General features: G+C 44.4%; 2 protein-coding genes and 1 pseudogene across 2 annotated transcripts; 2 read left to right on the top strand and 1 right to left on the bottom strand.

Moving 5' to 3' along the window:
- Positions 1-11,743: 11,743 nt before the first annotated feature.
- On the bottom strand, positions 11,744-14,888 carry LOC125102615 (uncharacterized; annotated as a pseudogene).
- Positions 14,889-22,056: 7,168 nt separating this feature from the next.
- Positions 22,057-56,840, top strand: LOC125102614 (translation initiation factor IF-2-like). Its single transcript, XM_047733957.1, has 4 exons — positions 22,057-22,190; positions 50,509-50,578; positions 54,276-54,357; positions 55,033-56,840. The coding sequence occupies exons 1-4, from the start codon at positions 22,057-22,059 to the stop codon at positions 55,803-55,805; spliced, it is 1,059 nt and encodes a 352-aa protein (XP_047589913.1). The 3' UTR covers positions 55,806-56,840.
- A 3,954-nt stretch (positions 56,841-60,794) lies between these two features.
- On the top strand, positions 60,795-65,821 carry SOX4 (SRY-box transcription factor 4). The gene has a single exon (XM_047734120.1). It carries the CDS (start codon positions 61,618-61,620, stop codon positions 63,028-63,030), a length of 1,413 nt encoding a protein of 470 aa, XP_047590076.1. The 5' UTR covers positions 60,795-61,617; the 3' UTR covers positions 63,031-65,821.
- Positions 65,822-71,848: the final 6,027 nt, after the last annotated feature.

Raw genomic sequence — 71,848 nt, 5'->3', positions numbered from 1 at the left:
TATTGTCGCTACTGCAATCACCATCCTTTTCCCTGGTAATGGTGCTTTGTGATGAAGTGCGGTTCTCACAGGATAATTGGGAAAGATACCGCAAGATTCAGGGAGGCAGCATCTGGTTTTAAAAGCTCTTCAGACTCAAACTGGCATTTTTCTTTATCTTGGAAAATTTATTAGAGATTCAGATCATGCCGGGTTAAATGGAAAGGTGAAAGCAGGGTAATTTCGATCTATGAATTATTCAACCTCAGCCTGGCGAAATTGCCATCCCGAGCTGATGCTCTGACAGTCCTCTCCCAGAGCCTCCATTACGCTTGTCACTTTTATTTCTTTATCTACGATCTCTTTCTTAGTTACCGAGCGTTGTCCCTTAGGGCTCGGCTTCACAAACCCAAGTATCTCGAACTGGCAAAAACCTAAACGTGCTGCTGCCTCCACAGGCTGCCTTTCTCCCACCCCCGCCCACCCCAAATCATTAAAAACCACATCCGTGATGCTATCTGTTAGGCTCCCGGAGTAGATAAATTACGAGGCGCGCGCGCGCACGGGCGCACGCAGGAGGGCATCCCTGCGAAGGAGAGTTACGTTCCGCTAACATCGCAAGAGAAGATAAAGTGAGGCTTCCTGCTTCCTTCTTTGTTGTCAGTGTGACCCATCCCAGTTACGTAGCATCACGCAGAGAGGAACCAGCGCGAAAGCAGGCTTGCCTGGCACCCTGATTTCCAGCCAGAGCAGAGGAAGACCGCACCGAAGGCAGGCTCACTGCAGACAACTGCATACCTAGCAGCACGATTATGTAGGAAAATAAGAAGAAGCCATCAGATGACCGGAGTCAGACTGTCATTCTCTCTCTGGGCTGCACTGAGCAATCGTCCACTGATGGCTGGTCGTGTCCCTGCTAGTCGGCAGCTGTCCCCGCATCCAGAGAGGACTGGCATTGAATTAGGTCAGTGAGTCTGGTTTCTCCTTTACACCGTGTTCTAACTGAGGAGCGGGGACCCCCGCCAGCCCCTGTGACCAGCCTGAACTGGGAGCGGGAGAGTCCCATGGCTTCAGTTTGCTGGTGTCGCCTGCGCAGGCCCCGGCCAGCCGCGCCAGCCACGGGCAGCCTCGTCTCCTCGGTCCTAGCCTCTGTTCCTGCAGGTCGAGCAGCGTGGCATGAGGCGCCCACAGACTGGGGGCGCAGGTGCGCGGGGGGGGGGGGGGGACCCGCCATGCCCCACCCCGCCCTGCCCGAGGCAGTGTGGCTGCGAGGCTCCAGCACTACCAGCTCTGCGGCGAACTCCCGCGGCCAGCGTGCGCACTCAGACCGCGTCTCTGCTCCTGGCTAACCCAAGGTAAATACTCCTCACGTAAGGGATGCTGAGTAATGGCAGGAAGAGGACACTCTCAAACTCTGCCGCTGTGCGCCCAGCTGTCCGCCCGGCTTTGCTGCGCTGCGGCTGGCAAGCGGCAGGAGCCCGGGCTCTGGCAGCCGTGACTGTGATCGTGCAGCAGCAGCGGCGGTGACGCAGCCGTCAGCTGACTCGCAGGGCACTCCGGGGCCGTGGCCTCCCCAGCATCAGGCCGGTTTCCAGCGTGGCACCGGGCAGGTGACCTTGAAGACGCAGCCTCGCTGCTGCAGGAGGGCAGCCTACCTCCCTCTGCACCTGGCAGCGATCCCCCACACCTGGCAGGGACGGCTCCCCGTTCCTTGCTTTTCTCTGGGGCACGGTTTGTGTGCGTGTGCGTGTGCGTGTGCGTTTTAACTCGCAGCCTGCAGGACTTAACTATTTCTGCCCTGCTTGCTAAAGACGGCAGGTCATCCTTGGAGTGACCATTCCGACGCGAACACAGGCTGCAGTCATCTCTGCCACCTGCCGTTTTCGTTAGCTTCAGCGTCCGAAGAAGAAACGTGGGGGGAATTCCTGCCCGTGTCGTGATTTTAAAAGCACGTTTTTTTAAAACAGGTAAAAATTGCCTCAAGCCACTTGTAGGCTGTAACGGACTAGTAAATGGTACCCTAATGCGATGGCAGGAGCAACAGGGAAACCCCGAGGGTAACGGAGTCCAGCAATAGCCTTAAACCGTGGTCCGGCCGCTAGAAAGCAGCGCGCGTACGCTCCGTGATGGAGCGCAGGTTGCACATCCCAATTAATCTGACAATGGAGCAAAAGCCTTATATGGTATTACCCCAGTGGTTTGAGGAATGCCGAAATAAGAAAGCAGTCATTACCAGGCATTTGTTTAATGACTAATCATACTGAATTAATTTAACTTGCTGCAATGTTTAACAGAAAGTCAATTATAAATTTGTGCTGGAAGCATAACAATACTAGTATTTGCATACACCTTGCTCCGAGGAGACGTCCTCTGAAGATAACCTCATCTCGCCAGCACTGACAGAGCACTCAGGATGTGCTAAGTGCCTTACAGGACAATCCACGGCCAGCCTCTCTGAGGACAGGCGCTCATGATTCGGAGCCCGAATGACACAGACATCCGGTGTGAGGGGCGTACAGAGGATTGCTCCCCTGGCCTATGCCGGGCACTTCATAAGGATTCATCGGGGCTTTGTTTTTTTCCTATTTATGTCCTACGAATTTTAGTTTTCTATTTGCTGCTTTTCAGGTTGTCCTGACATGAATCCTAGTCAAAACTAACAGGAGGTCCAAACTAAATGACAGAAATCATCCATGCTGGCATAGAACTACTGTATTAGGGATACTCTGAGTGTTAAGATTAGAATGACTAGGAGTATGTAAATGAAGGACTGATTCTACTTGGAGGCAGTGGGCGGGTAGGAGGGAGCCAGAGGCCCATGGGAAGGGATGCTGCCTGCAGGGAACCCAACACAGGTCTTTCTTTCCCATTCTCTCTAGAGAGTCCAAGTCTCTTAAGGTCCCCTTGCTACCTTCTTTCAAAATCTGTTACCAGGAAATGAGCACCCAAATGACACAAATAACCAATAAGTTTTAGCATCATTCCTTACACTTTTTGAGGCAAATAAAGCTTCCAGAAAAGGTATGGCTATCTGCTGGGGCATTTTGAGCAATAATTCATTTCCGAGGGGGCAAAGAGGCCTTCTCCTTCATCATATGGCAGATCTGTGCCTGTGGTGCTGACTGCATGCTCCCTCCCCCACCCTGGGTGTAGGTAAGGCTCAGCCTGGAACTTCCTAAAGCTTGTACCATGAATGAGGGCGATCAGCGTGGGTCACTGGGGCAGCCAGAGACACTCTGGCAGCATCCCTCCCTCCCTCTAGGACTTTGCTTCTGATTTCTCTCAGGTCCTTGGCCACGAAGAAAAAGTGGCTCAAGCATTGGTATTTTTAGAAAGCGTGCCCAGAGATGCCCAGGTTTCCCATAGGCAGACAGCAGGCTTTCCTTTCATTGCAGACTACCCTGAAATAGCATGCTTCCCAATGACTTTAAAAAATGCTAATTCGCAACCATTAAGTACAGACTTGAAACCTCTGTAGCAAAGGATGGAAAAGGGGGTGTGCGAGTGTGTACAAAAATGGGTGATGTGCTTTATGAAAGTCAATCAAACCCCCATATGTGTTAATAACTTATACATTTCTCTTAATTTTAGGTATCCAGAAATAGAAGGCACACATTTCATTTTCCTTTGCATTTTGCAGAATGAGGCCAGTGAGGTGGTGGCTATCCAGGCCTTTGTTAGATAAGGGGGAAAAAAAAAATCTGTTCCTAAGCTCTCTGGAAATCTTCATTTTGAGACGTGCACCTTGGGGGGTGTGGGTGGGGACATACAGTCTCTGGCAGTCTTTAGAAGTTTGTGGATCGCTTCTCAGTGATATGCATATGCAGTACAATAAACAGGATTATCGAGGAAACTAATTGTATTAAATATTCTAGCTTAACTCTTGCCTTGGAAAATCCAAATACTTCCAAGGTGAAATTGCAAAGAGATTGTGATGGTCTCTGTTCCAACTTTTATCCAATAAGAAAACAAGTTCAAGAAGAGCCTAGGGGTTCAGTCGGTTAGGTTTCTGCCTTTAGCTCAGATCATGGTCCCAGGGTCCTGGGATCGAGTGCCGCACTGAGCTCCCTGCTCAGTGGGCAGCCTGCTTCTCCCTCTCCCTCTGCTGCTCTCCCTGCTTGTGTTTTCTCACTCAAATAAATAAAAATCTCAAAAAAAAAAAAAAAAAGCCTAGACAAGATAAAAGGGTGGGAAGGAGACTAGATGACTATATTTATTGAACTTCATTAAAGTTGAAATCATGTTTCTTCTCGAAAGTGACCTTTTTAATGACTAGCAGAATCCCCATGTTCACATTTAAAAGAACAGCCCAGACTTTCCAAACTGTCACCTCGCATCATATGGACCCTTCCTGAGGCTTTAAAAAAAATAATGTGGACGCAATTTATTCTTTCATCTTTTTGTTTTACAGATGAGGGAGACAACTGAAGCTCAGAAAGGCCGAGTCCTGCTTACAGCTGCATGTGAGTAAAAGGGCAGTAGAGCCCGGAGCCCAAATCCTACACCTGCACCAAGACCCACTCCTTGCACATACTTGGTCACTCTACCAAACCACTGGCAGCTGGCAGTCAACCACAGTGGGAATATTTACACCACAGAAATGGGCAAACGCTAAAGTCAGGGTGGTGGTTTTCCCTCCAGAGAGCTGATTGACGTGGTGTGATATCTTTAATTACGCCAGCTTCTAATCACACGTTCTTTCATTTCAACCCCAGAATCCAGAGTGCTTAGGAATGTCAAGCATAATGGTTCATTCAGCATAAAGCTTGCAGGTCAGAGGGTCTTTTTTTTTTTTCTCACCATAGCACATACCCTCTCCAGTGTCCATCACTCAGCCACCCCATCTCTCTCATACCCCCTCCCCTCCAGCAACCCTGAGTTTGTTTCCTGAGATTAAGAGTCTCTTACAGTTTGTCTCCCTCTTTGGTTTCACCTTGTTTCGTTTTTCCCTCCCTTCCCCTATGATCCTCTGTTTTATTTCTCAAGTTCCTCATATCAGAGAGATCATATGATAATTGTCTTTCTCTGATTGACTTATTTCACTTAGCATAATATCCTCTAGTTCCATCCACGTCCTTGCAAATGGCAGGATTTGGGGGTTTTGATGGCTGCATAGTATTCCATTGTGTGTATATACCACATCTCCTTTTTCCATTCATCTGTTGATGGACATCTGGGTTTTTCCCATATTTTGGCTATCGTGGACATTGCTGCTATAAACATTTGGGTGCACGTGCCCCTTCAGATCACTACATTTGTATCTTTAGGGTAAATACCCAGTAGTTTGATTGCTGGGTCATAGGGCAGCTCTATTTTCAACTTTTTGAGGAACCTCCATCCTGTTTTCGAGAGTGGCCGCACCAGCTTGCATTCCCACCAACAGTGTAGGAGGTTCCCCTTTCTCCACATCCTCGCCAGCATCTGTCATTTCCTGACTTGTTAATTTTAGCCATTCTGACTGGTGTGCGGTGGTATCTCATTGTGGTTTTGATTTGTATTTCCCTGATGCCGAGTGATGTGGAGCACTTTTTCATGTGTCTGTTGGCCATCTGGATGTCTTCTTTGCAGAAATGTCTGTTCATGTCTTCTGCCTATTTCTTGATTGGATTATTTGTTCTTTGGGTGTTGTTTGATAAGTTCTTTATGGATTTTGGCTACTAGCCCTTTATCTGGTATGTCATTTGCAAATATCTTCTCCCATTCAGGTCAGAGGGCCTTTAATCCTAGGCCACTGGTTATCTGTGTGACCTTGGGCAGGTTCATTCCCCTGTCTGGGATTCAGCTTCCTCTGTCGAACAAAGATGAACAAAGATAATAATACCGTGCACAACAGTTATGTACATTCGTGATGCTATGCTCACACGTGCTAAGCGACCAATGACTGTTAGCTGTGATTACGTTCCTCCTCTTCCTCCTTCTCCTTTTCCTGATTCAGTTGGTCATCATAGCAGACTGACATTATTTGCACTGAGATCGGTAAGGATATTTTTTTTAAAGATTTTATTTGTTTATTCATAAGAAAGAGAGAGAGAGAGGCAGAGGGAAAACCAGGCTCCCCAAGGAGCAGGGAGCCTGATGCAGGGCTCGATCCCAGGACCCCAAGATCATGACCTGAGCCGAAGGCAGATGCTTAAGCATGTGAGCCACCCAGGCGCCCAGGTAAGGATATTTTTAAGAGATCATAGACAAAAAGCAGAAACAACACCCCCTCCAAAAAAAAAACCCTATACAAAGAACTTGGGATTCTGGAGAGTGGAGGATTAGCCTCTGTTTCCTGACTTGCGGGTAACAGATCGGAAAGGCCAATATTATTTCTGCATACCCTCTGTAACCTAAGGGAGCGTCACAGTTCAACAGAGAAATTACTGAGGGGCAAGACTTCAGCATGGTTTTAGAGATCTTAGAGAAGACAGAATAGAAGTATACACTGGATTTGAGGTATTCAGGCAAAGACAAAGTTGCCAGTTGTATGCAAAATGTGCAATCCTGGGGCCTCTAGCCCCTGTAGCCACGTAGCTCCTTCTGTGAATGTGTCTTCACTTGTGGCGTCTAGCGGCCAATCCGCACACCTGCCGAGGCGTACTGTAGGTTTCAGAGCTAAGAATCCCTCCTTTAATGAGCCGGAGCTTCAGGGGAAGAGGTGTTGCCCGCAGGCTCTGGGGGACTTAGTCCACAGGAGCAAGGGCTTGGAATGTCAAATTGGCTGCGTCTGGAGGGCTACAAGCCAAGGAGACGCCCCCTCCCCTGTTCAGTGGCTTTGGCACGCCCCTGGAATGGGTCCTACAGGTTCGGTCCCATCTTTTGGGCTTCTCTGCAGCCAGAGTGCTACTGAACACAGGACTGCCGTGACAGTGAGAAGATAGAGAAGCAGCTTGGAAAAGGTGGGGCAGTACCCACCCTACTTCTGCTCATCCCAGCCCAACCATGGAAGGGCAGCAGGGGGACAGTATTATCGCCGTGGTACCCTAGGTTCACACCAAATCCCAAGGGACGATAGAATGACGTCATGCCATCCTTACAGACTGAGCATTACAGGCAGTAAGTTCTAGCAGTTCAAAGGAAGGACAGGTCACCTGGCTCTCCTTGCCCTGCCTCCCCCACAGGCTCCACGTGGCCCCCCCTTACTTTGGGCTCACTCCTTTTCCGAGCTGAAGGTGCACTCGCAGAAAGTGGCATCAGCTGGGACAACAGGAGCCCTCGAAAGAGCCAGGCTGTGTCCCAGGAGACATCAGCCTTCCAGGCCCTGAAGGTAAAGATGTTTTAACCCAAATACCGATGTATAATAACAGAACTGCAAGAAAGAAAAACAGACACAGTTTCCATCTGTTGAGGGTCGGGCATGTGCCAGGCACACAGGCTAAGATTCCCAACCATGAATGCAATAATAATCACATGCATAGGGCGTCCCATGGCCAGAGTTCCAAACGCTTTACATACATAACTTAAATCATTCCCGCAACCACCCTCCGAGGAAGGAATTCCCATTCAGCCTCCATGAGGTCCCTTCCACAAATGAGAAAAGGGAGGCATGAAGAGAGGAGTCTTGTTCAGATCACATACCTGGTAAATATCAGGCTGCACATTCAAACCCTCAGTGGGTTCAAGTTCAGATCCTGTGCCCTTGAACACCAGTATTCAAACACGGGATTCGTGTGGTGAGTGTTCAGTTGTAAAAGTCTTCGAGTGGCTTGGAAGAGCCTAAGAGAAAGGAGGGGAAAAACAGAAAGTAAGCTTACAGTCACTCAGGGAAGGGTTAAAATCTAAGAATCAGTCATCCCATCCCATAAAAAGTATTAGCGAAACAGGCTTTTCAGCCAAGTGTTCCTTTAACGATTGAACTCTGCGGTATGCTAGTAAGTTGGCTCTCAGGGGAAGAAAAGAATGGCTTGTAGCGTTTGCCCATTTCTGTGGTGTAAATACCCTCACCACGGCCGAGTTCAAGATTCCAACAGTGTAACAACCTGTTTGCAAGATTCCTGAGTATTTAACAATCAGTTCTCGAAAAGCCTGGAGGAGCCACTTCAGCACACGTTAGTGTGGGCTCTGCAGCAGCCTGATCGACTCCCTCCCAGAACCGTATCATTTTATAATGTCTACACATTCAGGGCAGATTTCATACTAAACACACAGCTCTGTGATGTTCCATGACTTAGGTAGTCTCTCTCCTACTCTCCCTCCCAAGCAATGTGTTTTTACTTCTCGTATTTCATGAAAGACGTTTTTATTTTTGATCTTGATTTTAAGAGGAAGGTGCGACATTCATAGTTCTCTTCCTTTGACCCTCTAATAAATCTAACAAATTGGTGTGGCTTTGGGAGTGGGAATGACTCCTGGTTGGGTAAAAGCTTTCCTCTGTGAATTGGTCGGCCTTTGGGAGACCCGAGAAACCCACGGATGTCGTGCTTACATGTGCATGGGAATCCGCACGCGTACACACACACACTCACCACTATTGACCATGAGCCCTCCACAGCCTGGAGCATGGCTGAACCTGCTGCACTCACCAGTTTGCATCAGCACCTGTTCCCAACCACTGCCTCAGACCATAGCTACACACAACCTTTCAAGGCCCGGCCAGCCAGGCACGTCACTTTGTAAGTACATGATTGCCATGAGGTCATGATGTGAATTCAGACCCAGCAAATGAAATGGCAATGACCCTTTGAGAAACGATGTAACTCTAGGGATAATCACCACGTTCTGCGTAATTTTTTTTTTTTTTAGATCTTTGGGGGGGCGGGTGCTAATTTGTAAAGCACATATAACCAAATGAATAATTATATAGCAAGGGGCTGAAGGCAATTACAAAATAATTGCATGCTATCTGATCCCTCCATGAAAACAGGCTTCACAGAATGTTCCCCTCAACTATTTCTTGTACCTGTGGAAGGCTTTAAGGTTATTCTTTTTAACTCTTTTGAGTCATGTTGTTTGGTAAAATATACTCAAGCGTTGGCCCTCTGTGTAGGTTAGAAACCCAGCATAAAGTTTGATTTTTGCCCCTATGTTCTATAAAGTAAATTTATGGGAAATTCAACACTTTGTTATAAAATAGGCTTCGTGTTAAATGGCTTTGCTCAGCCGCAGGGTCACGTAAGTGTTCCGAGCAGGCAGGCTAGCCTGAGCTATGATGTCCAGTATTGCTGACTTCAGATACTTTCAAGTTATAATGGTTTATCAGGATGTAAGTCGAGGAAGACCTGTACTAGAATTACTCAAAAATTTTACGAATACGATCTGTCTTTGGGTCTGAAATAGCACCTGAGACCTCTGAAAACCTGTTCCTCTGCGTTATGCCTTTGTGTACGTCCCTCACGACGTTTCCATTCTCAGCTGAAAATGAGTAAGACTGGGAGAGAGAGGGTAAGTGACTTGCCCAATGACTTCTATCTCCTGGCTCCAAGATTCCCCCCCCCCGCCCACCCCATGCCACATGCATGCATTTTCTTTGTCCTGATCTTTATTGTTTCTATTCCTGAAGTGAGATGAAAAAGAGAGAGACAGAGGGAGAAGAAGTGCAGCCACACTGGTTACTAGAAAGAAATGGAGTGAGGAGTTGGGGATCCATGGGATGCATTTTGCAAGCCCGTCCAGAAGCTAGAAAGAGCCCCCTATCAATAAACACACACGAAACTTGCCCCACTGTGTATCCTTCTAAAGCAGACGGCATTGACGATCAACTTTAAAAGCCAATAAACGATAGTGTGGAATATCTCATGTAATTTGCTGAAACCTGTACCCAAAGTGGAAAAATGGAATGTGTGTACAGAGGGATGGTTAAGCGTATTGGCTGCTTACCGTCATGATCGCGGGACTGACTGGGAGAGGGCGGAAGCTTGTCGCCGCTGCCTGGCATCACAAGGTGACAATCCTACCCCGTGTATCGCGAGCCTGGGAAAAGATGAGAATTCCATGTACAGTTTCTACTGATTTAGTATTTAATCTAGAATGATCTACTTGTGTGCCAGTGCTCACCCTCCACCCCCGCCCCCAGACCCTGCCTCTCACTCTATTGCTGCCCTTGGCAATTTCTTGTGCTAATCATGCTTTGCAGATGGTCCAGAATGAGAAACAACAAAAAGCCAAAGAACTAATCTGGAAGAAAAATTATTTCTTGTATTTTTTTTTTAGATTTATTTATTTATTTGACAGAGAGAGATCACAAGTAGGCAGAGAGGCAGGCAGAGAGAGAGGAGGAAGCAGGCTCCCTGCTGAGCAGAGAGCCCGACGTGGGGCTCGATCCCAGGACCCTGAGATCATGACCTGAGCCGAAGGCAGAGGCTTTAACCCACTGAGCCACCCAGGCGCCCCTATTTCTTGTATTTTAATAAGAGATTAATTACAGTTGACCTTTGAACAAGATGGGTTTGAACTGCGTGGGGTCACTTAGACATGGATTTTTTTACTGTCTCGTACAGTAAAGGTATTTTCCTTATTTTTTAAATAACATCCTCTTTTCTCTAGCTTAGTTTGTTGGAAGAATATAGTATATAACACACATAGCATACAAAATGTGTGTTAACAGACCGTAATCAGTAAGGCTTCTGGTCAACAGCGGGCCATTTAGTAGTGAGATTCTCAGGGAGTCAAAACTTACATGCAACTTTCTGACCACACCGGGGGTTGGCCTCCATGTTGTTCAAGGGTCAACTGTACTGCTTTACTTCTACTTTTAGGAAATTTTAGAATTTTTCCTTGAAGGATATTGTTTGTTCCAATCTACTGGATACAGAAGGGGCCTGAGAGCTCAAATTGGCCGGCAGTGAAACTTTTCCAAAACCACCGGCGTTCCTAACAAACTCGAGGTGGTGGTGTTTAGAAATGTAGTTATATCATACTTGCAATTGAAACTTGTGGTTTTCCAAGCCTTTGTGAAAGGATCTACTTCCAAACTGTTGCTGAAGTGACTCAGGTCTCTTCCATACTCCCAGGGGATGTGGAGCTGGGGAATTACGAGTACAGGGGCAGAGGCAAACGGACGGTCGATGGTCTCTTCCCAGATTCTTCATGTCACTGATGCTTAGTCCACTGATAATCAAACACGGAACAGTCATTTTTCATTTACTTTAAATACGGTCACAGGCACTAAAATTATTTAAGTATAAAAGAACAGAAAGAGTCTGCTTTCTTCTGTAATGAGAAAGTGAACAGCGAGCCCACGAAATCATTGCAGAGTTTAGGTTCACTGTTTCAGAGTGAATTAAAAGTCCTATTGATTTAGTAGGAGAACACATTTGTGAAAACTAGACTTTTTAACAGGTTTAGGAATGTTTTCAAGATATCAGATAAATGAGTAGTCCTTAAAATACCGGCCTCCACCAAGCCTCCAACTGTCAGCTCGTTTGCCTTATAAAGAGGGCAGCCACAAGACTCCTGATTGAAAATTGCTGGGGATGTCCGACATAGTTGGAAATTGAAAAGGGTATAAATGGAAAGCAAGGAGGTAGAGACCGCATATATTACATATTCTTTGTTGTTATTTTTTAAAGATTTTATTTATTTATTTGGCAGGCAGAGAGGGAGGAACCAGGCTCCCTGCTGAGCAGAGAGCCCGATGCGGGGCTCGATTCCAGGACCCTGAGACCATGACCCGAGCCGAATGCAGAGGCTTAACCCACTGAGCCACCCAGACACCCTGTTACATATTCTTATAAGAAGTGTGGTTATCAAAGACTCATTAGAAGTAACAGTTTAAATGGTATGTACTTCTACCAAGGAGGTTTTGGAGGGCTATTTATTTAGGATGGAAACTTTTAAAATAAACTTATTGGCTGAGGAAAAAAGAATTGGTAGAAAGTGACAATTTGGGGGTATAGGAGACAGAAGAGTCCATTGTTGGGGCTCCAGGACCAAGAGCAAGGTGGAGGTGTGGCCCTTGAGCATCCTCCTTATCTTCTGAGACTGTTGAAGGCGGCGTGAGTACAGGAGGATTTAGTGGTTCCCATCGTTTGAACCCGGCTTCCCGAATTAAGAGCAATGCTGCAAATACATTTTTTTTTTTTTTTTGCAAGAGAAACTCTCTTCCTTTTTTTTTTTTAAGATTTTATTTATTTATTTGACAGACGGAGATCACAGAGAAGCAGGCAGAGAGAGAGGAGGAAGCAGGCTCCCTGCTGAGCAGAAAGCCCCATGCGGGGCTCGATCCCAGGACCCTGGGATCATGACCTGAGCCGAAGGCAGAGGCTTTAACCCACTGAGCCACCCAGGCGCCCCTGCAAATACATTTTGATCACAGACTGTTATCTCCCCAGACATAGCTATTGTGATACTATGAATGCAGTCCAAGTCTGAATTAGCTTTTGGGGCAACTGGCTGACTCAGTCAGTGGAGCACTTGGGTCTTGATCTCAGGGTTGTGAGTTCAAGCCCCATGCTGGGTGCAGAGATTACATAAAAATAATAAAAGCTTTTTTTTTTTTAATTTTATTTATTCGTCAGAGTGAGAAGCAGACTCCCCACTGATCAGGGAGCCTAATGTGGGGCTCGATTCCAGGACCCTGCGATCATGACCTGAACTGAAGGCAGAGGCTTAACCCACTGAGCCACCCAGGCACCCCCAAATAAAATCTTTTTAAAAAAGATTGAATTAGCTTTTTGAGACAATAAATCAGTTTCCCTTGGGAAATAGTATAATATAAAGGAAAATAAGGGTTATAAGGGTTCTGGCATTAAGTTCAAATCCTGGCCCACCTACTTACTAGCTATAGGATTTTGGTCAAGTTACTTATAATTCTCAATTTTCCAAAAAAAAAAAAAGTAATAAAATAATAAATCTCCCTCTGAGAATTATCCTGAGAATTAAATGGGCGATAACTAATAGTAAACATTCCAGAAACGTATTTTTTTTTAAGATTTTTGTTTATTTGACAGAGATCACAAGTAGACAGAGAGGCAGGCAGAGAGAGAGAGAGGAGGAAGCAGGCTCCCCGCTGAGCAGAGAGCCCGATGTGGGGCTCGATCCCAGGACTCTGGGATCATGACCCGAGCCAAAGGCAGAGGCTTTAGCCCACTGAGCCACCCAGGCGCCCCCAGAAACGTATTATTTTGATTGCTATTAGTACTCTTGTGGTAAAGGAAAATTAGTAGATATTTTTATAGGGTTATTAAGAAACATTTCCCCCATTCTACTTACTGTTGATTTTTTTAGACTCAGGGGTAAGACTTTACTGAATTGTGTGCATGTTAGGTTCATTATACTGTTCCCCTCTCCTAAGATCCTTCTGCGTTCTGACTCCATCAGTCCCTGCATTTCCTGCCCTCTCCAGCCTGCGGATCTGTGACCCTCACCAGAGTCCTGGCCCCGCCACTGCCATCGTATACCCTGTATCCCCTTCCGCCTTCTTCCCTGCTGACAGATCCTAGGTCTGGTTCAACCCAAGCAACGGGCTCAATTTCAGCACGCCGTCTCCCAGACTCCCTTGCAGGTAGGGGTGGTCATGTGACACACTTGTAGCCAATGAGGAAAAGCAGAGGTCATGGGGTGGGTGTCCAGGAATGTTTATTAAGGAGGCTAGAAGCATGAGACTGAGAGCCCGATCCTAAGAAGGATGGAGAAGGAAGAAGAGCCTGAGACTTGATACCTTTGTACAGGCCCTTCACTGTGCCACACTGCAGCCCTTGTTGTGTGACGAAAACAACCCCTATTTCTTTCGGCCTCTCCGTTCCATTTAGCAAACGCAATTCCTACCTGCTCCAGATGCCATCTGTGATGTCATCTAAATATCTGGGGCCAGGGAAATTAGCCCACGCAGAACGGAGCTGAAGCTAGAACACTACCGCCTGTCTTTACAAACCGTCCTCCACTTTGATTCCAAATTCACTGAGACACGCCTGACATCTACCGCTGTGTAATTTAAGGTGTACAAACGTGATGCGTTATGGACATACATAGTTCTTACACTGATGTCTTACTTTGCAACACTTGTCCATAGGTGAGTCCTGCCGCCGCGCTGGCCCCAGTCTCCGTGACGAGATGGCTGAGACGCTGTCTGCTGGGTCCAAGGCATGCATTCAGTGTAGATCTGCAAAAACGAAAGGCGTCGTGCAGTGATCAACTCCTTGTGGCACAGACAAGGGAACTGGGGCTCAGACGCCTTGTCCCAAGCTCAGGCTCCCAGGAGGTCGTAGGGCCCGCGCTCACCCCGTAGTCTCCCCCCACGGTGTTTACTGCATTGCACACCCCGTTTGAGTAAGTCATGCAAACATTCCTTCTTAAACTCTGGCTTCAGGATCTCGTTTTACTTTACTCCCAATTACATTAACTTTTAAAATACCCTCAGGCACTAATGCCAGAGTAAAGACTATGTCTGTTTTTCAGGTGAACACACTTTGATTCTCAGTACCCTGGGGGCCTATCCACAGTCACAAAGAGCCAGTGGTAGTAAGACACAAGGCTGAAGACGGCTTCTGCAGCTACAGGAAGGAGACTGGTAAGGGCCTCCAATGCCCCCTTGAACTTGGAGTGGGTCACTCTGCCCTCACCCCCATGGTTGGGATCTCAGTAAAAACGGCTTTTCCCCAGTCATACCTGTCATGTGTTGAAGTGGAAAACAGCTAGCGGCTTTCTTGTACCACCCCGAAGTGGGACAACACCGGCACGGACATTTCCTTGATATGTGATAGCCGCGAAGTCCCTCCAACCGCTGCAGCTCCCGCCCCGCAGACACCGGGGAGATTAGATACGGCACTTGCACCTGGCCAGCCATAAACGGCTTCTGGGTCACACATGAAGGTTAACAGGACCCGTTCCCTTCCCTCCTTAGACCTAGAGTGTGAAAACATGAAAGAGAGCTGTAATTATTGATCAACAATAAAAACTTCTGCGGCGTGTGTAACATGAATGGATTTATTTGCCTGCCTGGAGTGGAAGCGGACCTGTTCCTGGGGGTTGACAAGGACACGCCTCCTCTTCCCTGGGTCCTTTACTGATTTATCTTTTTTAAGATCTTATTTCTTTAAGTAACCTTTACACCCAACATGGGGCTCGAACTCCCAGGCCCGAGATTAAGAGCCCCGCTTCATTCTGTCCCTTACCTTCGAATGTTAGACTGTGGGGCTGGTTTCTGTCAGAGGGACAGGAGGGAACGCACTGACTGTGTGCTTGGTCACCTAGTGAGAGATTCCACCCTTCACAAAGTGGGAAGTTGGGGCGCCTGGGTGGCTCAGTGGGTTAAGCCTCTGCCTTTGGCCCAGATCACGATCCCAGGGTCCTGGGATCAAGCCTTTATCAGGCTCTCTGCTCAGTGAGGAGCCTGCTTCCCCCCTTCTCTCTGCCTGCCTCTCTGCCTACTTGTGATCCCTCTTACTGTGTCAAATAATTAAATAAAATCTTAAAAAAAAAAAAAAAAAACGAGCAGGAACTTTTCTCTCCAGAACTTTGCCTGGTTCTTTCTGGTGCATCTGCCCCCCCTCCTTCGAGCTAGGCTTTGTTCTCATGACCCCCTTTTTTGTGACCCAGCATTGATCCTGAGGCCGGACAAGTGTGGCTCAGCTTGGGAAGCAGGGCAGAGCTCGGTGCGTTTCCTGGAGTCCTCTCCGTGATTATGATTCAGGGGATCCTGGCTGGCTAAAGCATGATTAAAATGAGTTTATAGACTTCTGCGGCCAGCTGTCATCTACTCAGCCACAATGTGGTAATTAGAGAGCATTTAAAAAAAAAAAAAAAAAAGACACCATATTAGCAGATCATTTGAATGTACCCCCCCTCTTTTTCCTCCACAAATCCTAATGCTCCACACTTTTGTTCCCAGTATGTTATATAAGCATGAATCATTCTGAGACTTGAATAACTCCTTTGACCGTGGGGAGTTCGGAGGCCTACAAGGAACTTTAGCTGAAATGGAAACTTGCCACATGGGTGACACTCTCCACTCCTGTTTTCTACTAGTTCCTAAATTTTTCAAGTATGAGAGCCCATTTTTCACCCAATACTAGGCATTTTGTTTTAGTCTCTGTTGACTGAGATTACCAAAAGCTGTCATGAAAGCAGCATATTTTGTACTGATTAATCATTGCAACAACCACTTATACATGAAAAATAACAGTACATCTATACCAGTACATTCTTCATTCTGTCCTCGATAACACTCGGTATAAATATAGATTTCCGGACTCCTTAACAAAACTTCAGGGGCTCCCAGGGGTTCGAGGGCCAAATTACACAGTCACTCTTCGAAAGAGTAAATGACTCTTGCAGAAGGAATTTAGAAAGAGGGCTGTTAAAAGAATCTTGCAAAAACTTGCAGAATAAGATCTTCGGTACACCATGTTCCACAGGACAAACGAAGAGGGCGTGAGGAAGCTAGCTCTCGAATTTCCAGCAATAACTTGAGGTGTTGTGCTCCTGCAATTTAACTGACCTTGGGGTACTGTTGTTGGTTTTGTTTTTTTTTAATGGACCAATGTAATTAGATAAAATTCATAATCAACTCAAATATTTATCTTCTTGGGGCTCCTGGCTAAGACAGTGAAGTGTGAGACTCCTGATCCCGGGGTTGGGGGGTTGAGCCCGATGTTGGGTGTAGACCTTACTTCAAAAAAAACATTTTTTTGTATCTTTTATCATCTTATAGTGCAGCCCCCTGAACCAGTATAATCACTGTATGTTGACAAGAATGATTGCACTTGAAAATCCCTATTCAGTAAAACTAAATTAAGTAAAATACAGAGTACGTAATTCACAATCTGATTTAATTTTTACATGAGATTATTAAACTACTGAGCTATCACAGTCCCTCTAAATCATGTTCTCACCCTTTATTCAGACCTATAAAATAATATTCAGGTCACTGGATGTGTTTTAAAAGTTATTTCTAGCCTCATTTTCCCTTTTGATTTGAGGCAAGCAACTGTTTCCCCCAAGAGTCTCCAATGCACATCTTCAAACACAGAGCAGAGTTCTAGTGTAAATTATAGTCCTTTCTTCTCTTAAAAAAAAAAAATGGCCAAGAAAAAAACCACTGTACCCCATTTTTCAGTAATCCTCAACTGTTGATCTTCCTTCCGGGAGCCCACACTTCCTGATGGAATTACATTGGGTTTGTAATCTAAAGAACCGTTTTCCCTGGGTCAGAAGGAATGAAAGGCTCAGCCTCACACCCAAGCCAAACTATTCCCTGGGGAATCCTCTCCAGATAGCAAACATTAGAAAAAGCAAAGATAAACCTCCCGGGAGCAGCCCCAAGGCGGCCCAGCCCCAGGAGGAATCCTTCGAGACTTCCTTGGGCGCCTAGTTACAAGAATGATCTGGTTGGTGGTGATGAAAGATACACATTCCCATAAAGCTTTTCTACCAGCTAAACACTGACCCCCACCAGGCAGGGCAGGGGAGCTGATAACCTCTCCCAGTCAGGCTGCCGGGAGAGATCTTTGAAAGCCAAAGGGCAGACTCACATCAACTCAGCTGCCCTGATGATACACAGCAGACCTGCCGACATCTCATGGCTTCGCACTGATGCAGACCTTCCAGAAGGACAAAATTCAGCGGCTTCGCCCCCAGTCCTGTTCTGTAGCACAGGGTTGTGTCCTTCACAGAGTGCAATACCTTCCGTCACCCCAAAGACGCCACCTCCCTCTCCCCAAGCCCACCACACAGCTCTGCAGAGCCCGGCTCTCCCTGGATTTGCATCCAGGTGCAAATTCCTACTCGCTGTGGGAATCCTTCATCCAAATGCAAATCATTTTGCAAGATCAAAATTCTTTGGCTATGATCAGTAGGGACCAGCCTCTAAGAAAATTTGCATTTTAACTGGTAACTAGGTACAGCCACGGGTCAGAGAAATGAAGGGACAAAGAGATCATTGCAAAAGCAAATTAACAAACAAATGAGATATGAATACACTCTATTAACTGTCTACATTTTTGAAACAGGAAGAGACGAGAATTTAGAACGCTGAAATGCATCCAACTGAAAAGGGGCAAAAGGAATTTTAATGAATTACAACACAACTTGAGATGAAACCTGGATAATTAGAGTCTTCATGATTGTAACTCAGTGGAAAACTGGCTTGATTTAGCCCCCTTTAAATGATCGCTTGTAGTTGAAGACAGCTAGGTTATAAAGCAAGGCAAGCTAATATTAGAAAAAGTTAAAAACCTTTCCAGCCAAATATTTTTAAATGACTTGCTAGCATTTTAGGACACTGTTTTCTATATTATTAAAAAAAGAAAGAAAGAAACCAGAAAATTTTCCCAAATTCAGTTCCAGGAAGCTCCTGTGTCTGTTGGTTCATTATATCATCCTCCATAATCCAAATATACTGGCATTGAGGAACCAAGATATCCAGTCAGTGATCTGGATAAGCATAAGATCAATAAAAATGACTGATAGGAGAAGCACCACCCACAGTTTGTGAGGCAGAGCTGTAAGTACCTTGAGCACTGACGAGAGCCACCGTGAGGGCACCCACTTGGGCAATAACCCACCTCACATACCCTTGTCCTTCCCATCAGACATGGAGATTCACATCCCCAGGAGCGCTGGGGTTAGACTCTGGCTCTCTGAAGACCCGAGCCCCCTCTACACACGGGCTAGAAGTGGTTGAAGGCTTACCTAGAGATGGATTCCCCGAATGCGATACGCTGGACACAGTAAGATCCGTCCTAGCAACCACGGGGGACACCAAGAGCATTTTCTCAGTCCTAGGCCTGTCTGGGATGTGGTTAAAATCAGTCTTAGACAGTAAGGAAGTAGACTACAAGTTTAGTGGAGTAAGTCAAGTCTCCCTGCCACGGTGTTTTCCTGTCAGGTCCCCACCCCAAGCTCGGTGCCTGACGTTTGACTTTTAAACCATTGACAACAGGAGAGACCTTGGGCTAGATGAGCAGACACCCTCCACCCGGAGCCACTTCCTGTGACTGCTGGCCCGTGACACTCACATGCGCGTCTCTCTCCTCTTTCATTCCCATTGTCCCTTCCTGCCCTTCTGGGACCAGAGCAGAAGGGCGTGTGGATGCACACTGGCCGGGAGGCCCTATTCTCGTGAGACTGGAACTGTAAAACTCTTTCTTATCACTAAATACACCGAAGGCTTATCTTTATGAAAAGAGAGAAAGAGCTTAGCTCACCCTCACCTACTTAATCCTTCTCCAGTCTAGCCCTAACACTCCCACTCAGGGCAGGGGGAGGTGGGAGCACAGGGAGTCAACGGTTTGGCTTCTAGAAACTGTGCCTTATTAGTGCTTGCTTTAAAACCCACAGCACTTTCGGGGCACCTGGGTGGCTCAGTGGGTTAAAGCCTCTGCCTTCAGCTCAGGTCATGATCCCAGGGTCCTGGGATCGAGCCCTGCATGGGGCTCTCTGCTCAGTGGGGACCCTGCTTCCCCTTCTCTCTCTGCCTGCTTGTGATCTCTGTCTGTCAAATAAATAAATAAAATCTTAAAAAAACAAAAACAAAAAACCACAGCACTTTCTATTTTCCCATCCAGCCCTTCCCTGAGGTCAATACCGGACTCAAAATTGAATTTTATTCCAAGCTCTACTACCACTGTAGTAGGAGACAGTTTGTTTAAGAAGCACTAAACTCCAGGTCAGGTGTATATTAAACAGAAGTTCTTTACCTTCCCACTCTTTATACTTTAAAAAAAAAAAAAAGATGTTATTTATTTACTTCAGAGAGAGAGCTAGCACAAGCTGGGGCAGGGTGAGAGGGGAAAGCAGACACCCCCCCCTCCGAGGTAGGGGCTCGATCCCAGGACCCTGAGAACATGACCTAAACCGAAGAAAGACACTTCACTGACTGAGCCACCCAGGCGCCTTCCCCCACCCCCCAACTCCTTATATTTAAAGCTAACTGAAGAGCACTCTATGCTCTCCACTCTGCTGAGAAAGCTCCAACCCTCTGAATGCTAAGCCACTTTATTTTCTGCATGATTTTAACCTTATTCATAGTTTCTGATATATCTAATACTATTGCTCATTTGATGGTTCATGCAACAGTTTGCAATGCCCATTAGGAGGAGGGCTATCAGTGCACGGGCGTGAGGCCAGGAGGCAGGCAGTGCCAGTGAGGGGAGCGGGCTCAGGGATCGTCGTGAGCAAGTTACTTCTGTGCTGTTCTTCCTTTTCCTCCTCTTTAAACTGGGGCTCATACGAGGATCTACCTCATAGGGTTGTGGTAAGTAATACATGGGAGCACCCGGTGAAGTGTGCAGAATGATGTTGGATGCACAGTAAGTACGGGTTAAGTGCTCACTATTTTGATGTCCCCGAGAGCTAGTGCAGTGCTTCTTAACCAGGGGTCCGTGGACTTCTAAGGTCCACAGGTGGATTTAGAGGATCCCAGAACACCTTGAAATTATCTGCAAAATTCAGAGTTGTTCATCTAGAGACTGAGGTTATGGTTTTCTTCAGTTTCTCAAAAGGGTGTGTGAAGCAAAAAAGGGTCAGATCCCCTGAACTAGGGGCTGTAGAGGTACAAGATGGGAATTTTGCCCTCAGAGACCTCACAGTCTAAAAGAGGAGACAGACATTCAGTGGCGATAAACTAGGACGGCAGTTACGTAGTAATGGCCCAGGACACAGTGAGACGCAGAGAAGAGCCCCCAAGGTGGGGTGAGGCAACAAAGCTTCCCCCGGAAGGAGTACTTTTAAAAGGAGTACTGAGTATGAGGTAGCCAGATGAAATGGGCGGGGGGGAGAAGAGGGGAGCGGTAAGAGCATTCCAGGGATGGTGAGAGCCATGTGCAAAGGCAGGAGCTGGTGTGCTGTAGTTAGGAAAGAGCAAATTGTTGAGCATGCATAGGCCAGGAGGAAACACCAGAGGTCAGGATGCTAGAGGCAGTTGGGAGCCTTGTGCATAACCCACAAAGAGAAGCAGTCAATGGTCCAACAAAGGCATTGGTCTCAGGTGGGGAAAGAGAGGTAAGCCCGGGTCCTTCCTTATGTATCCATCAGGAGCTCATGAATCTCAACTAATAATTGCAAATATGTCCCGAGAGATGTTCCCTAGCATATACCTAAAAGCATCTTATTCCTACCATCCATGACCGTCGGCTGTGGTTAGTGATTTTCATGTCAAAATTAGGAAACTCTATTGAGAAAAGGGGAAAAAAGCAAATGTGAAAGCTAACTTACTTATGAAAAGGCATTTCCAATTCAATTTCAATTTGTTCCTGAAATCCAGTTGGAATGACCGAAGTATTCCTTGTGCGGGCAACTCAAAGGGTATCTCGTATCGTTTCAGTGGAGGTGACGAGTTTTACATATCCTGTAGCTAAACATAATCGATTTTGTAGCTTCCTAATGATCTGCCCTGAGGAGTTATTATTCCTGATGGCAATTAATCAAAATTAAAACCGACTGCATAGAATGAAGCAAATTCAAACATCCAGCCTCGGTTAGGAACACCTGCACATTAAGATCAATCATGGGCCCTGCTTGAATGTGACAGGTGTATCAATATTCAGAGAAAAGAGAAAGCGAACATTTTTCAGCAGAGTTCCAAGTGTATTTCCAAGGCGCAAAGGTTCTGAACCTGAGTCCATGTTGAGTCCAAACCACACAAAATCCAGAGTTGCCCATTCCATTGGAATTAGATTTATTTTCTTCCAAAAAGCTTGGATATTTGTGGCACTCAGCGTTGCTAAACATGAAATGCAGGTAGAGGTGACAGTGAAATCGAGGAACACAAGTTGTCCTCTGTCTTACCCCACCCAAGAAAACACACCAATTCTGAGCATCACCCACAAATGAAAGTGCTCTGTGGTTGTCCAAGAGTCCAACAGAGAAGTCCCAACACGCTGCTGGAGCAGAATCCAAAACTGAACACAATGAAGAGGATAAGAACAGGTTCACTCTCCCGCCACCCTCCCCCAACAGTGGCACAGCTCAGCACTGAGGAAGAGCTTGTTTGCCAGTGACTTCTTCACAAGGAATGTGGGGGCATGTGACTGTGTGTCTAGCTTCCCCAGCTGCCAAAGAGGCCCCATCCCTTCTTGCCTCATCCATAACACTAAGATGGTACATGGCTGAAGCGTTCGGAGGAGCTGGGAGAAGAGCAGCTAGGGCGCCTGGAGAGCAGAAGTGCTGCAGATCCATTATTTAGGCCCCACCAAGAAGCCCCACCAGGAACCACTGGGGATGCCTCACCTGTGCGTCCCTCCAACCGGCCCACAGGCACCCTCAGCGCTCTGCACAGCCTACCCTCAGCTACCCCCACCCCCCTGCCGCAACTGCCACCACCACGTGGCCAGCTCCTTGTTCACACTGCCAAGGTCAGTGAGTACAAGTCTTTGCAGAGAGCTAGTGAGCATGTGCAGAAAGCCAGTCCAAATCTGCAGGATTGGGAATAAGCACAACAACTTCAGCATTCAGCACTGCCCTGGGGAAGGCAAATGGGAGGCTGACAGCACTCAGCTGGGCTTTGCAGGATCAGGAGAAAGAGTACAATCTTAAGAATCATCACCCACCCACCCACCAGGAGAGGACAAGAAGTATGGAACACGTGTATGCATAGAAAATGTCTGAGAGTCTTAGAATGCTTAGTATGGTGGGCAGAAGGGATTTCTCTCCCAGAGACTGTAGAGACTGGACAGCAACACAAGAACATGTTTCAAGGAACATGAAAAGTCAAGGAAACACAACCCAACCCAATGCACATAGTAATTTCCCAGTAACCAACCCTAAAGAAATGGAGATCTGCAATCTGCCCAATAAACAATTCAACTAGTTGTTTTAAGGAAGTTCAGTGAGCTACAAGAAAACACAGAAAGACAAGTCAATGAATTCAGGAAAACAGTATACAAGCAAAATGAGACATTTAACAGAGATACAGAAAGAGAAAGAAAGAAAGAAAGAAAGAAAGAAAGAAAGAAAGAAAGAAAGAAAGAAAGAAAGAGAAAAAGAAAAAGAAAAGAAAACGAAAGAGAGAAACAAAGTCTGGAGCTGAGGAATGCAATGAACACAATGAAAGATGCAATGGAGAACACCAACAGCAGACTTGGTCAAGAAGAAGAAAGAAGCTGTGAAGTCAAAGACAGATTATTTGAAACTATCAAGTCAGGGGAGAACAAAGAAAAAAGAATGAAAAAGAGTGAAGAGAGGGGCACCTGAGCAGCTCAGTCGGTTAAGTGTCTGCCTTTGGCTCAGGTCATGATCCCAGAGTCCTGAGTTCAAGCCCTGTGTCAGGCTCCCTGCTCAGCAGGGTGTCTGCTTCTCTCTCTACCCCTCCCCCTCTCCACTCATGTGCACGCTCTTATTCTCTCTCTCTTTCTCTTTCTCGAATAAATAAAAAATTTAAAAAAGAAAGAGTTTATGTGAATCATAGAACACCATCGAAAAAATAATCTATGCTACACTGGAGTACCAGAAAGAGAAGGTAGGAAAAGGGGCAGAAAAATTATTTAAAGAAATACTGGTTGACAAATTCCTAAACAGCAAGAAACTTGGACATCCAAATTTATGAATCTCATAGGTCCCCAAAGAGATTCAACTCATAAAGATTTTCTCCAAGACAGATTATAATAAAACTTTCTAAATCAAAGAGAATTTTAAAACCAGCAAAGACAAACACACAAACGTCATATACAAGGGAACCCCCATGAGGTTGTCAGAAGCCTTGTAGGTCAGGAGAGGAGATGATATATTCAAAGTACTGAAAGAAAAAAGGGAGGAGCAGGAGACCTAAATATCGTAGGGTCCCAGGAATTCAGCTAGGTAGTTATCAAACCATTTTGAACACCTACAAACACAACAGGAGATCAAAGAGCAGAGTAGCAACTCTAGGAACAGAAAAGTAACCACCTTCTGGAAGGTAGTACGAGCAGAGAAGTGAATCCAAGGCAACATATGGGAAGAAGGATGGCAGGGGGAGGGGTCGGCTCCCAACAAGTGGTGGAGCAGCAGAGCACAAAATCAGGATCTTAAGAAGTTTGCTCCACTGAGGGACATCACTCCAGAGGCTAAGCAGCGGTGGAGCCCTCGTGGGGACAGTGTGGTCTCAGGACCCAAGGGGTCACAGAAAGATCAGGGGTGTCTGAGTGCACAAGAGCCCCCAGGTATCAGAGCAGGGAACCCACTGGCAGAGATGGAGCTGAGGACTGGCTCTCAGCTCAGGGTTACCTTAAACCATGATCCAAGGCACATTCGGGCCACTAGTCCTCAAGAAAAGGCCCCATGAGTGGCAGGTCTGGGAAGACTCACCTTCCTCCTCTGGGAGGAGTGGCGAGGGAGCACACTACAGGAATCTGCTGGGTTTGGAGATTCCAAATGGGGCTGTGTGAAATGCTCAGTCACAGGCCAGGTGAGCTTGGAGGGCAGACGGAGACCAGGGAGATGGGAGGGATTGACTTCTTATCTCTGAGGGTGCACTGAAGAGTGAGGCCCCAAGCTCTCGGCGCCTCTGGGCTGGAGATTGGGAGGCCGCCATTTTCATTCCCGTCCTCCAGAGCTCTACAGAAAGCACTCAGGGACGAAAAGCTACCGAGTGCAAACCCGAGCAGATTGCTTAGCCTGGCCCCTGGCAAGGCCGGTACACTTCCGCCTCAGGCAAAAATAATTTGAGAATCACAGCAACAGCCCCCTTCCCCCAGAAGATCAGCAAGAACATCCAGCCAAGACCAAGTTCACCAATCAATGACAACTGCAGAACTTCAGAGCTAGGGGAAAGCAACACGTAGGATTCCTGTCTTGTTTCCATGATCATTTAGTCTTTTCAAAGTTAAATTTTTAAAATTTGATTTCTTTCATGTTCTATTTTTTAGTTTTTCTTCTTTCCTATTTTAACCTTTATAACTATTTTATCTTATCAATACCTTTTAAAAATCTTTTTAAATTTTCATTCTTATAGTCATATTCTATTCCTTTATTGTTTTTAACCTTATTTTTTTGTACACACGTAAGTTTTTCCCTCTTTAAAATTTTGGGATATGGTTTCTTCTAACAGATCAAAATATACCCTAAATCTGGTGTATAGCTTTGTTCTAGTCTCCAGCCTGATCACATTCTTTTTTTTAACCAACTGATCAATTCCTTTTTTAGATTCTTCTTTAATTTTCATCTTTGCAGTCATATTCCATCCCTTCATAGTGTTTACTCTTATTTTTGTATATATATGTTTTTCTTTCTTTAAAATTTTGGGAGGCAGTTTCTTCTGACAAATCAAAATACACCCAAAATCAAGTGTGTGGCTCTGTTCTGTTCATCAGTCTAATTGTATATATTTCCCCCTCACCTTTCTTCTCCCCCAGCATCGGGTTTCTTCCGATTTGGCTAGGGTATATTTTTCTGGGGTTGTTGTTACCCTTTTAGTATTTTGTTCTCTCATTCATCTATTCTTATCTGGATAAAATGACAAGGTGGAAAAACTCACCTCAAAAAAAAAAAAAAAAAAAAAGAACAAGAGGCAGAACTGAAGGTTAGGGACCTAATTAATACAGACATTAGTAAGATGTCAGAACTAGAGTTCAGATTATCAAGGTGCTAGCTGGACTTGAAAAAAGGCATGGAAAATACTAGAAAATCCCTTTCTGGAGAAATAAAAGAACTAAAAGCAAACCAAGTTGAAATTTAAAAAAAGGTTTTAATGAGGTACAATAAAAAAATGGAGGCTCTTACTGCTAGGATAAATGAGACAGAAGAGAGAATTAGTGATATAGAAGCCCAAATGACAGAGAATAAAGAAGCTGAGAAAAAGAAACAAACAACTACTGGACCATGAGGGAAGAAGAGGAGAGAAAAGTGATATCATCAGACAAGACAATATTAGAAGAACTGGTATCCCAGAAGAAGATGAAAGACAAAGAGAGAAGGGCAGAGGGCATTTTGGAGCAAATTATAGCAAAGAATATCCCAAATTTGGCCAAGGGAACAAGTATCAAAATCCAGGATGCACAGAATACCCCCCTCAAAAATCAATAAAAATAGGTCATCACCCTGTGATCTAATAGTAAAACTTATATAAGTCTCAGTGACAAAAAGAAAATCCTGAAAGCAGATTGGGACAAGAGGTCTTTGAGAATTACTGCAGCAGAAATATTAGATTGGCAGGAGACCTATCTACAGAGACCTGGCAGGCCAGAAAGGACTGACATGATATATTCAGAGCACTAAATGAGAAAAATATGCAGCCAAGAATACTATATCCAGCTAGGCTGTCATTGAAAATAGAAGGAGAGAGAAAAAGCTTCCAGGACAAAACAAAAACTAAAAGCCCTATAGGAAATATTGAAAGGGGTCCTCTGAGCAAAGAGAGAGCCTAAAAGTAACAGACCAGAAAGGAACAGAGACAATATACAGTAATAGTCACCTTACAGGCAATACAATGACACTAAATTCATATCTCTCAATAGTTACCCTGAATGTAAATGGGCTAAATGCTCCAATCAAAAGACACAGGGTATCAGAATGGATTAAAAAAAAAAAAAAAACCATCAATATGCTCTCTACAAGAAACTCATTTTAGACCCAAAGATACTTCCAGATTTAAAGTGAGGGGGTGGAAAACAATTTACCATGCTAATGGACATTAAAAGAAAGCTGGGGTGGCGATCCTTATATCAGATCAATTAGATTTTAAGCCAAAGACTAAGAGACTTAAGAGATCAGGAAGAACACTATATTATACTTAAAATGTCTGTCCAACAGGAAGATCTAACAATTATAAATATCTATGCTGCTAACATGGGAACAGCCAGTTATATAAACCAATTAATAACAAAATCAAAGAAACACATTGACAATAATATAATAATAGTAGGGGACTTTAACACTCCCCTCACTGAAATGGACAGATCATCTAAGCAAAAGATCAACAAGGAAATAAAGGCCTTAAATGATACACTGGACCAGATGGACATCACAGATAAATTCAGAACATTCCATCCCAAAGCAACAGAATACACATTCTTTTCTAGTGCACATGGAACATTCTCCAGAATAGATCACATCCTGGGTCACAAATCAGGTCTCAACCAGTACCAAAAGATTGGGACCATTCCCTGCATATTTTTAGACCACAATGCTTTGAACTAGAACTCAACCACAAGAGGAAAGTTGGAAAGAACTCAAATACATGGAGGCTAAAGAGCATCCTACTAGAGAATGAATGGGTCAACCGGAAAATTAGAGAAGAATTTAAAAAATTCATGGAAACAAATGAAAATAAACACAACTGTTAAAAATCTTTGGGATAGAGCCAAGGTGGTCCTGAGAGGAAAGTATATAACAATACAAGCCTTTCTCAAGAAACAAGAAAGGTTTCAAATACACAACCTAACCCTACACCTGAAGGAGTTGGAGAAAGAATAGCAAAGAAAGCCTAAATCCAGCAGGAGAAGATAACTCATAAAGATCAAAGAAAACAATGAAAAACAGAAACCAAAAGAACAGTAGAACAGATCAACGAAACTAGGAGCTGGTTCTTTGAAAGAATTAATAAGATTGATAACCCCCTGGCCAGACTTACCAAAAAGACAAGAGAAAGGACCTAAATTAATAAAATCATGAAAGAAAGAGGAGAGATCACAACCAACAACAAAGAAATACAAACAAGGGGCGCCTGGGTGGCTCAGTGGGTTAAAGCCGCTGCCTTCGGCTCAGGTCATGATCTCAGGGTCCTGGGATCGAGCCCCGCATCGGGCTCGCTGCTCAGCAGGTAGCCTGCTTCCCTTCCTCTCTCTCTGCCTGCCTCTCTGCCTACTTGTGATCTCTGTCTGTCAAATAAATAAATAAAATCTTAAAAAAAAAAAAAGAAATACAAACAATTACAAGAATATATTATGAGCAACTATGCGCCCCCAAATTTGACAATCATCTGGAGGAAATAAATGCATTCCTAGAGATGTATAAACGACCAAAACTGAACCAGGAAGAAATAGAAAGCCTGAACGGACAGACCCACAACCAGTAAGGAGATTGAAGCAGTCATCAAAAATCTCCCAGCAAACAAGAGTCCAGGGACAGACAACTTCCCATGTTTAAAGAAGAATTAATACCTATTCTCCTGAAGCTGTTCCAAAAAATAGAGATGGAAAGAAAACTTCCAAACTCATTTTATGAGGCCAGCATGACCTTGATCCCCAAACCAGACAGAGACCCCATCAAAAAGGAGAATTACAGAGCAATATTTCTGATGAACATGGATGCAAAAAAAAATCTCACCAAAATACTAGCCAATAGTATCCAACAGTACATTAAAAGGATTAATCATCACAACCAAGTGGGATTTATTCCTGGGCTGTAAGGTTGGTTCAACATCCACAAATCAATCAATGTGATACAATACACTAATAAAAGAACAAAGGGGCGTGGGGTTATGGATATTGGGGAGGGTATGTGCTATGGTGAGTGCTGTGAAGTGTGTAAACCTGGCGATTCGCAGACCTGTACCCCTGGGGATAAAAATATATGTTTATTAAAAAAAAAAAAAAAAGAACAAGAAGCATATGATCCTCTCAATAGATGCTGAAAAAGCATTTGACAAAGTACAGCATCCTTTCTTGATCAAAACTTTTCACACTATAGGGAATGACGGTACATACCTCAATATCATAAAAGTCACTGATGAAAAACCCACAGCGAATATCATTCTCAATTGGGAAAAACTGAGAACTTTTCCCCTAAGGTCAGGAACATGGCAGGGATGTCCACTATCACCACTGCTATTCAACATAGTACTAGAAGTCCTAACCTCAGCAATCAGACAACAAAAAGAAATACAAGGCATCTGAATCAGCAAAGAAAAAGTCAAACTTTCACTCTTTGCAGATGATATGCTTTATGTGGAAAACCTAAAAGACTCTACTCCAAAACTGCTAGAACTTGTACAGGAATTCAGTAAAGTGTCAGGATATAAAATCAATGCATAGAAATCAGTTGCATTTCTATACACCAACAACAAGACAGAAGAAAGAAAACTTAAGGAGTTGATCCCATTTACAACTGCACCCTAAGGCATTAGATACCTAGGAATAAACCTAACCAAAGAGGCAAAGAATCTGTACTCAGGAAACTATAAAGTACTCATGAAAGAAATTGAGGAAGACACGAAGAAATGGAAAAACATTCTATGCTTATGGATTGGAAGGACAAATATTGTGAAAATATCTATGCTACCTAGAGCAATCTACACATTGAATGCAATCCCTATCAAAATACCATCAACTTTTTTCAAAGAAATGGAACAAGTAATCCTAAAATTTATATGCAACCAGAAAAGAACCTGAATAGCCAGAGTAATGTTGAAAAAGAAAACCAAGGTTGGTGGCATCACAATTCCAGACTTCAAGCTCTGTTACAAAGTAGTAATCATCAAGACAGTATGGTACTGGCACAAAAACAGACACATAGATCAGTGGAACAGAATAGAGAGCCCAGAAATAGACCCTCAACTCTATGGTTGACTAATTTTTGCCAAGGAAAGAATGTCCAATGGGAAAAAGACAGTCTCTTCAACAAACAGTATTGGGAAAATTGGACGGCTACGTGCAGAAGAATGAAACTGGACCATTTCCTTACACCACACACAAAAACAGACTCAAAATGAATGAAAGACCTCAATGTAACACAGGATTCCATCAAAATCCTCTTCAACCTGAGCCGCAGCAACTTCCTAGAAACATCGCAAGAGGCAAGGGAGGCAAAGGCAAAAATGAACTATTGGGATTTCATCAAGATCAAAGCTTTTGCACAACAAAGGAAACAATCAAACCAAAAGACAACCAACAGAATGGGAGAAGATATTTGCAAATGACATATCAGATAAAGGGCTAGTAGCCAAAATCCATAAAGAACTTATCAAACTCTACACCCAAAGAACAAATAATCCAATCAAGAAATGGGCAGAGGACATGAACAGACATTTCTGCAAAGAAGATATCCAAAGAGCCAAGAGACACATGAAAAAGTGCTCCACATCCCTCAGCATCAGGGAAATACAAATCAAAACCACAGTGAGATACCACCTCACACCAGTCAGAATGGCTAAAATTAACCAGTTAGGAAATGACAGATGTTGGCGAGGTTGCAGAGAAAAGGTACCCTCCTACACCACTGGTGCAACCACTCTGGTGCAAGCTGGTGCAACCACTCTGGAAAACAGTATGGAGGTTCTTCAAAAAGTTTGAAAATAGAGCTATCCTATGACCTAGCTATCGCACTACTGGGTATTTACCCTAAATATACAGATGTAGTTATCCGAAGGGGCATGTGCACCCCAATGTTTACAGCAATGTTCACAATAGCCAAACTATGGAAATAGCTTAAATGTCTATCAACAGATGAATGAATAAAGAAGATGTGAGATACACACACACTGGAATACTATGCAGCCATCAAAAAAAAAAAAAAAAAAAAAAAAAAAACATGAAATCTTGCCATTTGCAATGATGTGGATGGAACTAGAGGGTATTATGCTAAGTGAAATAAGCCAATGAGAGAAAGACAATTACATGATCTCTCTGATATGAGAAATTTGAGAGGCAGGGCAGAGGGTCATGGGGGGAAGGGAGGGAAAAAATGAAGCAAGGTGGGACCAGGGAGGAAGACAAACCATAAGAAACTCTTAATTTCAGGAAACAAACTGAGGGCTGCTGGGGAGGGGAAAGGGACAGGGTGACTGGGTGATGGACACTGGGGAGCGTGTGTGCTATGGTGAGTGCTATGAATTGTGTAAGACTGATGTTTCACAGACCTGTCCCCCTGAAACAAATAATACATTATGTATTAATAATAAATAAATAATAAATAAATAATAAAATTGCCAACCCAGAATACTTTATTCAGAAAAGCTATCCTTCAGATACAAAGGATCTGAGATAAAGACTTTCCCAGACAAACAAAAGCTAAGGCAGTTCATCACCACTACATCTACCTTTTAAGACATACTGAAGGATATCTTCAAGCTGAAATGAAAGCTAATTAATATCTAACTAATAAGCTAATTAATAGCTAATTAATAAGCTAAAAACATGTGAAAATATACACTGGTAAAGGTAAAGGTGACTACATAGTCTAAATCTATAATATGATAGTGTGTTAATCACTTAATTCCAATATAAAGGCTGAAGGACAAAAGTATCAAAGCTTATGTCCATTAAAGCACAAAAATATTGAAGTTAATAATTGTTGTAGCTTATAGCTACAATTATTTGTTAATGGAGACACAATATAAAAAATATGTAAATTGTGACATCAAAACCATAAAATGAGGGGGTGGTGAAAGAGTAGTTTTTGTAAGCAACCAAATTTTTTTTAAGATTTATTTATTTGAGGGCTCCTGGGTGGCTCAGTGGGTTAAAGCCTCTGCCTTCAGCTCAGGTCATGATCCTAGGGTCCTGGGATCAACCCCCACATTGGGCTTCCTGCTCAGAAAGGAGCCTGCTTCTCCCTCTCTTTCTCTGTCTGCCTCTCTGCCTACTGTGATCTCTGTCTGTCAAATAAATAAATAAAATCTTTTAAAAAAAAGATTTATTTGAGAGAGAGAGAGAGACAGCATGAGTAGGGGGGAGGGTTTGAGGGAGAGGGAGAAGCAGGTTCCCCATTGAACAGGGAGCCCAACTTGGGACTTGATCCCAGGATCATGACCTCAGCTGAAGGTAGACACCTAACCAACTGAACCACCCAGGCGCCCCACAATCTAATTTAAATTTCTATCGTTCTTTCCTCTCCAACCTGGACCCAACAGAATGGCTCCTACTAAAAAGGGTGGCAAGAAGAAGGGCTGTTCAAGGTAGTGACCAGAGAATTCACCATCACTATCCACAAGCACATCCACGGAGTGGGCTTCAAGAAGCGTGCCCTATCTAGCACTCAAAGAGATTGGGCACTTTGCCATGAGGGAGGTGGGAACTCCAGATGTGCACACTGACACCAGGCTCGACAAAGTTGCCTGGCCCAAAGGCATAAGGAATGTTCCATACCATATCCATGTCCAAAAAATGTAACAAGGATAAAGATTCACCAAACAAACTCTATACATTAGTTACCTATGTACCTGTAACCATTTTCAAAAATCTACAGACACTTTATATGGATGAGAACTACTCACTGACCATCAAATAAAGATATAAAACTGCAAAAAAAACCCACAAAAAACTAAGTTGCTATCCGCTTAAAATAGACTATTAGAATGATAAGATGTTATGTAAGCCTCATAGTAACCAGAAAGCAAAAACCTGTAATCGATACATAAATGTAAACAGAAGGGAATCAAAGCATGCCACTATGGAAAATCATTAACTCACAACGACAGCAAGAAAGAAGGGTTCAAAAGAACTACAAAGACAGCCAAAAAACAGTCAATAAGATGGCATTAGTAAGCCCTTACTTACACTATATATACACTAATATACACTAAATATAAATGGATTCAATTCTCTAATCAAAAGATATACAGTGGCTGAACAGGTTTAAAAAAAAAAAAAAAAAGAGGAAGAAAAAGACCCCAACCATCTGTTGCCTACAAGATACTCACTTCAGCTTTAAGAAAACACACAGGTTCAAAGTGAAGTGAAGGGTTGGAAAAAGACATTCCATGCAAATGAAAACCTAACGAGCCCAGAAATAGCTCTATGTATATCAAATAAAGTAGACTTTAAGTCAAAATTGTAATAAGACAAAAGTAGGTCATTATATAATATTAAAGGGGTCACTTCAAGAGGCTATTATAATTGTAAATATATGGGTGTCCAACACGGGAGCAGCTAAATATATGAAACAAATACTAATATATTTAAAGAGAGATACAGAAAACAATACAATACTAGTAGGGGAATTCAATATACAACTTTCAATACTGGACAGGTCATCCAAGCAGAAAATCAATAAGGAAACACTGGGTCAAATAAGAAATCAAAAGAGAAATCAAAAATACCTTGAAATACATGAAAATGGAAACACAAATTACCAAAACTGATGAGATGTAATAAAACAGTTCTAAGAGGGAAGTTTATAGCAATAAATGCCTACATTAAGAAAAGAAAGGTCTCAAACAAACAACCTAACTTTATACCTCTAGGAACTAGAAAAAGAAGAAAATCCAAAGTTACCAGAAAGAAGAAAATATAAAGATGAGAGCAGAAATAAATGACATAGAGACCAGAAAAATCATAGAAATGATCTATAAAATTAAGAGCTAGCTTCTTATAAAGATAAACAAAACTGACAAACCTTTAGTTAGACTAACTATAATGTGGAGTTACAATCTAGGAATGCAACAACAACAAAGATAGGGAGAGAAAGGGAAAAGAAAAGAAGAGAAAGATAAATACGATGTTCCTCTCCTGAAAGAGGCTACAGTCTGGTGAGGAATCCAGCTGAGTGAACAGATAGTTCCTGTTCAGGGCGAGAAGTGCTGTAACAGGGAAATGACAGGGTGCTCCTTTTAATAGGGCTCTGGAATTTTCTCAAGGACAGCTTCTCAATTCTAAGTTGACACCTGAGAAGTCTACTCCTTGATTTTAGCAGATTTGCATATTGGAAAGATCACTGCTGGAAGGAAGAGGAAGGGTTGGAGGGAGACAATACTGAAGGGAGCAGGTAGGAGGCCGTTGCAGTGATCCAGGCTAGAGATGATGCCATGCGAGCATCGGGCTAGTGGCATTGGGGCTGGAGCGACGTCAGCTTCTCAAGACGATTGTGAAGCAGAAATAAAAGAATTTGGTAATAGGAAAGAAAGGAGTAGAAAGAAGGATGATGTCTTCCTTTGGTTTCCTCCAGAAACAGACTTAAAGGAAGGATCAAGAACAAGGAGTTCAGTTGACGGCAGGGAATATGTGTAGGAAAGAGAGGAAGTGATACGGAGAAGGGAAGGTAGCCAAGAAAGAGTGGTTTATCAAGCCAACTGTACCATGAATTCCTGAACAAATCCTAGGGAATTATATACAATGGGAGCACCTGGATGGCTCAGTCAGTTAGATGTCTGCCTTCGGCTCAGGTCCTGATCCCAGGGCCCTAGGATTGAGTCCCACATTGGGCTCCTTGCTCAGCAGGGAGCTTGTTTCTCCCTCTGCCTGCTGCTCCCCCTACTTATTCTCTCCCTCTCTCTGACAAAGAAATAAATAAAATCTTAAAAAGAAATGATATAAAACAAATGCCAAGAGATCTCACCCAAGAGATTGAGGAGTTGGGGAATTTATAAGCCAAGTCCCATGAGTCATTGACCCAATGTTTCCAGTCTGCTCTGCTCAAGGCAGAACAGTTTCCATTGCTTCCTAAAAGGTTTGCTTTCATCACACAAAACTAAACAAACAAACAAAAAAAAAAAAAACCCACACAGACACAGGCCACTGGAAACAAGGAGGAGCACCTCGAGTGGTAAGGACAAAAGGATATGGGCTACAGATGACACCCAGTCTCTGGTGGGGGTAAATGGGGTCAGGGTTCGATGAGATGGGAAACCCAGGGGTTAAGGCAAGATAAAGAGATGCTGGGGAGTAGAGAGTATGAGTTGAATTTTTGACATGGTACGTTTGAGGTGTCCATAGAATGTCTAAGTGAAGTTGTCTGGTAGACAGTTGGCTATGTGAATGGGAGTCTGTGGGGAGCAGTCTGATCTAGACTTATAGATCCGAAATTGTCATCACGTGAATTCATGAGTGTGGCAGAAATCTCATGGGAAATCCCACGGAGTGAGGAACAAAGATGGCCAAGGGCAGACGCTAAACACCATATTTATGGGGCACTGAGAGAAAGAGAAACAGAAGAATGAGAAGACACATCAGCGAGTTACAAGGAAAACCACAAGTTCTAAGTGTCTGGAAGCCATCAAATAGAGAGCAAAAAATATGTCACGTGCTACTGAGAAAGCAAGAGAAACTGAAGGTAAGTACCTGTAAAAGATCATATAAAAAAAGCATATTGTAATGAGTTTTTAAAAACAAAAGTGAAGGGACGCCTGGGTGGCTCAGTTGGTTAAGCAGCTGCCTTCGGCTCAGGTCATGATCCCAGCGTCCTGGGATCGAGTCCCACATCGGGCTCCTTGCTTGGCGGGGAGCCTGCTTCTCCCTCTGCCTCTGCCTGCCACTCTGTCTGCCTGTGCTCACTCTCGCTTCTCTCTCTATGACAAATAAATAAATAAAATCTTTAAAAAAAAACAAACAAACAAACAAACAAACAAAAAAACAAAAGTGAATATCAGGTTAAGGGAGGACTTCCAGGTGAAAGAAAGATCGTTTGTTAATAGAAAATGGAAGAGACTCTTCCAATGTCGCTGGGAAAGAGCAAATGAAAGAGATGGAGATCAGAGGTGCAGCAGAAATGCTAGAAAGGCATAGGAATCTTTAGAGGCCAGAAAGAGACTGAATCCAGAGATGGGGGTGGAAAAGGTGGGGTGAGGAGGCTTCTGACCTGCATGGACTTAGCTTCCTTTGTCGCAAATGGGAAAGAGAAATGTAGCCGGTCCCTATCCAGGCTAATTTGAAATTTGGTGGCATGAAATTAGAAAAGTACCTGTGCATTTTCTCCATGAATTAAGAGTTGAAGAGAAGGGGAGCCTGGGTGGCTCAGTGGGTTAAAGTGTCTGCCTTCAGCTCAGGTCTTGATCCCAGGGTCCTGGGATCGAGCCCCGAGTCGGGCTCTCTGCTCCACAGGGATCCTGCTTCCCTTCCTCTCTGTCTGCCTCTCTGCCTACTTGTGATCTCTATCAAATAAATAAATAAAATCTTTAAAAAAAGAGTTGAAGAGAAAGATGTGAGTAAGGCGAAATCGGGGATGCCCCAGTTGTGAGGAGCTTGTGGGTGGCATGAAGTGTCTCTAGAGAGAACTGAGAGCAAGGCAGTGAGGTAAGCTGTGCTCGGTGGCCCAGAGACTGAAGAGCTGGACGTACTCAAGGCTGGGTTTCAACAGTTGGGTGAACGAGAACGAAGATCGGACAAGGGAGCTGCACGGTGTGTAAGTGAAGACAATAGAAAATGTACGCAGCACAGGGGAGGAATTAAAGACCAGGGAAATGACGGCTGGCAGATGTCCATGGGAATGGTGTTCCAGCTCCCACGCAGGGCATTCTGTTTCCAGGGTTTGAGGCAAGGGGAGAGCATGCATTAGGGAGGAACCTGTGTCAATGGATGACAGGTGACATACATTGATTAGTTTGCCGGAATAGAAAGAAGCCAGAGCTGGCTCAGGGGAATAAAGAAAGGCAGCCACAGCTGTTATGGGATACGGCTGGGCCAGAGTCTAACAAAAGAGTTAATTCATGATCGTGGTCTGTCCACTGTTCTGTCCCTCTGTTATGGGTTGGATTGTGTCCTCCAAAAAGATACACTGAAGTCCTAAGCCCTGGTTCCTGTCCGTGTGACCTCGTTTGGAAACAGGGTGTTTGCAGACGTAATACCATCAAGAGGTCATTTGGGTGGGCCCTATGCCAATATGCCTGTTGTCTTTATAAAAAGAGAAGAGACATAAAGACCCACTGGGAGACCACGACGTGGCAATGGAGGCTGAGATGGGAGTGGGGTTTATAAGCCAAGGTAGGCCAAGGTTTGCTGGTGACACCAGAAGGGAAGAGAAAGGCATAGAACAGATGCTACCCCAGAGCCTTCAGACACAGCATGGCCTTGCTGCCATCTGGATTACAGATTTCCAGCATCCAGAAGCATGACGGAGAACAGATTTCTGTGGTTCAATCTGTTGGTAGTATTTTGTTACAGCCGCTCTAGGTAACAGATACACCCTTCATGCTTTTACATGGCTTAGCCTGGGCCTTGGGTATATTCCTTAATGTCCCAGTACACTAAGAGATGTCAGCCTGTGGCTGACAGGTCCTAGCATAACCCTCCCTAAGTAGAAATTGGACATTTTCATGCTCATTAAGTGTCATTTTCAACTCTCATCCAGTGATAGGGTAATTCAGTGTACGGTGATTACCAAGCAAAGAGGTCCAAAAGTTAAGTTCATCCAAAAGGAAGAGAACTAAAAAAAAAAAAAAAAAAAAAAAAGTCAACCTGACTTGTATGTAAATTTAGAAGTGTAAGGGTATTTTAGACTAGATCAATCATAGTGCCAGAATACTGGTGTTTACTATATTTTTACTGTCAAAAAGAAGCCAGTGCACTTTTTCTGGTGATGGTACGTGCCCACTTTGTGTACTAGAACTTTTTTTGTTCACAGCAATGTTGACACACAATGATTTAATGTTCTCATCTCCACTGACTGATTTGGCACAAACAATGCATTTATGTGCCAATGAGTAAGAGAGATCTACGTTACACCTTTCTCTCTCTCACACACACACCTGAAAATGTAACACCGTTTTCCTATGAGCAAATATTGAGAACAGTAGTTTAATCCACGAATTAATGAATACCTCACAGATGTTCTCAAAAGTCTCAAAGCTGTAATACTTTTATTGGTTAAAGTCCTGAAAATTGGGAGATTTTCTATGACCTTCAGATTGTGTTAGGTTGTCTGCTTTACAAAAATTATTTAAAACTTAAAGTAATAACACAGTTTTCATAAATCAGGGAGGCAAACACAGGCACCCTCAGGAGTTGGACAGGTAATAAAAATAACCAGCGTTGGCCAGATTGTATTCTTGGGACGTACTTTGTTTACACATTAAACAGCAGCTTCATTTCCACCAAGCAATGTTTTCTCCTACTTTTCTTGAAACACAAAGCCCTGCTCAGTCTACTTTTCATTTGCTCATCTTTGTAGAGGCTGAGCTTTAAAACGATTTGGCCATTCTGTGAATTGTCAAAAGAGAAGCAATGGGGCAGACACCGGGCTGAACGACAGGAGAGCTTAGACCTCAGTGCTGACAAGAGCACGGTATAGGTGGTGGAGGTACGGGCTAGGAAGCGGGGCGGGGGGGAGGCAGGCCTTCTTTGGCTCCAACAGGTTATATCCAAGTAGGAATGTGTGTCTCCAGTTATGGGGCAGCCCAGTTTTAGAAGGGTTTATACAAAATCTCCAGATTCTAAATGTTAGAAACTAATCTCATTTTTTTGTCCACACACGATAGCCAGAACAATCTGAGGCCAAGGACAACGTGTCTGAGAGCAGATTTAGCCAACAGGCTGCACATTTACAACCTTTACTAAATGTTGCATGGGGTTTTTTGATGTGTGTAGTAAAACATACAAAATACACAATTCACCAATGTTAACTATTTTTTCAGGGTATAATTCGGTAGCATGAAGTACAGTCACAGTGTTGTGCAACTACCACCATCATCCATTTCTCGAACACTTTCATCATCCCAAGCAAAAATTCTGCACTCATTCATTCGTTGTGCATTTTTATTATCAACTTTGAAATGAAAAGAGAACTTTAAGAGGAGAATGACCCAAATGGTTACCAAATTTGTTGTTAAAAAAAAAAAACAATGACAAAACAAAAAGCACTTCAGTGTTGGGCTAAGTGCCCACCTCCTTCCAAGAGCTAAGAATCTCCCAGTGATTCATCACCAGCTGTAAAGCCCCTCCAGAAACCCTTTATCGACACCCACACTCCATGTGACCCAACTCTGGACTTCACTGTGCCCTTGGAAATTCTGCTCTGTGCTCAACCAACTTTCCAGTGCCCTTCACCTCTGCTCTCCACACCCTCTCCCCGTCTCTGCCTCAGTGAAACCCAAGGGCTGTCAGAACAGCATCCCTTCACCCACCCCAGCCTCTTAAGCGGAAACTGCTTATTCTCACCTCAAGTTTGGTGGCTGGATCAACGTTTGCCGACTTGCAGACGTTGAACCTGCTTCCTCCTGTAAATATCCCCTCTCTTTTGAGACTCCTGCATTCAACTGAATCACACTTCCCTCCTTGTCACTTTCATCTGCGGTCACTTCTCTTCATTCACCTGAGATTTCAGCAGCGGAGTTCCAGTCCACCTTAACTTCTGTCGTCATATTAGACAACATCAACGTATATCGGATGACCCACCCAAGATGCTGAGCTACTGGTTCACTGAACTGCCTCCCTCAGCAACTTATAAAATCAGAAATCAGACATCCCACTCTCTAATAAAGCTATTTTTCTTCCAACTTATTCAATCCATCCCCCTGCCCTTCCATCATCTTTCATCTCATGAAGACTTCCAATCCACAACCCCTTGGCTTTCTCTTTGCCCATCAGCCCCACCTGCCTTTACTTCTTCATGTACCTGGATACTTAGAGTCACCCTCATTATGGTAACTCCTTTGCAGACACTATAGCCATGGCCATGCTTCTCTTCCCCCACCGCACTCCCCCATCAAACACACCAAACCCCACCGAAGATGAACCCAACCATCTATCTGTTCTCACCCAAACTGAAGAAAACACATGACAGAACTAATTGGTATAGATGAAAAGTCGATGTCTCCAACCTAAACACTGCTTAGCAATCTAATTATGTATCTCTAATAAACTCAGCTGATCACTCCCTAAATTATTATTTTGTACTTCCCTAATCCCAATTATTTTTTTCCCTCATCTCCCCCAAGAGTCCATTAGGACATTCTATCAATTTTATCCCCAAAATATATCACAAACCATTCACTTCTCTCCTTCTCTCCTCCTACCCAAACCACCACCATCATCTCTAGACTGGGTCACCACAACACTACGTCCCTGCCATCTTAGTGTCTCCCCATGAATTCTCCACAGAGCAGCTAGAGGGATTTTTTTTTTTAAGATTTTATTTATTTGACAGAGAGAGATCACAAGTAGGCAGAGAGGCAGGCAGGGGTGGGGGGTGGGGGGAAGCAGGCTCCCACTGAGCAGAGAGCCCAATGTGGGTCTCGATCCTGGAATCCTGAGATCATGACCTGAACGGAAGGCAGAGGCTTAACCCACTGAGCCACCCAGGCGCCCCCTAGAGGGATATTTTTAAAACGTTAATCAGGTTGGGGCACCTGGCTGGCTCAGTTGGTGGAGCATGTGACTCTTGATCTCAGGGAAGTAAATTAGAGCCCCACAACGGGTGTAGAGATTACTTAAAGAAAAAATCAAAAATGTTAATCAGGCCATGTCATTCATTTACTTAAAACTAGTCCATGACTTCTCACTGAATTTGGAATAAAATCTGAACTCCTTCATATAACCTAGTACCTTGCCTGGTCTGGGCCCTACCCACCACTTCATTTTTCTCTCTGCCACTTGCCTTCTTGCTCATTGCATACTAGTTCTACTAGCTTCATACCCTAAGCTCTCCTTTCTCTAGCCCTGGCCCCATCTGTTGTCTCTACAGGATGTGCTCTCCCTCCATCCCCCATGTTCCTCACCATTCATGGAGATGAATTCTGTTCATTCTTTAGGCCTACCATTGGATGACCCCATCTTGGAGAAGTCCGCTTGGTCAACTACATCTTTAAATTATGGGCTTACAGGGTACCTGGGTGGCTCAATCGCTAAGTGTCTGCCTTTGGCTCAGGTCATGATCCCGGAGTCCCAGGATCGAGCCCCACGTCGGGCTCCCTGCTCAGCGGGGAGCTGCTTCTCTCTCTCCCTCTCCCCCTGCTTGTCTTCCCTCTCTCACTGTCTCTGTCAAATAAACAAAATCTTTAAAAAATAAATAAAAATAAAAATAAGTTATGCCCTTTCCATTCTTTCTAACTTGCCAATTTCTTTTTCTTTACCCCACCCACTTTACCCCACCCCCACCCACTAGTACTTATTTCTCTGTGGATTTGCTTGTTTTTGACTCTCACCAGACAGTTCCTTGAGGGCCAGGAACCATATACAGTTTGATATTTACTCTATCTGAGCTCCCGACACAGTAGGTACTGTATAATGAGGGTCCCAGAAGGATTTGTTAAGCTAACACTGAGGGAAAATTCATTCCTGATTCAGTAGGAAAGACAGGACAATGTACAGGAAAGAGAGAGAGGTGGGAGAGATATTTTACAGTTACTTTGGAATGATTACTTGGCATCTCTTTTCATCTTTACCAAAACAAACACACGCCTTACTCTCAGTACTTCAAAAACCATCACACTGCGGTGCCTGGCTGGCTCAGGCAGTGGACTGTGTAACCCCTGATCTCTGGGTTGTGATTTCCAGCCCCAAGTTGGGTGTAGAGACTACTTAAAAACAATATTTTTTTAATCTTTAAGATTTAAATCTTAAGACTTAAAAAGGATTTAAAATCTTAAGATTTTAATCTTTAAGATTTTATTCGTTTGACAAATAGAGAAAGCACACGTAAGCAGAGAGGCAGGCAGAAGGAGTGAGGGAAGCAGGCTCCCCATTGAGCAGAGACCTGACCTGGGGCTCGATCCCACACCCTGGGAACATAACCAGAGTGGAAAGCAGATGCTTAATCAACTGAACTACCCAGGTGCCCCCAATTTTTTTTAAATCTTAAAAAAAAAACAATCATTATATTTAGGTTATAAGAGAGTTTACTATGATAATTACCTATTACAGAAGAAGGATTTGTATTTTGTGACTTATTGTAACGGGGGGGGGGTAAACTTGTTATTGTTTTAAAGCAGGAGTTGGTAAACTGATTTTTGTAAACTGAGTTTAACAGAACACAGCCATGGTCATTTATTTATCTGTTGTCTCTATCTGCTTTGGCAGAGCAGCAGATTCACACAGTTATAACAGAGAAAATGACCTGAAAGCCTAAAACATCTGCCATCCGGCCCTTGACAGATAATGTTAGTGGACTCCTGCTTTAAAGTATTGAAGAGCGGGTTCCTTTAAATATCTTTGTCTTTCTCCAAGTTGCTACACACACTAAAGACATACACAGCATGATCTTTAGTTAAATTCTATTTAGGTATACCGCCATGCAAGCATTACTTAACGATTTGAATATTTCAAGTATTCTGGAAAGTTCTCTCATGGCCATTTCCAGTCAACCCTTCAATGACAGATACCCACTTTCCTAATTTCTATCACCTACAATTATATTTGCCTGTTTATGAGTTTCATATAAATAGAATCACATGGGGTACCTGGGTGGCTCAGTTGGTTAAGCCTTTAACTCAGGTCATGATCCCAGGGTCTTGGGATCGAGCCCCACATCAGGCTCCCTGCTCAGCAGAGAGCCTGCTTCTCCCTTTCCCTCTCCCTGCTCCTACCCCTGCTTGTGCTCTCGCTCTGGCAAATAAATAAAATCTTTAAAAATGAATAAATAATAAAAAATAGGTAAATGGAATCATGCAGCACCGCTCTTTTTTACCTACTTCTTTTGCTCAACATAATATCCGTCCTTTTGTTTCTGTGTCAAATTTCATCAGATGAAAATTCCATAAGATATTTATTCTTTCTCCTGTTCCTGAGCATGTGGATTGTTTCGAGGTTTGGGGTATGAACATTCCTGTATGTGCCTTTGGGTTGCGAGATATATGTATATACATATCCTCATTTCTTTTGAGTATATGTTTGGGGTTGAATTTCCTGGACACATTAGTTTAGAAAGTAGTGGCAACTTTCCATACTGGTGGCAGCAGTGTACATACCCACTAAACACATAAGAATTTCAGACGTTCCACATTTCTGTCAACACTTGGTACTGTTACTTTTTTAAATTTTGACCCATTCTTGTGGGTCTAGAGAAAGCTCTAACTGCCATTGTATTTTGTATTTCCCTGATACGTATCTTTTCATATGCTTTATGGCCATTGGCATAGCCTCTTGTGAAGTGGATGTTCAAGTGTTTTGCCCATTTTTTAAACAGGTTGGGGGGGAGGATATATCCTTCATTGTAGTATCAATATCTTCTATTAGTATTTGGGGTTTTTTATGCTTAGCATTTTTATGTTCTGTGTAAAAAATTTTTTGCCTACTCCAAGATTATTAAGATATCCTCCTACATCTTCTCTGCACACTTACAACAATGATATATGTTATTTTTTATATATGGTATGAAATAGAGGTCAAGGTTCATTTTTTTTTCACCGTGTCAATATACAATTATCTTGGCATCATTTTTGTTACCAAATAAACCCACTCTCCTTTCCCCCACAGAACTGCAGTGGTGTCTCTGTTAGGAATCAAGTAATTCTCTAAGTCTGAGTATTTCTCACTCTGTTCTGTTCATTTGGTCTATAATTTGTCTACTCCAATACTGATACCACACTATGTTAATTACTGAAGCTCTTAAAATCTGGTATTGTAATCAATTCTCCACCTTTGTTTTTATTCTTCTGGATTTTTTTCTTTTTGACCATTAGGTTCCTTTGCATTTTGAAATTTACTAAATTTATTACATGTTAAATTTATTACATTTATTTATATTATTTATATTATAAATAGTATCATATATAAATAATATAAATAATATAGTATATTATTTATATTATTTATATATTACATTTATTACCAAATTTATTACATACAATTTCATCTCTCTTGATAAGGATGTTTCTGCAGTTTTGGGGTGAACTGTTGTTAGCCGTGTTAATTAGGTCCAGTTAGTTGACAGAGTTGTTAAATCTTTTAGATCTTGACTCATGTTTTATTGTTTTGATTTACCAATTACTCACAGGTGTCAAAATCTCCAACTTTGATTTTGAATTTGTTTTCAGTTCTGTCATTCTGTGTTTGTTTTACATAATTTAAAGTGAGGTTACTGAGTGTACACAAGTCAACTTTTTTGTTGTTTTCCCGCTGACCCATTTACTATTATGAAATGTCTCTGTCTCTAGGAAATATTTCTGCTTTAAAGTTCCTTTCACATTAATATAGACACACCAGCTTTCTTTTCGTTAGCATTTACAGCACAGCTCTATTCATTTGCTGACTTCGAATTTGTCTGTATTCTTCTATTTAAAATGCATCTTTTGTAAATAGCATATAGCCACGTCCTCTTAAAAGCCAATTTGGTAATTTTGGTCTTTTAATAGGAATGATTAGTCCATTCATATTTAATGTCATTACTAATTTGGTTTTCTTCTAAGTCTGTGATCTTGCTATTTCTTTTCTATTTGTTCTGTCTCTGCTTTGTTCCCTTCTCCTCCTCTGCCTACTTCTGAATCAAATATTTTTCAATATTCTACTTTATATCCTGTTAGCTTTTAATTATATCTATTTGTATCTATTTGTATATATTTTATATATGTATATGTTATGTATACGTATATTTTATGTATCTATATAGATAGATGGTTTAGTGACTACACTAAAAATTTGCATATGTATCCTTGACTTATTACCGTCCCCTTCTCAAGCAGGACAAGAAATTTACAGCAGTTCTACTCCACATTCACACCCCTCCCGCTCTGTGCTATAGTTGCCGTGTATTTTTCTTCTATATGTAAGCTTCCTAAGACATAAGGTTGCTTTAAATAGTCCATTTTCTTATATATTTACCCCTTCTTAGGTGTTCACTCCTACTATACTTCCATGCTTGTCCTGAAGAACTGTTCATCTTTCTCACAGTATGTGTCTGCTAGAAACAAAATCTCTTAGCTTTTTTGGACCTGTTTTTCTTTTCAAACATTTTTTTAAAAGATTTTATTTTATTTATTTGATAGACAGAGATCGCAAGTAGGCAGAGAGGCAGGCAGAGAGAGAGGAGGAAGCAGGCTCCCTGCTGAGCAGAGAGCCCGATGTGGGGCTCGATTCCAGGACCCTGAGATCATGACCTGAGCCGAAGGCAGAGGTTTAACCCACTAAGCCACTCAGTTGCCCTCTTTTTAACCATTTTTTACTGAGATATAATTGATATATAACATTATATTAGTTTCAGGTGCACAAAATAATGATTCAGTTTGTATACACTGCGGAATGATCATCACTGTAAGTCTAGTTAACATCCATCACCACACATCATTACAAGTATCTTTTTCTTGTCATGAGGACCTTGAAGATCAATTCTCTTAGCAACTTTCCAACATGCAGTACAGCGTGATAATAATAGTTGTGATGCTGTATATCCTACCTCCATGACTTACTTATTCTATTACTAGAAGTTGTACCTTTTGACTCCTTTCACCCATTTTGCCCACTCCCCACCCCATCTCCCTCAGGCAATCACCAATCTGTTCTGCATATTTTGAGCTCGCTTTTGTTTGTTGTTTTGTCTTTTTAGAACCCACATACAAGTAGGATTATATGGTATTTGTCATTCTCTGTCAGACTTCTTCCACTTAACATAATGCCCTCAAGGTCCATCCATGTTTTCACAAATGCCAAGACTTCATTCATTTTTATGGTTGAATAGGATATAGGTTTCCACTGTGTATACATACACACACACACACACACCCCAAATCTTCTTTATCCGTTCATCTACTGGTGGACACTTAGGCTGTATCCATATCTTGGGTAATGTCAATAATGTTGCAATGAACATAGAGGAGCATATATATTTTTTTCTAATTAGCATTTTCATTTTTCTTCAGATAAATACCCATATGCTGGAACATATGGTAGCTCTCTCTTTAATTTTTTGAGGAACCTCCATACTGTTTCCTACAGTGTCTGCACCAACTGACATTTCCACAGACAAGGCACAAGGGTTTCCTTTTCTCCATATCCTTACCGACAATGGTTATTTATTTCCTCTCTTTGATAATAGTCATTCTAACAGTTGGGAGGTGATTTCTCACTGTGGCTTTGATTTGCATTTCTCTGACAATGAGTGATGTTAGGCATGAAAAAATGTGCTGTTGTCCATCTGTAGGTCTTCTTTGTAAAAAAAAATGTCTACTCAGATCCTCTCCCCATTTTTTAATCAGATTGTTTTGTTTTATTGTTCTTTTCTTTAGTTGCAGGAGTTCTTTATATATTTAGGATTTTACTCCCTTTTCAGATATATGATTTGCAAACATTTTCTCCCATTCCATAGGTTGCCTTTTCATTTTAAAAATTTAGGATTGCCTTTGTTGTACAGAAGCTTTTGGGTTTAATGTAGTTCTACTCATTTATGTTTGCTTTTGTTGCCTTTGCTTTCGGTGTCAGATTCAGAAATCATCGCCAAGACTGACGTTAAGGAGCTTACAGCCCACGTGTTCTTCTAGGAGTTCTGTGGTTTAAGGTTTCATATTCAAGCCTTTAATCAATTTTGAGTTAATTTTTGCATGTGGTGTAAAATAGTAGTCTAGTTTTATTAGTTTGCATGTGGCTTTCCAGCATTTCCAACACCATTTATTGAAGAAATTGTCCTTTCCCGTTGTAGGTTCTTCCCTCCTTTTGTCATAAATTGACCATAGAATCATGGGTTTATTTCTGGGGTCTCTGTGCTGTTCCATTTAACCTGAAGGATATTTTCATTTGTTAGAATTCTAGGTAGTTTATTTTTTGTCTTTCAGAACCTTAAAGATACAATTATGTTCTCTTGACTTCCACGGTTTCTGTTAAAAAGTTAGTCATGAATCTATCCTTTCTTCTTTTAGTATGTCTTTTTTTTGCCCTTTTGAGACTTTTTCCTGGGTTTGCAAAGATGTGCCTTTGAGTAGTTTTGCTTTTAAGCTGCTTGAGGTTCACGAGGATTTTTGGACATATAGATCATCAGTTTTGTAAAATTCTTAGTCATCATCTTTTCAAATATCACTTCAGACCCATTCTTACCACTCTTCTTATATGATTATTTAAAAGATTTTATCTATTTATTTGACAAAGAGAGAGAGAGAGTGAGCATGCACACACAAGCATGGGAAGCAGCAGGCAAAGAGAGAGGGAGAAGGAGAAGGGGGCTCCCCAATGAGCAAGGAGCCCAAGGCGGGACTTGATCCCAGGACCCTGGAATCATGACCTGAGCTGAAGGCAGACGTTTAACCAACTGAGCCACCCAGGCACGCCCTTGTATGTCTTAAATAACACAATACTAAACCATTTGTCTCTATCTATCATTATCTCTTGGACTCTGTCTTATCCTTTCCATGTATTTTTTCCTGTACTTACATTTGTGTATTTCCTGTTGACCTGTCTTTGCACTCACTAATGCTGTCTTTTCCTTTTTCCAGTCCTATGTAAAACATTTTTAATGGGTTCTTAAGAGAGGGTATTTAATATTTCTAGAATTCTCAATTGTTTCTTTTTCAAAGATTCCAATTCTCCATTTAAATATTTTATCTTTTCATCTGCTTTTTCTATATTCTCTTCTATTTAAAAAATATTTATAATAAAGTTCATGTCTGCTAACTCTAAATCTGGGTGATTGGCCTCTATTGCCTAGTTTTCCTCTTGATCATTTATGTTCTTTCTTTGCATATCTCATGGTTTGCTATTATAGAATCATCACTGTATAAAAAAGCTATAGAGATGGAAAGTACTGCTGTTTCTCCCTCAGAAAAGGTTTGCGGTTTTGTCTCTTAAGCAGACAAGGTGAGGAGCAGATCATCTCAACCCAACTAAAAATGGTGCTAATCTGAGACCGGCTCACACATTTAGTTAGACTCAATCCATCTGTGACTTCCAATGTCTTGAGGACCAGGCCTTCTTGTGTTTGTTCCTGACACTAACCTTCAGAGGAACTCTGTCTCCTAAGTACCAAAAGACTTTAGGGAATTTTATACTGTCTTTCTTACACAACCCATTTCTTGAGCATGGGCTTCCTACAGTTTTGATTGGGACCCTAGGAGGTCTCTGTCTCTGTCTGCCACATGCCTCCAGTTCTGGCCGTCAGAGATCTGTGCTTTGCTCTTTAGCTTCTCACATCATTCAAGTTCAATATCTGGCAAATATTTTAAAAGGGAGACGACAGATAGAGAGACAGACAGATAGGCATAGTTAGATCAACATCTTTCTGCATGCCCCTTCCTCTAGCATGACTTGGTCTGCAGTCTCTCCATCTTTGTGACTCAGTCCCTTATACTCTCCAGCACTCAGCACATACCCCATGAAAGAAAATGGCTGTTTGAGGGTCATGTAGATTCTAATTTGTCCATGCCATCCATCACAGGTATAAAAAAAGTTCTGGTTTTCCCCTTTACTTTCCTATGACAGTCTTTGTCCAGACTCAGCACATGTTCTCAGGCAAGAAAGTGGCCAGCAATCTCAGCCACTTCTCTCTCTAAAATCTATTTCTTTGCATCTCAAATGCTTCTGTAGCTCCCCAAGATCTTTAAACATAGGATTTCTGCAATCTCATCATTTCTAGTTGTGATAGCTTTCTGCTATCATATCATATTCAGAAGCATAAATGTTCTTGTCTCTAATGATTTTTTTAATCTTAATGTCATTTATTTCTTTATTTTTTACATCAGGAAAGAGTGAGAATGCAAGTGGCTGGGGTGGGAGAGAGAAAAAGAGAGAGAGAATCCTAAGCAGACTCTTTGCTCAGCACAGAGCTCAACACAGGACTCAATCTCACAACCCTGAGACCAGGACCTGAGCTGAAACCAAGAGTCAGACACTTAATGGACTGAGCCACCCAGGCACCCCTCAATGTGGGTTGTTTTTTTTTTTAACAGAGGAAAAAACCTAAAATATTAGTCCAGGTAAAAAATTTTCCTGGAATAACATCTCTTTGGTTTTCACATGCAGCTGAAAAGGAAAATAGAATTTACTTAAAATAAATTCATTTACAGAAAATTTAGATGGGGTGTATCAGTTCTACAAGCAATGTAGCACAGATTTCTAATGCTCATCCATACTCATTTTTCCTCTATTTTGGGGCACAGAGGAGAGTCTTGTTTCAAGCTTTCCAGCTGGGCTGTGTGCCTAGTGAAGTCCCATGGGCTGCGAGCACAGACCGTACATGTCACTTCCAGGAAGAGGCATTTAGGAGTAAGAGGGAGCTCTCTCTGCTCATCCCTTCACAGCAACCATGGGCATCACATAGTTAGATATGGAGCCACTCAGCCTGGTTCTGTAAGCCACTGCTGAGAAAGGGGCCCCACTTTGGAGAGAGTATCTAGGTCCACAATAGATTTTGCATTAATAAGAAATAATTTCACGTGTGGAGTCATTGAGTTCTCTGGACATACCTACATCTCAGCGTAGTTCACCCCATTAAGGTAAATATAGGAAGGAATACTTAAACTAAACATAGACACAGCATCTTCTCTGATTAGTGGGTTTTTTTAAAAAAATCCCTGAAATTTTAATAATCTAAAAAATATGTTTTAACTACTAGATATGATAAGCAATGGTTATCATAATAACGTGTAAAGTGAAGAATATCCTTTAATTACATGATATGGAGAGGCTTTTTTTTTTTTTCCCATTTTACCCTTGAGGCATAAACATGAAAAGGAAAACTAGATCTACTCTGAGCTATGCTATATCATACCTTAAACTTAAACTAATTTTAGTGATACAATCTTGCATGTTAACCCACCGAGCCACCCAGGCGCCCCTACAATCTTGCATGTTAACATAAGGGACTTTCCAGTCTCAAGAAATTAAAGCTATGTGTTTAAAGAGGGCAGCAAATTTTTTTTTTATATTTTTTTTTATTTTTTTTTTAATTTTTTATTTTTTTTCAGCATAACAGTATTCATTATTTTTGCACCACACCCAGTGCTCCATGCAATCCGTGCCCTCTACAATACCCACCACCTGGTGCCCCCAACCTCCCACCCCCCACCCCTTCAAAATTCTCAGATCGTTTTTCAGAGTCCATAGTCTCTCATGGTTCACCTCCCCTTCCAATTTCCCTCAACTCCCTTCTCCTCTCCATCTCCCCTTGTCCTCCATGCTATTTGTTATGCTCCACAAATAAGTGAAACCATATGATAATTGACTCTCTCTGCTTGACTTATTTCACTCAGCATAATCTCTTCCAGTGAGGGCAGCAAATTTTAACCTTAAATCTTCCTTTTCTCATCTATCATACTATACCCATTAGCTAAGAGTGCTACATTTGAACCTCCCCTTCTCTAAGTGATCTTCTCTTTCCCTCTCCCCAATCCCTTCCACCCATGTTAAACCCCACCTGAACCTACCAGAAAAGCTAGCTTCAAGAACTGCACTATAAGTTAGTATTGCCTAATAGTGCCTCACCACAGTTCATCTTGGATAATCTACATTCTAATTAGAAAAATAGATATTATGATCTAAAGGGATGAATCCTACTTATGAAAGCATTGCTATCGTTCATTGGTTAGAAGGGTAAGATTTCAGGAAGGAAGACCAAAAATCTCCATTTTCCATCAAAGTACCTTTTCTCAGGTACTCAGGCTACTTATTCAACCTATACATAAAGGTCATGCTTGGGTAAAGTCAACTCCCTAAGACAGGACTGTTGCTAACTGTCTGTGATGGTTAATTTTATAGGTCAGCCTGACTGGGCCCCAAGATATGCAGATATTTGATCAAACAATTCTGGGTATTTCTGTGAGGGTGTTTTGGGATGTGTTTTTCATATTTAAACTGATAAACTGAGTGAAGCAGATCCCCTTCCCTGGTCCAGCCAGTTGAAAGCCTGAATAGAACAAAAAGGCAGATTCTCCCCCAGCTCAGCGATAATGTCTCCTGCCTGACGGCCCATAAGCTGGGACATTGGTTTTTGCCTCTGCCTTAGACTCCAACGGAAACATCAGCTCTTCCTGAGTCTTGAGCCTCCTAGTCTTTGAACCAAAATCACATGATCAGCTCTTCTGGGTCTCCAAGAAAATGACTGCAAACCTTGTGATTTCGCAGCCCCTCTAATGGATACCGATATACAGATATATAGATGGAGATACAGATCTTCCACGGGTCCTGTTTCTCTGGAGAACCCTAATACGCCATCCCATGGCATTAGAATTACACCCTGCATGTGAACACCACACTTGTCCAGGGTCTACAGATCTGATGCTTATCCCACCCCCAACAAAATTTACAATCAGAAGCAACAGCGAAAAGCCAAGGTAAGCTAAAGAAGCAACCGACTGAAGGCCTCGTACGGTTGGCTGGTTTACTGACCAAAAGTACATAAATGTTGAAGCAACAGTAGAAAATGAAGATAAATGAGACTAAGAAAGGAAGAAAAAGGTGTAAACAGGAGAGCTAGCCAGGGAAGGCCAAGGACAGCAGGAAGGACAGAGATGAAAAATAACAGTGCTGGTGAGCAGCAAGTCCCCTGAGGGGAGAAAGGATTTCAGGAATATGTGGGGAAAGACAAAGGAGCACGACTTGCGTCTAGAGTAGGTAAGATGTCTGGAGTTACTGATGTCTAGCTAAAACCCATTATCCCCCAGGCACAGTGATGAGTGTATGGATTAAACTCCTAATGAAGACCCAGAGTCACTAAAAAAGGAAAACCATAAAACTTGCAGAAGAACACAGAGGCGGAACGCTCCTGGACATCAATCTTGGCAATGATTTGGTTTTGACCTGTTCCCAAAACCAAAGGCAACAAAAGCAAACAAACTAGATGGGACGACATCAAAGTCAAAAGCTTCTGTGCAGCAAAGGAAATCATGGGCAAAATGAAGCATCAACCTACTGCATGGGAGAAGAGATTTGCAAATCATCTCTCTGATAAGGAGCTACTATACAAAACGGATAAAGAACTCAGACCACTTCATAGGAAGAAAAAAAAACAAAAACAAAAAACCCTGATTTTAAAAAATGGCCATAAGTTATGAATACTTTTTTTTTTTTTTTCAAAAAAGACATAGAGATGATCAGCAGGTACATGAAGATGTTCAATGTTGCTGATTATCAGGGAAATACAAGTCAAAACCACAATAAACTACTTCACACCTGTTAGATTATCAAAAATACAGTAAGTGATGGAGAAGACATGGAAGAAAGGAAACTCTTGTGCACTGCTGGTGGGAATGTAAATTGGTTCAGTCTCTATTGAAAAACAGTATGGAGGTTCCTCAAAAAATTAAAAATAGAGCTGCCGTATATTCCAGGAATCCTACTTTTGGGTATTTATCTGATGACAATGAAAACAAGGACTTGAAAAGATATTTGCACCCCCACATACTCACCTTACTGCAGCATTAGTGACGGTAGCTGAGCTAAGTGTCCGCCAATGAAGGAATAAACAAGACGTGGTGCGTGTGTCCATATAATGAAGACCACACACACATAAAAAAAGAATGAAGTCTTGGCATTTGTAACAACATGGGTGGAACTTGACGGCATTATGCTCAGTGAAACAAGATAGAAAAACAAATACTGTCAGATCTTACTTATCTGTGGAATCTTAAAAAAAGGGGGGGTGGCACCTGGGTGGCTCAGTGGGTTGAGCCTCTGCCTTCAGCTCAGGTCATGATCTCAGGGTCCTGGGATCGAGCCCCACATCGGGCTCTCTGCTTGGCGGGGAGCCTGCTTCCTCCTCTCTCTCTGCCTGCCTCTCTGCCTATAAATAAATAAATTCTTTAAAAAAAAAAAAAAAGCTCATAGATACACAGAACAGAAACATGGTCTGAGGTTTGAAGGGGGGTGCGTGAAGGGGGTCAATAGGTACAGACTTCTAGTTATAAAGTAATAAGTCCTGGGGACATAATGTACAGCATAGTGACTATTGTTAATAATATTGTACTGCATGTTTGACATTAAAAGGGGTAAATGGGTGGGGGGGGGGGGATACCTTGGTGACTAAGTCAGTTAAGGTAAAGTTTCCTAGTCTTGATTTCAGTTCAGGTCATGACCTTGAGGTTCTGAGATTGACCCCTGAGTTGGAATCCATGCTCAGCAGGGAGTCTGCGTGTTTCTCTCCCTCTGCTCTCACCCGTGCTCATGCTCACACTCTCTCAAATAATTTTTTTTAAGAGCGTTTCTTTTTTTTTTAAGATTTGAGAGAGAGAGCGCGCGTGACAGTGAACAGGGTGGGAAGGGAGAGACAGCGAGAAGGAGAGAGAAGCAGACTCCCCACTGAGCATGGAGCCCCAGGCAGAGCTCCATCTCAGGACTCTGAGATCCTGACCTGAGCTGAAACCGAGAGTCAGAAGCTTAACTGACGGAGCCATCCAGGCGCCCTAAAAAGAGTAAATCTTAAAAGTTTCCAACACAAGGTAAAAATAGGGATGGCAACAGATGTTAACTAGACTTTCTCTGGTGAGCATTTTGCAACATACACAAGTAACAAATCACTAGGCTGTACACCTGAAACTAATATGGTATATATCAATCACACCTCCATTAAAAAAATTATAAACACTATCATGTCTTTGCAAAAAAAAAAAAAAAGAAGAGACAACCTTCTTGGGTGGATTCGTATCTTGGCATCTATCACAGGGCACTGAAGTTAAAACCACCTTGTCCTCTATTAATTACTGCATAACAAGCCACCCAAAACACAGTGATTTGAAACAACGATTTAGTATTCTCATCATCCTGTGGGTTTGTCAAGCTGAGGGATTCCTCTGCGGCATTCATCCGGGATCCCTCATGTGTCTGCAGTCATCTGACCAGCTCACTGAAGTCCAAGACAGCTTGGGTCACATGTCTGGAACGTCTGCATTGGCAAGGCATTTCAGTTTTCTCAATAGGGCCTTTTATCCTCCAGTAAGCTAGACTAGATTCTTCACAGCAAGAAGGTCTCACAGTGTCAAGAGGACAAATCCCAATATGGAAGCACTGAAAATTACCAAGGTGCTGCATGGGTCTCGCTTGCTAATGTCCCATTGGCCCAAACAATGGCCATATGACCAAATCCAGCATCAAGGGTTGGGCGGGGGCTAGGAGTTAGGGGAGAAAGTCCATGCGAAGGCAGGAATACCAGAAAGTTGATTTGTCACAAACAATCCACAACCCACTATAAATTTAAGAATTTGGGATATCAATAGTATTCCCAATACTTAGTACTTGCCTGATAAACACAGTCCGTAATTCACCCCTGGGCAGTAGTACTCCTTAGGGAGAAGTTTATAAATTCTACACATTTTGGGTGTTCTAGGGAAACAGTCTGCGGATGCACCTTTTAAATGTATATTGTTTTATTATAAATTATGCACCTTGTATTTTTCCTTTATAGGGTAGTTTGACCATTTTGTTGATTTCTATAAACATAACAGGTGCAAGTAGATTTTATTACCCATCAGTTTTCTTTCGGGGTATCAAAGTTACATTATTGAATAGTTGGTAGTCGAGCAGTGTTGGGGTCCAAAACTTGTGAAACTGACTGCAGTTTGAGTATTGAAGGACTAGCCGTCAGTTTTTTGCAGTCCCTGCTACCCAGACTGTCACTGAACTATTTGTTCAACAGTTACTGGTAATTTTTATTTGTGTGAGACTGTGGGACAAAACATGGTGGGGGGGGGGGCGCGGAGAGTGTGGGGGGAGGGGGTCTCGTGCTTCAGGAAACAGTGCAAAAAATCACAAAACCTTACTTTGCCAGCCCCACCTCTTCTCCAAGACCCACAAACGGTCTCAATGGCCCGCCTTGGCGTGGTGAAATTACTACATTATTGTTCGAACTGTGAACTTATTATACAACACCACACGGGATTCCTTTCCAGCTCGCGGGTGTAACCCAACAGATGGTGCCGTCCCGGAGCCCAGCAGCTGGAAGGGACCCAGGCTGCGCTCCGCACACAGTAGGAGCACCATAAACGTTGATTGACTGGGTTCATTGCGGCGGTTGACGGGAAGCCATCCCTTCACCAGGCAGGGTCCTTATCTCCCAACAAGCCCACACCCCTACCGAGAGACGGAGAGATCGGAGCAGATGGCTGCTCCCGGGTGCCAGGTGTGCAGCACGGACCGCGCGGTACTGGGCACTGAGCACTTCGGTCCCGGCCCCAACCCCACCCCACCCCTCTCCTCCCCTCCCCTCCCAAGAGCTCCCCCATCCCTGTCTGCACCACACGTGCTGTTAGGCCTCGATGGGATCCCGGGAGTGGAGGGATGGGAGCAAGAAGACCGGGTGCCTGGCGGAGCCCGTGCGTCCTGCCCCCGCTGCCCGCCACGCGCCCGCCTCTCTTCTCGACCCGCGTCACTTGGCCGCCCGAGCTGTCTCCGAGCCTTCCCACCTCCCCTCTTCGCCTTCGAGCGCCTTTCTTTCTCCCCCTCCTCTCGTCTTCTCTTTCTCTTACCTGACACTGGCTTCGCTGGCCTCTGCCCACTCCCCAGCGGCTTTCCCCTCCGCGCCAGACGCGCCCGCCCGCGCCCGCCCTCCAACTGCGGGTCAGCTGGTTCGCTAACGCGGGCTTAGAGTTGCTCTTGCTTAAAAGCGTTTTTCCGTAAGTGGAATCACCCGCTTTCCCCGCGGGGCTCCAGCTGTAGCTGCTCCGACCTGGCTGTTGGGGGTGGGGAGGCTGTGGGGTACCTGCATCCACACCGCGTGCTAGGGTCGCTGGGATAGTGTCGGGGCGCGGGGAAGGGGGGCAAGTAGGTACCCCCCATCCTGGACTCTTGCTCTCAGGCCTGGCTACTGCGCAAAGTCAGAGACCCACGAACCTAAAGGGGACAAAGCGAGCCGAAACCCTAGTTCTTCTAAGTGACCGCGCCTGGGGCGCAGCCTCCACCAGCCATCTGCCGGCCAGAACTCCCTCCTCTCGGCCCCGAAACCTGGGGCTGAATCACTGGGGGCGCCGGGTGCACCCCTTGGCAAGGTGCGATTTTCCCACCCCCTCCCCCCTCCCCGCGACTGGCGAGGGGCAACAGAGGGCACCGGCCCTCCTGCCCGCTCTGCAGTCCCTAGGGAGGGGACCCTTGAGGGTTCGAGTGCAACCGACTGTCAGCCTCCGCCCCCGGCCTCCGGCGTTCTCGTCGCCTCGCCTGACACGCGCGCACGCCCCGCACGGGCGCCCGGAAAGGCCAGGCGGCCGGGGCCTGCAGGCACTGGGGGCGGGGATGGCAGCGGGTGTCCGCGCGTGGCCGGCTAGCCGAGAGCGCGCAGGCGTGCGGAGCGCAGGTCGCGCGCACGCCAGAGGAGGGGGCGCAGGGGCTCTCGGTTCCCGGCAGTGGCGGGACCGGGCAACGCCACCGAGGGCCGGGCGGGCTCGGAGTCGGAGGAGGGGCGCGTGGGCCACCCCCACCCCGCCCTGGTCCCCGCAGCCCCCGCCGGTCGCGACTTCAAAGCAGGGCCGGGAGCGCGCGCGCGCCGGAGGGGCACGTCTTCCCGGGGGCAGCGTGTGCGCGCGCGTCTCCAGCTCCTTCCCGGCTCGTAAAACCTCCGCGGAAGACGGGTGTTAAAACGCTGCTGACAGGAACGCCTGAAACGTGTTTACAGTAGGAAAGACTTTCCTCCAAATGCACCGCCCGAGTCGATTCCAATTTATTTCCGCCCGGCGACTGTTATCGAAAGGCGAGGCGCGGCCGCGGCGGCGGAAGGAGGCCGAGCACCGGGAATCGTCGCCGCGTCCCCGCCGAGCCCAGCGCAGGGGCAGCGCCGTGCCTGCGCCACCGAGCGCCGCGTCCCCGGCCGAGGGAAACCATTTTTTAAGGGGGGGGGTGGCCTTAGCTCGTCCTTAAGGCGTTCGCGCCGTTTCTCCAAAGCCGCTGTCCCAAGCGGAGCGCGGCCGGCCGGGAAACCGCGTTCCGACTCGCTCGTGCCCGCTGCAGCAACACGATACGGACGTGGTAACCGATAAGCTCCGGGTTCGGTTACCGCGTCCAAACGGGAGGCCGGCCTTGGCCTCCCCGGTCTCTGCGAGGGTCTGCCGAGTGAACAGGAGGCGGCGGTTGGTTTGCCTTAAGTTTTGATTTATGGGAGAAATCATCTGAATTCACCGACACACCCTATTAACCGCTGATCGTTTAAATGCTACCTAAGGAAGGCAGAGTAAGGGAGGACGGTAGGGGTTCGGGAGGAGGAGGGGGCGAAGAAAGAAGTCTGACCATCCCCACGTTCTCCGGTCTCCGCGGGCGCAGGGAGGCTCAGCGCTGCCACCTGGCGGGTGCTTCTCCCCAGACTGGGAGCCCACCGGGCGCTGAGCCGACCCAGACTCCGGGTGGGTGTGCCTTGCCGGGGCCTGGTGAAAAGGAGCAGAAAAGCTCGAATTCAGGCTTCAGATCTACGTGACCCAGGCAGAAATACGTGTTCTGCTTGTGCTCGCGAGAAAATGGGAAGGAAAGGAAAAGGGAGTTTGGCATTGGCATAAAATGCTTGCTTAAGGCTACCAGGCGCTACTCAGCGGTTAGGAGGGGAGAAAAAGTGGTAAAAATCATTAGACATTGTTTGCCTCTTAGCTTATTCGAAGAGTGAAAATAAATCATGGATTTCATTTTGCCCCAGCCTCCTTATTTTGGTATTTTGTAAATAAGAGTCACTTCCATATGTTATTTTTCAATACAAACCCTGAAAGGGAAGTCCAGTTCTAATAAAATTTCATGAGCCCAAAAAGGTTGAAGTGGAAGTTGTATTTGCCTACTTGATTGAGAAGTAAATCAGCCTCCGTTGGAGGGTTCTTTTCCCTCAAGTGTGGAACTGAAAACCCTGGGCCTTTCAGTTGACAAAGTCCAATGACATCGAATTTCCCAGGGCTGCTTCCCAGCCTGCTAAAGTAACAAAGACGCGGGAGGGGGAGGCTCCCTACCCCCTCCATTTCATTTGAACTGAATACTTGTCAGGTTAGACCAGCTCCCACAATCATGGTTTCTATAGCCAAGCCAAGGCAAAATCTTGCAAATCAGCGCAAATCCAGGAGATTTGTTAAACTAATTTCCCTTCAGTCCCCCTACCCAATGCTATAGGAATATATTAAGCAGTGCGATAGAATCCTATTTCCATCTATACCCCATACCATTTTATGGATGTGAGAGTTCATGTCGTACAGGTGTGTGAGAGCAGAAGAAATGAATTAAGTGATATTACACCCCAAACAATTCCATTATTTAATGGAAAATAAGATAATTTACCTTCATTCAAAATTTGAAATGTCTAACATCAGGGCCAATAAAGACAATTAGTTTATTATTCTAAAACGGGATTTTTTTTTTTTTTTTTTTTTTTGCAAAATTATCTTGGTTTGCTGTTAACATGGCTTAAAGAGTAACATTAAGAATTACTTCATGTACTGCAAAGCCAGCAGAGGGAACAGTGAGTACTGATTTAGTAGGGGCCACCAAATATCTGGTATTTGGGGAAAAAAAATGTCAGTAACAAAGAACTGGTTACAAAGCGTATGAAGTTAGGTAATGAGAACAGAGAAATCTTTTCTCATTACTTGTTATTCAGAGGCCAAATACATTCCAGCATGCGTATGGTTGCTGAGTTGCTGAGAAAGATGGACTTTAATAAAAGCCATTTGTCAGCTGTTTTCTTACATTTGAGAAGAAATACTCACATAGAAGAACAAACCTGCTTTAAGAGCCCAAGCATTCATACATACTATAATCATAAAGCCAGGGAAAATTACTAATACCATATTTCTTCAGTTCTAAGCACCTGTTCTCTTCATGTTCAACATCTCTGGCATAAGGAAAGGTCTTACAACCAGGGGCATCTCAATGTCTCACTGGCAGTTTTCTTTCCTTAGCTGCATGTAACAATGGTGTGTCTTAAAATCTACTGGATTTGTTAAAATACAGAAAATACATTTCACAATAGAAATAGGCCAGTGGTTATTTTTTTCATGTCTACTTAAAAAAAAAAAAAAAAAAAGAAAAGAAAAGAAAAACTGTGTGCGGGGCTCCTGGCTGGCTCAGTCAGTAGAGCCTGCAAAATTCTCTTGATCTTGGCTTTGTGAGTTCGAGCCCCACACTGCGTGTAAAGATTACTTGAAAATAAAAATCTTAAAATAAATAAATAACTTGTGTGTTTTAAGCATAAACAAAATTACTAGGACTTCTTTGATGAAATCCCACTTTCCCCCATCATCTTCAGTGATGGAAGAAGCAAAGCTGGTTCTAAAAATGTAATCAGTTACACTGATGGTCACCTTGACTGACATCACAAACTAGCTACACACTCAAATCATGAGTTGGTACAAATTCCAAAGTAAATATTTATTTATTAATAAGTATTTACTCTTTTATTATCCTAGTGAAGATACTGACTTTATAAAGAACAGACCCTTTAGAGTAACTTCTCCATCAGAGTTTAAGACTGTTCCGGTGTCCTGGTGTGCACACCCAAGAAAATAAAATGCATGAGGACACACCCAACTTTGTTACATGCAAAAAAAGGTACCTGTGGGTTTCTGCTTGTTTGTTTAAGATTTGTTCCCCCACTCTAAAGGAAAAGTATATAAGTTGGGTAGTTATTGGTCAAAAATTATTTGCCTTAACTCGCAAAAACATTCTTGCTTGTGGTTGATCCTTACAGATCCAGTCCCAGATGTCTCCAAAGGGTGTTCTTTTCAGTAAAATTCTAAATCTGACAACCTGGGCCTCTGGCCAGCCTACATACTTTAAAAGTTTGACAAGATGAATAGAAACCTGCTGCCTAGCACTAGTCTGATCTGAATCAAAAGCTCACTTAATTATGTCGGGTTGGCCCTTACCTAACCACCTATCTCTGGCCTGTAGAAAAACAGTTGACTATTATGGCATTAATAAAGACCAATTTTTCCTAGAACTCTAATTTTCACACAGTGGAACAGAGGTAATTTTTGTGGCCAAATAAACATGTATTCTGATTACCTGGCAAATTCTCCACAATACTCTTCCCCAGAGTTCCTTTTGTCTAAAATCTTGAAGACCACAGGCTTGCCACTGTTGTCCTTGTATGGCGCATATAACATGATCTGCCATTACTTCTTAAATGGCTCAGTCGGTAGAGCATACTACTCTTGATCTCAAGTACCTGAGTTCAAACCCCATGTTGGGTGTGGAGCTTACTTAAAAAAAAAATAATCAGTGACCATCCTCAACTTGAGGCTCATGAACAACAATATGCTGATTCTACTAGAAGGAGTGTCTCTGGCATCTGAATTACCAAGAGAAAGATAATAGCATTCATGGAGGGTTTACAACACATCAAACTCACTGAACCCTCACAACAACCCTCCATAAAGTATCTCTTAGTGTTCCCATATCACAGATGAGGAGAACTGAGACTCAAGCATCTCTGCAGAGTACAAACCCAGTAAGAAGGACTAGCATCTAGGTCTAACATGAATCCAGAGGCGCCGGTGTCTCTTGCTACCAGTCACACCACAGCCGTCTTTCCCTTCGCCTTGGCCTTTTAGCTCAGTTTGATTCAAGTAGCATAGGAGGAATATATAGGAGAAAATATATAGAAAGGAAAGGAGTAAGAAGGGTTGGGGTGGGGAGAAAGAGAGCGCAGAAATCTTTAATTTTGAAAATGGGAAAACAAATATTTAGAAAGTAAAAATGACCCCAACCCTTTACTCCATGTTACCATCCTATACGAAACTCTATGGAAATTCTCCCCTTGAGTTAAGTAGGCAACACTGTGTAATGTGTTCCAACGGAAAGCTCCTGTTTGGGCTATCCAGGATTTATAGGGGAGTTTAAATCATTAAATAAGCATAGTTAACCCCTGTTTGGTTAAGAGAGCAAGCAATTATTGCAAAAATTCCTCTTCTCTGCCTTCCACAAACAGCACAAAAATTGCTCTGAAGGGATTTACACAATACATCAACATCTGTGCTGTACCTAGAGCTGTTAAAATAATTGTGATGACAGGTGTCTAGGTACCACTTTCTTAATGGTTTTCAATAGCCATTGATTTATTGTTGTGGCTTTCCTTCCCCCTTTTACATCCTTGGCTTTATGAAGGATCCGAGGAACAGATTTTGCACTCGAGGCTGATTCTTTATTCCAGTACTGAAAAGAACTAATAAAAATAATCACTTGGCTTTGAAGCAGAAAGCTTCCATTTACAGTATTTCACCCTTACCCTCCCCCCAACTTCCAAGCCCCTTGTTATCTAACATAATGGTTAGAATACATTTCCGTCTCTCCCCTTAATAATTTCATGCATTAACATCCTCTTTACACACCGCACGCGCGCGCGCACACACACACACACGCACACACACACAGCAAAAGGAAAAAAAGGCAGCAGAAATCTCAGCTGTACTTCTAGCCCTTTTAAAAAGTTTGCTCTGTAAATTGGAATGAGGTCAGATTTGGAGCTTCTCATTGCACGCGGAGATTATTATTGCATCGGGTTCCAAGCCAATGGGAAGGCCGGGGGAGGGGCTTGGCACGAGGAAACGTTGGTTACAGCGGCTGATTGGCCGCGGCCAAGACTGTGAAAGGATAAAGAGGCGCGAGGCGGAATTGGGGTCTGCTCTAAGCTGCAGCAAGAGAAACTGTGTGAGGGGAAGAGGCCTGTCTCGCTCCGGGGTCTCTAGTTCTTGCACGCTCTTGAAGAGTCTGCATTAGAGGAACTCTGCCATTACCAGCTCCCTTCTTGCAGAAGGGAGGGGGAGACATACATTTATTCATGCCAGTCTGTTGCACGAAGGCTTTTTGGCTTCCTACCTTGCAACAAAATAATTGCACAAACTCCTTAGTGCCGATTCCGCCCACAGAGAGTCCTGGAGCCAGAGCCTTTTTTGCTTTGCATGGTAGGGAAGGGACTAAGTGATAGAGACTATGTCGCTTTCCTGAGCTCCTGAGAGCGCTCGTGAACTGGAACCAACTGCTTCAGGGGAAGGAAAAAAAAAAAAAAAAAAAGACTTGCCTGGGAGGCGGCGAGAAACTTGCACTGGAAGCTTCAGCAGCCAGCATTCAAGAAACTCCTCTCCACTTTAGCACGGTCTCCAGACTCAGAGCCGAGAGACAGAGCAAACTGCGGCGCGGCGAGAGAGCGAGCGAGAGCGAGCAGCAGAGGGAGGGAGAGGAGACTCTCCAGCCTGGGAACTATAACTGCTCTGCAAGAGGCAGAGCGCTCCTTGCCCGCACCCTTTGGAGACTTTTCTCCCTGCGCCCAGCACCGCCCCGGCGAGTAGTGGAGGGGCCCGCACGGCCGCCGCGCGCGTCCTACCGCTCGGCGTGTGCTTGGCCCGGGGAGCCGGGAGGGCCCGGCGATCGCGCCGCTGCGGCCGCCGCGAGGGTGTGAGCGCGCGTGGGCGCCCGCCGAGCCGGGGCCATGGTGCAGCAAACCAACAACGCCGAGAACACGGAAGCGCTGCTGGCCGGCGAGAGCTCGGACTCGGGCGCCGGCCTGGAGCTGGGCATCGCCTCCTCCCCCACGCCCGGCTCCACCGCGTCCACGGGCGGCAAGGCCGACGACCCGAGCTGGTGCAAGACGCCGAGCGGCCACATCAAGCGGCCCATGAACGCCTTCATGGTGTGGTCGCAGATCGAGCGGCGCAAGATCATGGAGCAGTCGCCCGACATGCACAACGCCGAGATCTCCAAGCGGCTGGGCAAACGCTGGAAGCTGCTCAAAGACAGCGACAAGATCCCCTTCATCCGGGAGGCGGAGCGGCTGCGCCTCAAGCACATGGCTGACTACCCCGACTACAAGTACCGGCCCAGGAAGAAGGTGAAGTCCGGCAACGCCAGCTCCGGCGCCTCGGCCGCCGCCTCCTCCAAGCCGGGGGAGAAGGGCGACAAGGTCGGTGGCGGGGGCGGCCACGGGGGCGGCGGCGGGGGCGGGAGCGGCAACGCGGGGGGCGGCGGCGCGGGCGGCGGTGGCGCCAACTCCAAACCCGCGCAGAAAAAGAGCTGCGGCTCCAAAGTGGCGGGCGGCGCGGGCGGCGGGGTCAGCAAACCGCACGCCAAGCTCATCCTGGCGGGCGGCGGCGGGAAGGCGGCGGCCGCGGGTGCCGCGCCCTCCTTCGCGGCCGAGCAGGCCCTGCTGCCCCTGGGCGCCGCCGCCGACCACCACTCGCTGTACAAGGCGCGGACTCCCAGCGCGGCGGCGGCGGCGGCGGGCTCGGTCTCCGCGGCCGCCTCCGCCTCCTCGGCCGGCCTCGCGGCCCCAGGCAAACCCCTGGCCGACAAGAAGGTGAAGCGCGTCTACCTGTTCGGCGGCCTGGGCGCGTCCTCCTCGCCCGCGGGCGGCGTGGGCGCGGGCGCCGACCCCAGCGACCCCCTGGGCCTGTACGAGGAGGGCGGCGCGGGCTGCTCGCCCGACGGGCCGAGCCTGAGCGGCCGCAGCAGCGCCGCCTCGTCGCCCGCCGCCGGCCGCTCGCCCGCCGACCACCGCAGCTACGCCAGCCTGCGCGCCGCCTCGCCCGCGCCGTCCAGCGCGCCCTCGCACGCGTCCTCGTCGGCCTCGTCCCACTCGTCCTCGTCCTCGTCGTCGGGCTCCTCGTCCTCCGACGACGAGTTCGAAGACGACCTGCTCGACCTGAACCCCAGCTCAAACTTTGAGAGCATGTCCCTGGGCAGCTTCAGCTCGTCGTCGGCGCTGGACCGGGACCTGGATTTTAACTTGGAGCCCGGCTCCGGCTCGCACTTCGAGTTCCCGGACTACTGCACGCCCGAGGTGAGCGAGATGATCTCGGGAGACTGGCTCGAGTCCAGCATCTCCAACCTGGTCTTCACCTACTGACGGGCGCGCGCGCGGGCTGGGAGAAGAGGGCCGGGGGGCAAGAGAGGGAAGAAGAAAAAGAAGATTTAGACGAAGAAGAGAGAGAGAAAAGACAGAGAAAGAGTTGGAAGAGAAAAGAGGGAAAAAAAAAAAGAAAAGGAAAAAAAATGTGAGTGGGGCCGGCTTGCGAGGAGCGCGGCGGTGTTTTGGGGACCCGCGCTCCCATCCCCCACCTCCCCGGCCGCGGGGACGCGGAGGAGGCGGCGGGGAGACGAGGGGCGACCTTTTATTGTTGTTCTTGATGTTGTTGTTGATGGCAAAAAAAGCTACTTGGAGTTTCCTCCCCTCTGCCCGAAGAGACCCCCCCCCCCCATTCCAGCGAGCTTCGGGACTTGTCTGCTGTACCCCCAGCAAGAAGCCGACTTGGTAGTTTTTTCTAGAGACTGAAGGAATCTCGTCCCTTTTTTTCATCGCCCCCCCCCCTTGCTGTTTTTGTTTTATCTCATTTCTTGGTCAAGAGAGGAGGGGGAAAAAAAAAAGAAAGAAAAGAAAGAAACCCAACGCGCCCCTGGGGATTGAGTTCTCAGCAGCCCCCGCCATCCCCTCCCCTCCAAGAAGACAGAAAGCTCCGGGCGTGGAATTGGACGGACGGCAGATTTTGGGGGGGGGGGGGGGAAGGCTCGAGCGCCGGGACAGAGAGACTCCACGCTGGCGGATTCCCGTTTTTTGGGGTTTTTCTTCCTTTTTCCCTTCCTTTCCTCTTCCTTCCTTTCTTTTTTTTTTTTTTTTCTATTTTTTTTTTTCCCTTGCACCCCACCGCCCCCCACCCTCGGAGCCGGAGGAGGAGATGCCGAGTGCCCGGAGAGCCCCGTGGGGAGCCCGGCGAGGGGCACGGGGCGGGGCGCAGGGGGGGCCGCGGAGGAACTGGGACGGATTTGCACGTTCGGGGGCAGGTGGCGCGTCCTGGCGGCCCCCGCACCCCGCACCCCCGAAATCAGTGAGGTGAGACTCCGCAGCCCGCGGGCGTGCTGGAGAGCGGACTGTTTGATGTGGTGCCGGGGGCCGTGCAGGGGCGAGTGGTTTCGGGCGGGGGGGAAAAAAGAGGTTTTTTTCTTCTCTTAAAATCGGAATCGTGATGGTGTTGGATTATTTCACTGGTGGGGTTAATATAGCATGTTATCCTGTCTATCTTTTAAAGATTTCTGTATAAGACTGTTGAGCAGTTTTTAAAATAGTGTAGGATAATATAAAAAGCAGATAGATGGCGCTATGTTTGATTCCTACAACAAAATTATCACCAGCTTTTTTTCATTCTTAACTCTTTAAAGGATTCAAACGCAACTCAAATCTGTGCTGGACTTTAAGAAAAAAAAAAAACACAATTCAGGACCAAATTTTTTCTCAGTGTGTATGTGTTTATTCCTTATAGGTGTAAATGAGAAGACGTGTTTTTTTCCCTCACCGATGCTTCATCCTCGTATTTTTTTTTCCTTGTAAATGTAATCAGATGCCATTTTATATGTGGACGTATTTATACTGGCCAAACATTTTTTTTTCTTATTTTGTCCCTTTTTTACTTTAATCTTTGGTTTACTTTCTTTTCTTTCTTTTTTGACTTCCTTTATTTCTTTTTTTTCTTTTGTTCTTTTTTTTTCCTTTATTTTATTTTATTATTATTTTTTTTTTTTTGGTAGTTTGTTGTTACCCACGCCATTTTACGTCTCCTTCACTGAAGGGCTAGAGTTTTAACTTTTAATTTTTTATATTTAAATGTAGACTTTTGACACTTTTAAAAAACAAAAAAAGACAAGAGAGATGAAAACGTTTGATTATTTTCTCAGTGTATTTTTGTAAAAAATATATAAAGGGGGTGTTAATCGGTGTAAATCGCTGTTTGGATTTCCTGATTTTATAATAGGGCGGCTGGTTAATATCTCACACAGTTTAAAAAATCAGCCCCTAATTTCTCCATGTTTACACTTCAATCTGCAGGCTTCTTAAAGTGACAGTATCCCTTAACCTGCCACCAGTGTCCACCCTTCGACCCCAGGCTTACAAAAAGGGGAGGAGAATTAGCCAAACACTGTTAGGCTTTTAAGAAAAGAGAAATTTTTTAAATAAAATACCGTTCTGTCCAGAGGCTTTAAAACTGGTGCATTTACAGCAAAAAGGGATCCTGTAGCTTTAACTTGTAAACCACATCTTTTTTGCACTTTTTTTATAAGCAAAAACGTGCCGTTTAAACCACTGGATCTATCTAAATGCCGATTTGAGTTCGCGACACTATGTACTGCGTTTTTCATTCTTGTATTTGACTATTTAATCCTTTCTACTTGTCGCTAAATATAATTGTTTTAGTCTTATGGCATGATGATAGCATATGTGTTCAGGTTTATAGCTGTTGTGTTTAAAGATTGAAAAAAGTGGAAAACATCTTTGTACATTTAAGTCTGTATTATAATAAGCAAAAAGATTGTGTGTATGTATGTTTAATATAACATGACAGGCACTAGGACGTCTGCCTTTCTAAGGCAGTTCCGTTAAGGGTTTTTGTTTTTAAACTTTTTTTTGCCATCCATCCTGTGCAATATGCCGTGTAGAATATTTGTCTTAAAATTCAAGGCCACAAAAAAAAAAAAAAAACCCAAAAAAAAAAAAAAAACAACAATGTTTGGGGGGAAAAAAAAGAAAAAAGAAAAAATCATGCCAGCTAATCATGTCAAGTTCACTGCCTGTCAGATTGTTGATATATACCTTCTGTAAATAACTTTTTTTGAGAAGGAAATAAAATCAGCTGGAACTGAACCCTAAATCTCGACTTTTGTCATTATTCTATGCCCAGAGCCGGAGATTGGGAGGGCCCTCGTCCCGGGTGGACGCTCTCCCATCTGCTTTAGCTCTGAAACAGTAACTTCTCCAAGGGCAGCCTGTTCAATGCTATCTTCCTGAGGAATACCAAGTTCCTCTTGGCCAGATTTGGCCAGCTCTGACCCTGAAATGAGTATGTGTCAACTCTACACGCTTTCTAGGAATTTTCAGAGTTTACCACATTTAAATAAATGCCCTTTGTCTTGAAATTTTAAAAAGAGGGGGGAAGGGCAGCACGGAGAGGGTTCTTTACAGATGAAAACTGGCCGGCTGATCTGCATTTTAACCTCCTGTTCCTAAAACTGCTTTCTCCTTCCCCGGCCCCATAGTTACTATCCAGCCGTGGCTAGAATCGCTTTACACGGATCAAGAACAAATAAGCCTTTTAAATGATCGATATATTGTGGAGGAGGAAGCCATCGCTAATTTCGAAATGGAGAAGTTGTATAAATTTTTTCCTCCGAAGCAGAAAGGTTCACCAGGTGCTAGAAGATCTCCATTTTGTGCCATGCCCATTCTGTGGGTTCTTAATGTGAGAGAAATGCAGTAATAGGGAGGACCTGCAGAAGTGGGATCCCTGAGGACCGACAGGAAATCCAACCCCACCCCCCACCCCGGTTCAGTGAGAAGCACGCATTCAGCTAGGGGGAGATTTATACGTTTTATATGCATCGGACACAGCTGTATTCCTGAGGCCTGTATGCATGGAGGAAAAAGGCCCATTAGGACTTGGTTTGGAACCTGCCTCTTGCTAAGTAGCGCTATTTCCTGTTTACTTGGAGGGTTAACTCTTGCCATTAACTAACAAAACCCATTTTCACGTCCAAACGTTTGTTAATTAAAGGTGTGTGCTCCCTACGTCTTCTAGTTTTTTAGCACTGGAGACAAGGGGTTAAGGAGCAGACGTGTTTGGAAATAATCTTTAACCCTCAGGACTGCTTGTAGGTAGGGGAGTATCCTGCATCCAAGGAGAAGAGATTTGGGGAGACTAGTACAAAACAAGCACATTTTTTTTTGCTCGAGGAAGAGCAGTAATCTCTACTTCCAGAATAGTGTAACTGCTGTGTTTCAGTATAAGTTCACCTCTTTAAAATTATTACAGCTGCTAGTTTCCAATTTTTTTTCCTTGTATTTTGCTAACATAGTTTTAATTGCACTTGTGTTCTACAATGGTAAGAAGGTCTTAAGGTCTTTTAAGACCTTAAGAAAACATGGCAACTTGGGTCTCTTCAAAAACCTTTGCAATGGTGGGGGGGCGGGGGACTTTTTACAAAGTGCTTAAATTTAATTTTTGTTCCTTGTCCTTAAACGAAAATGTGATTGTTTAATTTTTTTTTTTTCAGATCCAAAGTATCAAAACCTTGACCTAAGTGAAGCCAGTGTGATACATTTTTTACATTTCATTTTGGAGGGTTCTCCTTCTAGAACTGTGTATTTCCCCCTTATTTTTCATGTCAAGGCAGAGGCTTTGAATATTTTCTTGAAGAACTTTGATAATGTTGCTGTAAAGATAAAGGCCTCAGTGTGTGTGTCTTCCTAGCAAGTGATGGAGAAACACTACTTTCCTCTCATTCACAGGGAATCCTCATGCACTGGGTGATATAAGGCACCATAAACCTGAAAAACCAACCAGTTGAGTACGGCTCTTTCAGAGCATTTGGATTGGCAGAAAAGAATAAATTTCAGATTTCTTTTTAAGGCCATCAGACCGTTTTCCCCCTAAATACACTGCTTCTGGCCTTTGGCTCCATCAGAAATGTGAACCAGTAGTAGACTTGCTGATGCCATTTTGTCACTTCCTAGCTGAGTACCTATAAGTGCCAAGAAAAGACAGAGCGTGTAAGCCGATAGGGTGGGCTGAGTGCCTGAAATGGCTTCTTGGATCTGTGCTCCAGCTGCTCTGGGGACTAGGGTGGGGGTGCTGGGGACGCTTGGGGATTCTGAAGAAAGTGAAAGCAAAGGGTTGGGAAGTAAAAGGCAACATAAGTTACTAAGTATTTCCTGTACGTGTAGGGTCCTCATGAATTAGAAACGGTGGTTTGAGGAATGCTAGGGGTCAGAATGTTTAATCATAAATTCAGAATAATTTAAGGATTCCATGGAGGCATCGGAAAGATCTTGTGTCCAGGGAAACTGAGAATTCTGCTAGAAATACAAATCCATCTTACCCGATCAGGTGTCTCAGGGTGGAAGGTTGGTATGCTTTATTTTTCTTGTGGTTTTGTTTTATGCCCCCCCCACTCCTTTTTTTCCCTTAGCATTTGAGGCCTATACACTACTTTTTTAACCCATATTTGCTAACATCTATCCTCACCCCTCCTGTCCATCCTGGAAAATTCTCTCCAGATGCATTTCTAGATCTTTTACTCTGGCTGTCTTAAAAAAACCAAAGTGGAGAAGGGGGTACATGGTGTTTCAGACTCAAAATCTACCAGATTCCCATCTATCCAGGAAAGAATGCGAAATTCACATGCTGCCCCTTGAGGCTTTTCACAAGATGGCTTTAGCCCCCCTTTCCAGTTCTCCAAAACTCCCAATGTAGTCAAACTGGTCTCCCATTCCACTGGAAGTCTTGGAGGACTGGAACCAGGCCTTAACTACTTCTGGGGTCCCCAGATCTGCCTTCCCTGGTTCAGCTACATATAACAAATGTTGTAAGACTTGTCTGTTGATTTCACATTTACATTGTTTCAATGGGGCCTTAAGAGCTTCCAAAATGGTTTTAAGTATTAGCCTGCTCACTATAGCAGCTGTGGTCAGTAGGGTCCCTGGACTTAAACCAGGCTGGGAATTCTAGCTCGGGGACTCTGATCAAATTTCTCAGCCTCTTTACACCTCAGTATTCTGTTAAATAGGAGGAATGCTCTCTGACACATAAGGCCATTGTGAATATGGAGCAAAATTACTCAGTGTAGAATACCGGTGTAATGCCTAGCATACCATAAGGGCTCATTCAATACTAGTTCCTTACAGTATGGGTGGTTATAGAAAAGACAGCACCTGCACAAGCCTGCTACAGTGCCAGCAACATACAAGACCCTAAGTTCCTAAAAATAAATGCCCCAGAATCAGTGTCTTCCGGCCTGGTCCATGAGCCCCTACATCAGAATCACCTGGACCTTCTTGTGAAGGGCAGAGATTATAAAGATGACCAGACTCAGGTTGGGCCCTAATTAACCCCCCCCATATTTGCAGTGTTCCCTACATTTGAGAATCCCTGCCCCCATGGCATTTTCGCATCTTCTCCCAGTAAGTGTGCTGCAAGGGATCACTACTCCCTTTCTTTATATGGAGAAATTGAGGTCAGAGTGGCTCAGTGACCGGTCTGAGGTCAGGAGGTCAGAAGTGAGAGAAAGGGCACAGAAACCCCTTCTTTTTCTTTTTTTCCATTTTATTTTATTTCTTTTCAATGTTCCACATTCATTGCTTATGCACCACACCCAGTGCTCCATGCATTACATGCCCTCCCTAATACCCACCACCGGGATCACCCAACCCCCCACCCCCCACCCCCTCCCCTCCAAAGCCCTCAGTTTGTTTCTCAGAGTCCACAGTCTCTCATGGAAACCCCTTCTTGAGCCAAGTTCTGATTTCAGTACTAGATGTCTTCACTTCAGTAACAGAGAAACAGACATTAGCCAAGGCCTTAGGCCTGTGGGCCCAGATTCTGTCAGCCCTCTGACTGGCGATCCACTTCACAAAGAGGCTCTCCTACTATCCTGGTTGAAAGAGCTAGATTAAGTGATGAGCCAGGGGCGCCTGAGTGTCTCAGTCGTTGGGCACCTGCCTTTGGCTCAGGTCATGATCCCAAGGTCCTGGAACCCAGACCAGCATGCTCAGTGGGAAGCCTGCTTCTCCCTCTCCCAGTCCCCCTGCTTGTGTTCCCTCTCTCCCTGTGTCTCTCTCTGTCAAATAAATAAATAAAATCTTTTAAAAAATTAAAAAAAAATTTAAGTGATGAGCTGGGTTGAATATTTGCATATATTCCATTTCAACCAAATGTGCTCTGATAAAAAAATGAACTCCGAGACTGAAGATTGGAAGAAGTAACTGAGACAGAGGAGAAGAGAAAGGTATAAATACAGAGAGCGAAACTTCTCTTTGCTGCCTCAAAGGCAGAGAGATTCCAGCAAGTGAAAAAATTGGAAATTATTCAGAGGAACGCATTCAGTCTTTATAGAGAGGGCCACAAGCTACCCATTATATCCTAATGAGATTGACCGTTGGCTACAGTTAACTTGAAGGGTTTTATGGTTTCCTGCATGTGTTGTTTTCCTTCTCGATCTTAAAAAGAAGAAGGAGGAAAAAAAAAACCAAAAACCCTCACATCACCCAGCGGTACTTCCCTGGGGGCTGTCTGACCAGGCTGCGGCATTTCGGGTTGTGCCTTACTTAACCGTGTGTCTCCCTGCCTCTGTGTCAGGGGGGACAGGTGATAGTAAATTTCGCCCATTTTGTTTTCTTCTGGCACTTTCCATTCGGGGCAGTTGGTTTATGGAGGACGGCCAGACATGCAGGGCCGAAGTCTGGTCATGGCAGGAAGATTTTCGAAGGGCCTACCTCTACCTTGGAGATTTTTTTTGGAGCAACGTTGTAGCTCATCTGTGTGCCAATATGCAACGATGCTTTGCATCACACATAAGACATTCAAATGATACTCAGTTTGATGTGGGTTTTTGGTTTGTTTTTCTTTTTAAGGGTAGGCCGTAACAGAAGAATCAAATGAAATATCGTCCTTGAGCCTGCTTGGTTCCCTAGATATCTTCCCTATACATAATTCTTTGGACTAGTTTTTAAACACATAACAAATGTGCTGTTTCCTGACACAGTCTGCAGTTGAAAGACAGGAGGCAACTGAAAACACTATTATGCTTCAGATAGTCAATGCCCAGCCCTGGAGCCCAATGATTGGCTGAAGTGGATGGTGCATATCACTGCTTTTGTAAGAGCTAAGGCAGAGCCTTATTTAACAATCAATTAGCTCCCGTTGCATAGGTGGTTAATTGCCACTTTCTTAGGAGCACTTGTCCTAACTTCCCTAGCTCCAACAGCTAAAACCTGTGAAAATACCTCTTCAGGAACTCCTGACCTTCATCTTGGCCTCTGCTTTCTCCCTCCCCTTTCCCACACTCCCAATGTGGCCCTTTTATCTCTCTTGTTTGCCAAGCCCCTGAGACACTGAATAATTTATTTGAAGTTCCTGGGAAGTTGTGGGACTTTAGTCTAAAAACACTTTGCACTTTGTTCCTCCCCCTGGCCAGAGTAGGTCCAGAAGCCTGTCATTTGAAAGACAGGATGCTAATACATTTGAGGACTTGCTAACAGTTTTAATTTATGTTGGGGGTGAGCACCCAAAAAAAAATTGGGGTGTGGGGCCTGGGGAAGGTGTTGCTGAAGGTGAAAAGTTCTTTGCATTTCCCAAATAGAGTCGCCCAAAGACTCTTCCCAAATAATCTCTCAAGATGGTAGTAAGTGTGCTCTGAACACATACCTGTAGTCACGTAGATTAAAACACATTGGTTTAGGAGGATCTCCAGTTTTGAGTGTTATAACAACCTATTTGTGCAAACATGGGGGAGTTTTTCTTGAGTAGCTCCCAGAAATGGAATTGCTAGGTCTTCGTGCCAGAAACATAGGCTCATGACGGGTTTCCCATCCTGGAGCTGGTTAGGTATGAAGTGGGTGTTGGAGATAAATTAAGAAAAAAAAAAGGGGGGGGACGCCTGGGGGGCTCAGTTGGTTGGACGACTGCCTTCGGCTCAGGTCATGATCCCGGGGTCCCGGGATCGAGTCCCACATCGGGCTCCCAGCTCATGGGGAGTCTGCTTCTCCCTCGACCTTCTCCTCGCTCATGCTGTCTCTCTCTCAAATAAATAAATAAAATCTTAAAAAAAAAATCACTGATAGGTCTAAGATTAAAAATTAAACAAACTCAAAAAAATAAAAATTGAACCAAACTTTGAAAACAATC

The sequence above is a fragment of the Lutra lutra genome, chromosome 6 (assembly GCF_902655055.1).
Source record: "Lutra lutra chromosome 6, mLutLut1.2, whole genome shotgun sequence".
NCBI classification, from domain to species: Eukaryota; Metazoa; Chordata; class Mammalia; order Carnivora; family Mustelidae; genus Lutra; species Lutra lutra.
This window is presented reverse-complemented; position numbering and strand designations above follow the sequence as displayed.

Excerpts from the sequence above, each read along its gene's own strand:
- LOC125102614 (XM_047733957.1), top strand. The coding sequence starts at position 22,057 with ATGCCTCACCTGTGCGTCCCTCCAACCGGCCCACAGGCACCCTCAGCG. Across the intron at positions 50,579-54,275 it reads AGCAACAGCGAAAAGCCAAG|GCAGGGTCCTTATCTCCCAA; the intron begins GTAAGCTAAAGA and ends TCCCTTCACCAG. Across the intron at positions 54,358-55,032 it reads TGGCTGCTCCCGGGTGCCAG|GCCTGGCTACTGCGCAAAGT; the intron begins GTGTGCAGCACG and ends TCTTGCTCTCAG.
- SOX4 (XM_047734120.1), top strand. The coding sequence starts at position 61,618 with ATGGTGCAGCAAACCAACAACGCCGAGAACACGGAAGCGCTGCTGGCC.